At 45.1% G+C, this 72,089-nt stretch overlaps 1 protein-coding gene and 1 pseudogene across 1 annotated transcript; both read right to left on the minus strand.

Moving 5' to 3' along the window:
* Positions 1 to 441: 441 nt before the first annotated feature.
* LOC132586964 (zinc finger protein 213-like) lies at positions 442 to 24,486 on the minus strand. The gene is made up of 8 exons (XM_060259169.1): positions 24,459 to 24,486; positions 23,989 to 24,288; positions 15,330 to 15,444; positions 11,538 to 11,593; positions 11,241 to 11,367; positions 9,463 to 9,585; positions 8,804 to 9,103; positions 442 to 710 (listed from the first exon to the last, which is right to left on the minus strand). Exons 2-8 carry the CDS (start codon positions 24,283 to 24,285, stop codon positions 442 to 444), a joined length of 1,287 nt encoding a protein of 428 aa, XP_060115152.1. The 5' UTR covers positions 24,286 to 24,288; positions 24,459 to 24,486.
* On the minus strand, positions 24,435 to 42,650 carry LOC132587053 (oocyte zinc finger protein XlCOF6-like; annotated as a pseudogene).
* Positions 42,651 to 72,089: the final 29,439 nt, after the last annotated feature.

The raw sequence follows: 72,089 nt of genomic DNA on the forward strand, positions 1-72,089 counted from the left end.
GTCAGGTATGTGACTAGTTGCTTCCACAAAGCCTCCTCCCAAAGCCCACAGCTATATAGCCCTCTGCTGCCTGTTGCTCATTTGGGCTAATTGCTGTCTCAGAGCAGCAGCCAGGATCCTGCCGAAACGTAAGCATCCTCACACTTAGAAGGGCCAGAATCCTTTCACCACTCAGGGCTCAGGGAGCGTCTTGCTTGTGAGCGTGCCGCCCTCCTCCGATCCCTGAGGTCCTGACGAAGGCGGTCACGCACACGAGCCACCCGAGAGGGCGAGGCAGGGGGGCTTGGATCTTCTTCAGCAGGAGGCAGGGGCACTGGTGCAGGTGGCAGGGGCACAGTTCCTTCTGCAGGCTCTGCAGGCTCAGTTTCTTCTGCAGGGTCCCCAGCACCCATGACACTGCACTCTTCCGGCAACTCAAGCAGAGTTAGAGTCGGAGTCGCATCAGCCAATGTGAGCTCCTGGGCCGGGGTGTCCGCCATCTTCGATGCCGACGCGGTCGATGCCGAACTTTGCGGGCGAAGCGCCGATGCCGATGCGGCCGATGCCGAATTTTGCGGGCGAAGCGCCGATTCGGTCAACGCTGCCGACAGCCGAGCCGCTCGGTTTTTCCTTGTTTGTTTGGAAAAGCGAAGGCAATGCGGGCAGGCCTCCACGCGATGCGCTTCTCCCAAACACAGTAAGCACAAGGAGTGGCCGTCCGGAGGGGCGATCTTCTTCCCGCAAGCACGGCAGCGCTTGAAAAACCCTCAGTGACTGTCCATAGACGAAAGTCGCAAAGAAAAACCCACTCAGAGTCCTCTGAAAGGAAAAAAACGGGAGAAAACAACAGAAGGAGAACCCCGAAGGGTAATCCGACAAACACACACACAACTATTGTTTTTTGTTTTTTTTTACTAACTAACTAACTATTCTATCTATCTACACTAACAAAACAATAAACGGGCTAATACAACGAGAAAAGGCAAAGCCAAAAATCTCACCGACCGGGAAGACGAAAGGTAAACCCTTCAGCGCGGCGGTCAGAAAGGAACTGGCGGGATCCCCGCACCGGCAACGGTGGGCATGCGCACTGGGACGCCTGCGCATGCCCATTGGCGCCGAGCGCGGAAAAATCCTGGGCTTTTCAGGTACCGATTCGGGAACGGCGCAGGCACACTATCCCATGGGTGTGAATGCACAGAGACCACGAAGAAGATCCACCGGAAACAAAACGTCTCATTTACATGAAACAAATAATCATCTCTTTAAGGAGCTATGACCCTCCCGTAAATGAGTTTTATTTTCTCCTGCTCATAACGTAACACTTAATCATGAGTTGCCAGTTGCCTGGAAAGGTTAGACATTTCGTTAACACCATGTGGGATAGTGGGATGTACTTGAGGGCTTCAAATATGGCTCAAGCTCCTTCAATAGCCTATTTTTAACATGTCTGTCTGCTGAGGGCCAAAATTCTGTGTAGATTCATGTTTTCAAGAAGTCTTTCAATGAACTAAGATGTTCCATGATTTCTAATTCTCTGGATTCTTAGATTTCAAAGACCGCCATGCTGAATCCCTTTCCATACTCTGAGCATTCAAAAGGTTACTCCCCTGTGTGGGGATTCTGATGGTTTTTAAGATGGCCACTCTGACGGAATCTCATTTTAGACACTGAGAATTCAAAAGTTTTCTCGCCTGTGTGGGCTCTCTGATGGCTTTTAAGATGGCCAATGTGACTTTATCTCTTTCCGCACTCTGAGCATTCAAAAGGTTTCTCCCCTGTGTGGGTTCTCTGATGCTTTTGAAGACGGCCACTCTGACTGAATCTTTGTACACTCTGAGTATTCAAAAGATTTCTACCCTGGAGTGTGGTGTGGCGGTTAAAAGTGTTGGACTAGGGGGGGCGGAGCGTCGCTGAGCAATGGTGGACGTGTTTTAGAACAGCTCCTCCACCTTCCCAACAAAATCTGGGCCCTATAGCCAAGTCGCAGGCTCTGAATTCGCTCCCAGATGGGAAAATCCTTAAAAACAAAAGTGAAGGCTAAAGAAACTCCAAAAACAAAAGCGAAGGCAGCTTCAGAGACATCGCCGTCGGTAAGAAATTTCTTTTCCCCAAATCTCTCTCCGGGCCTAGAAGATCAGTCTGTGCTGACAGAGCTTAATATGGCACCAGGGCAAAACTCACCCGTTACTGCCCAGCTAAATAATGAAGAAGCCCCTTTATGCAGAAAAGACCTTTTACAACTAAAAGAAGATATTCATGTCTATTTTAAAGAGACTGTGGAGAGTCTTCTGGCCCCAGTTAACAAAAAAGTAGAGGAAATAGCAAGCGAGCTGGAAGTAACTGCCAAAATGGCAGAGCAAACTGCAGAAGCCTTGCTGGCTATGCAATCCGAAATAAAACAAATAAAAGTTAAAGAGTCTCTGCTCACTACTAGAATTATAACTTTGGAAAACCGTTGGAGAGCCCTCCACCTGAAATTTAGAGGGATTAAGGAGGGGGCGGAAGAAAAGACGGGCATTGCAAATCTCATCGTTAAATGGCTGACAGGGGTAGTACCTCAAGAAAATGGTGCAGGCCCAGCTATTGCAAGAGCCATACGTTTAGGTCCGTTGGCCCCGGCGCGGAATGGAAAGCCAAGAGATGTGTTGGTCCAATTTGTGAATCCTTCAATCAGAGCCAAAATACTCCAGGAAGCCAGAAAAAAAGGTGCCTTAAACTATGAGGGTCAAAAAGTGCTAGTGCTATTAGATCTGCCGGCAGAGGCATTAGAAAAAAGGAGAAGTTTAAAATTCTTTGCAGCTAAGCTGTATAATGAGAACATACGATTTCGGTGGAGCCCTATCTCTGATATCTTAGTCTACAAAGGAGGTGCACTTTTCAAAGCATCGGACCTAGAAACAGGAAAATTACTTGTAAGCAACTTGAGCATTAAACTGTCCAAAAGGGAGGCGGAAGAGTTGCAAGCCCTTTTTCCCGGATCAGAACAACTAACTCCTGTTGCATCTTAAACTAACAATGGGTTAAAAAGCAAGAAAATGGCATTGTTTCGTTGCCAGGTTCCTTATGGATAGAACATTGCAATTTTTATATACCTTGAGGTATTATAGGTAGTTTAAAAAGTTTTTAGAGAGTGATTTAGAATGAGTAATATTTATGTTTTGTGCAAATCCTGAGTATATTTTGTATGTTAAAACTACTGTTAACAAATTTTTGTTCCCTATAACTCTTTAGTCTTAAAGAAGGTCTTGATTGAGATAAGCTGTAAAAACAGGAAAAGAAGACTTTCCCGCCTTTTTTACTGGCTTCAGACGACCAGCAAACACGAACTGTAACTTGACTCAATGTAATGGCACACAAAACCACAAGAGGGCAGCAACATCTTGACTGATTTGAATGAGGTTAATATGAACAGACATACTGAAGCCCTTATATGTCATATAGTTAATGAATAGTGATTATTGTTTTTTTCTCAATTTTAATAGAGGTCTTGATTGATATAAGAGGTAAAATTAATTTAGTATTGAATAGATATAAAACTAATGAATTTGACTGCTGATGATATTTAGGAGTTATTATAAATTAATGGAAATTTATTTATACTTTTGAAATCTACACAAATAATACAACTGATATGAGACAAGACTAATTTACTGGAACACTGATTACAAAATTAATGAGTTTTAAATATTGCTGGTTATAAGTTCATTTTTGATGATAATAAAAAACTGATATATTTAGATATTGTAGAGGTACAAATAGTTAGTGATAGTTATGAATAATTTCTTTTGTAAAATATTTAGAATGGTTAATAAGGGAACTACAGCTAAAGGAAACCTTATGTACGCAAAAGTGTACTTGTGTTATGTTACGTAATGTATAATGAAATTTGGTTGAGTATTTAGAAATATTTTATGATTTATGAGTTTGAAATAGTGCGTTTAAAAAATTTATTTTGAGGTTGAGGAAAATCTCAAATTACTTGGAGAAAAATGTTTCACTGTCTAATATAAGACTACATTTATATTATTTATTAAATTTTAGATAGAATTTAAATTTCTGTATGAGGTAAGATTGATTAGGTTGGAAATTTTATGTGACTGAAAGTTAACAGTCACTTTTCTTTGTTTTGTAAAATGGTATATAAACTAGCCTGCTAAAAAATTTTCCAGAAAGGGAAGGAAGGAAGGGTCTATTTTGTACTTTAGTGTTGATTGAAAGATATTTAGTTCTTATGGTTTTCCTAGGAAAACGTTTACATTATATTTAAGGAAAAGAGTTTTGGATTCTGTATAAGTGAAGATTTGAACAACGCCCCCCAGTGGCTGTGAATGTTTAGAGAGAAGGTTAGTCTTTTCAGACAAGAAAGCATTGTAATAGCTTTCTTTTTTCGTTTATTATCTTCTCACCCTATTCTTGTTTAGTAGAAGGGGAGGAGTCTCTGAAAAGCTTCCCTAATTAGGGGAATTACGTTTAGGATTTCTTGTTCTTGTTGTAGTTTGTTAAGTGGTGTTGTGTTGTGACACCATTGATTTTTTCTTTCCCTTTTTTTGTTTTTGTTTGTTTAATTAAATTAAAAGATGGTACATGCATATAAGCTCCTTAGTTGGAATTGTAGAGGCCTCAACAACACTGTAAAACGTAAAAGACTTCTCAACACTATGCAGAGAGATAGAGCAAATATAGTTTGTCTACAGGAGACACATCTAAAGAATACAAATGGAAGATTACTGTCTTCAAATTGGTTTAACCAGAGTTATTTGGCGGCAGGGACCTCAAAATCTAGGGGAGTGGCAATTTTGTTTTCAAAATCGGTTCCATTTCAGTGTCAAAAAATAAAAGCAGACCCTAGAGGCCATTATATTTTTGTTAGAGGAGAATTGGATGGCCAGCCACTAACGATAGCATCTTTATATGCCCCAAATGTTAATCAGAAAGACTTTATTAGAACAACGCTTCAACTACTAACTGAATTCCAGGTAGGAGAAACTGTAATTGGTGCAGATCTAAATTACATAAGCGATCCCAAACTAGACAAGACGCACAAACCAGGGAAAAAGGTAGCAAAATCAACAGGTTTATCGAATATATTAGATTCATTTAATCTGGTGGATATTTGGCGTTCACTAAATCCGGGAGTAAAACAATACACCTATTATTCTACAGTACACCAAATTCACACAAGAATTGACTATCTCCTAGTAAGTAAAAAGTTAGCCAATCAGATGCAAGAAGCGGATATAAGCCCACGGGTGGTCTCGGACCATTCGTGGGTCACAGGGATACTTTCTACTCAAAATGAGGATACCCAAGGATACTATTGGAAATTAAACAAACTATTATTACAGGATGAATCGATATGTAAAAAAATAACAGCAGCAATACAAGAGTACTTTAAATTTAACACTACTAAAGATGTATCACAGGAAACGTTGTGGGACGCTTTTAAAGCAGTCATAAGAGGGCAGTTAATTGCAATGGCATCCACATATAAAAGGGAAAGGCAATCATTACTACTAGAAATCACAAGTAGAATTAAACATCTAGAACTACAATATGCTAAAAAGGGAGGGAAAAGACTGTTAAGAACATTAGAACAGGAACGTAAAAAGCTAGATTTGTTAGAAACCTCCCAAATACAAAAAAACCTAATGATACTTAGTCAAAAATATTTCACTAAAACGCCAAAATCAATAAAGTTGCTTAAGCAAAGGACTACACAAAGAAAGGTATCCCACCTTATCCATAACATGCAAAATCAGCAAGGGTCCCTGGTTACTAAATCTAGTGAAATAATTCAAATATTTCAGAATTTCTACCAACAGCTCTATAAATCAGAGAATCCAGACCGCAATAAAATTAAAGAATATCTCACTTCTATAAATTACAATATAAAAATATCTTCTGAACATATATCCTACCTGGAACAGGAAATAACACAAGTCGAATTATCCAATACCCTAAAACACATTAAAAACAACAAAGCCCCAGGTAGGGATGGTATTCCCATTGAATTTTATAAACTATAAACTTTTTTCAAGGTGGTATTTGACACCTAAAAAGCTTTTTTTAGCACATATAAAGCCTACTCCTGAATGCTGGAAGAACTGTAAGCAGGAAGGGTCATTTCTGCATTGTTGGTGGCTGTGCCCGGAAATCAATAAATTTTGGGGGGAAATTAAACCCATAGTAGACAACATCATAGAGGGAGACATTCCCTTTACACCAGAATCCTTTCTTTTAAATTACTGGCCTAATATAAAACTTTCTCAGTTGAAGAAAGAATTAGCAACTCTTTTGTTGATGGCAGCAAAGCTCTTGATTGCCCAATATTGGAAACGAGATGTGTCCCCTAACAAACAGCAATGGTTGACCAAAGTGTGGGAAGTAGCAGCTCTAGATAAATTAGCTATACAAATAAGAGTATTAGACATACAACAGAAGAACAATAACTTTATTGAGAAATGGTTTCCTTTCTTTAACTATATAAATTTAGAAGAAGATTTTGAAAAATATATTCAAAAAAAGTATATTAATTTTTCATATTATTGAAGATTCTTTTATATTACAAATTATAGGTTATTTATTGAATGATAATGTACTATAAACATGGGTGAAATGTGTAACAGTGGAAAACAATCAAAGGGTTTAGAGGCGCTCTACTTAACATGAATGATATTTATGCCATGACTATAATGTACGTATATCATTGTAAGTATTTGTTGTTGAGTGTGTATTTGATTGTTGGTTTTGGTTGAAAAATTAATAAAAAATTTAAAGTAAAAAAAAAAAAAAGATTTCTACCCTGTGTGGGTTCTCTGATGGCTTTTAAGATGGCCATGGTAACTGAATCTCTTTCCACACTCTGAGCATTCAAACGTTTTCTCCCCTGTGTGGGTTCTCTGATGCCTTTGAAGATAGCCACTTTGATTGAATCTCTTTCCACACTTTGAGCATTCAAAAGGTTTCTCCCTTGTGTGTGTTATATGATGGCTTTGAAGATGGCCACTGTGAGTGAATCTCTTTCCACACTCTGAGCATTCAAGTTTTCCCGCCTGTGTGGGATCTCTGATGACTTTTAAGATGCTCAATGTGACTTAATCTCTTTCCACACTCTGAGCATTCAAAAGGTTTCTCCCCTGTGTGGGCTCTCTGATGACTTTTAATATGGCCGCTCTGACTGAATCTCTTTCCACACACTGAGCATTCAAAAGGCTTCTCCCCTGTGTGGGTTCTCTGATGGCTTTGAAGACTGGCACTGTGACTGAATCTCTTTCCACACTCTGAGCATTCAAAAGGCTTCTCCCGTGTGGGTTCTCTGACGGCTTTGAAGACTGGCACTATGACTGAATCTCTTTCAACACTCTGAGCATTCAAAAGGTTTCTCCCCTGTGTGGGTTCTCTGATGGCTTTGAAGACAGGCACTTCGACTGAATCTCTTTCCACACTCTGAGCATTCAAAAGGTTTATCCCCTGTGTGGGTTCTCTGATGGCTTTGAAGACTGGCACTGTGACTGAATCTCTTTCCACACTCTGAGCATTCAAAAGGCTTCTCCCCTGTGTGGGTTCTCTGATGCCTTTGAAGAGCGCCACTCCGACTGAATCTCTTTCCACACTCTGAGCATTCAAAAGGCTGCTCCCCTATGTGGGTTCTTTGATACCTTTGAAGATCGCCACTGTGAGTGAATCTCTTTTTACACTCTGAGCGTTCAAAAGGTTTCTCCCGTGTGGGTTCTCTGATGCCTTTGAAGACTGCCACTCCGACTGAATCTCTTTCCACACTCGGAGCATTCAAATGGCTTCTCCCCTGTGTGGGTTCTCTGATGGCTTTGAAGACTGGCACTTTGACTGAATCTCTTTCCACACTCTGAGCATTCAAAAGGTTTCTCCCCTGTGTGGGTTCTCTGATGCCTTTGAAGAGCGCCACTCCAACTGAATCTCTTTCCACACTCTGAGCATTCAAAAGGTTTCTCCCCTGTGTGGGTTCTCTGATGCTTTTGAAGATCACCACTCCAACTGAATCTCTTTCCACACTCTGAGCATTCAAAAGGCTTCTCCCCTGTGTGGGTTCTCTGATGGCTTTTAAGATGGCCACTGTAACTGAATCTCTTTCCACACTCTGAGCATTCAAAAGGTTTGTCCCCTGTGTGGGTTCTCTGATGCTTTTGAAGATAACCACTCTGACTGAATCTCTTTCCACACTCTGAGCATTCAAAAGGCTTCTCCCCTGTGTGGATTCTCTGATGGCTTTGAAAATAGCCACTGTCACTGAATCTCTTTCCACACTCTAAGCATTCAAAAGGTTTCTCCTCTGTGTGGGTTCTCTGATGCCTTTGAAGACTGCCACTCCGACTGAATCTCTTTCCACACTCTGAGCATTCAAAAGATTTCTCCTCTGTGTGGGTTCTCTGATGCCTTTGAAGACTGCCATTCCAACTGAATCTCTTTCCACACTCTGAGCATTCAAAAGGCTTCTCCCCTGTGTGGGTTCTCTGATGCCTTTGAAGTTGGCTGCTCCGACTGAATCTCTTTCCACACTCTGAGCATTCAAAAGGTTTCTCCCCTGTGTGGGTTCTCTGATGACTTTGAAGACTGCTACTCTGACTGAATCTCTTTCCACACTCTGAGCATTCAAAAGGCTTCTCCCCTGTGTGGGTTCTCTGATGGATTTGAAGTTGGCTGCTCCGACTGAATCTCTTTCCACACTCTGAGCATTCAAAAGGCTTCTCCCCTATGTGGGTTCTCTGATGCCTTTGAAGATGGCCACTGTGAGTGAATCTCTTTTTACACTCTGAGCATTCAGAAGGTTTCTCCCCTGTGTGGCTTTTTCTATGTTCTTGAAGATGGCTAAAGCGTTTCTCGCCTCTGTGGGTTCTTTGGTGCAAAAAGAACTCCGATCTACTTTTGAAATACTTTCCACATTGAATGGATGTACTTGCCTTCATTATTCTCTGATTTGGAAAATGTACAATACGCCATCTTACATCTCTTTTCTCAATAAGCCTGACTTTCATTCTCTTAGGTCTGCCTCGACTCCTGATGTTTTCTCTCAAGTCTTCATTCTTAACTCCTTCTGGCAACTGTTGATCAAGTTCATCACCCTCTTCATTCTTCTGATCATCCTCTGCTGAAATAAAGAGATCCCATTAATGCCTGAGGGAGCAGGTAAGATCCCAAAGCACCCACGTGACTTTAGGAAGAAAGGATTGATGGCCCTTTCACCTCCTCCAGCTTTCCTGGACATAACCCCCCCCCCCCCCAACATACCTAGGATATATTATATTTAAGGATCCCTCATCCCCTCAAGAGCCACAGCTCTTGCTCAGAAGGAACTCCTGACCCTTCAAATCCCAGTTCCCAAAAGGCCTCTTTACCCAGCAGGCTGTAGGACTGTACCAAGCCAAATGTTGCTCAGAAGTGAATCAGAAATTTCCATGGCTATTCCTCGCCTGTTCTCTTGACATAACCGTGAAGGGTACTCACTGTCAGTCACCTCCTTTGGAAAGGAAACATGTTCTTGGGATCCTCCCGAGAAACTCTGCAGCCTTTCTTTAGATGCGAGACTCTTGTCTTTCTCCACCAACATCTCTCTTACACTTCGGTCTTCTTTGGCACACACACACACAGATAGAGAGGGAGAGAGAGATCATTCTTATATGGGGAAGGAAAGAAATTCAAGAGTAAAAATTCTTCTGGGAGGATGGAACCGTGGTCGAGATCATAGCCCATAATTCCAACTGGTACAAGTGGGGAAGATCTGTGAGGCAAAGCTCCCCACTTCCCCGCAAGGCGTAACGGGATTCTTAAGAGGCCTGGTCTGCCTTGCAGGTGTTCGTGATTTGACTCTCCCTGCAGGTAACGTCCTTATCTCTTTCAAGGCCAGACTCAAGACTCTGGTAATGGGTTAACTGTGAGATTAATCCCGCTGTGTAATCAGGATGGAGGGGGAGGGGAATGGTGCTACCAGCCTCAGGAAGATTCCGTCTTGGAGGATCCTTGATTGGCTCATTTGAGCCACCTGATCCTAGAGGGGTGGAAAGTATAATACCGGTATAGACCAGAGAGAGGCCATGCAGACTTTATGCTCATGCCATGCTGGTGCACTTGGATGTTTCTTGCTTTCTTCTGATGAACTGCACTATGTAGAGTAACTTAGGCTACAGCTGGAATACATATGCTGTAAGGAGAGGTACCACCTAATGCCAGACATTTCATGAACATAAGATAGTTTTTCTGTTGCTGAACTGGTTAAGTGTTTGGTGTAATGGCTAACATAGGTGTAGTGGTTAAGTGTGTGGACTCTTATCTGTGAGAACCGAGTTTGATTCCCCACTCCTCCACTTGAAGCTACTGGAACGGCCTTGGGTTAGCCATAGTTCTTGCAGAGTTGTCTTTGAAAGGGCAGCTTCTGTGAGAGCTCTCTCATCCCTAGCTACAGAGTGTGTGTTGTGAAGGAAGAATATAAAGTATATTGTGAGCCGTTCTGAGACTCTGATTCAGAGAGAAGGGCAGGGTATAAATCCAATATCTTCTTGTTCTTCTGAGCTGCAGACGTCTTGTTTTTACATCCTTCATAAATCTTTAGAACTGTAGATGACTTGTTTTTACATTCTGTATAAACCTTTATATAGTTTTAAAAGTCCCTGCTTGACTTGTGTCCACTCTCCTTGTGAACCGACTGAACTGGGTGCTGTTCCGGTACAAAGACTAGTAACCCAGGGGGACCCAGGCTTGGGTTCTTAACGGGATCATTTCCTGATCTCAGTTCCAGGGGATGTTTATAATCCCATCGCGGGGAGTAGAGGTGGTGTTGTAAATTTTAGTGAGAGAGAAATGAGGATCTGGCCCCTCCCAGAGTCTTTCCCAGCGTTCTGTCGTGGGCCAGCCTGAGCTCTCCACAAAGTCCCCTAGGGAAGAGGACTCCTCAGGAGAAAGGGAGCCACACATGGCTGGCTCTGAGTCTGCAGAAGCCAGCAAACAGGCTGGTGAGCTGCAGGCTGCCCAACACTCACTACCAACAGCTGTTCCAGAGCCACCCCGCAGCTCTGGGATTTGTGTGAGCACCTGGACATGTCTGGCTTGTTGGCATGCAGCTGCTACATACCAGTCTCTCATCCCCACCTTTGCCTCTGGTCTCTGACCAGGACAACTTATCTGGCTTGGGGGAAGGCCACAACACTGGGCAAGGAGCTGGAAAGTCCTCAAAATGATGTACTGCTGTCCAAGTTCTAACTTTGGCACTTCTGGAAGATCTTCCTTACTCAGAGAGATGATGCTCCAATAGTTCTCCTGCATGACTTCCCTGTAGAGAATTCTCTGGCCCGGATCCAGCAGGGCCCATTCTGCTGGAGTGAAATGGACAGACACCTCCTCAAAGGAAAAGGGACGCTGAAAGAACAAGCAGATTTAGTTCTCAGAGACTGCACACTGGAAGGGACTGCTCTAAAGGGTACAGGATGTATGGCTTGACTTGGGGATAGCCTCTCTCTCCTGGACCATTGTAGAAACCGCAGGAGCAAAAGCCACCCCCCAGGCTGTTCCCTGTTTATCTCCCCTACCTGGACTGTTTCCACACCCCCAAACACATGAGGACTCAACAGCATCTCTCCGCTACCTGTGGAGGAAGGAGAAAGAAGGAAGGAGAAAGATGAAACAAGGAAGGGTGTCAGTCGTGACTTCCTATTCCATTGGCTGGTTTGTTCCCCTCTTCACACACTCCCTTCCCAGGAGGCTGAAACCTTGCCCTGCGTACACGCAACACATTCTTTTACTCAATTCTGGGAGAGGCAGAAGAGAAGTACGCATGAGCCTCAGGGGTGACAAAGGCCACCAACATATTTCAGGCTTCTGTGAGACTTGAATGTGCCCTATGAACTCTGGAGTTCAAAGGTCACAGCATCCCTGCTGGATCAGACCAAAAGCCCAGGAATCCCATTCTCCTGCTGGCTGGGCCTTTAGGTCAGGTCTAGTGGTGGGAAAAGGGACTGGAAATGACATCACATGACATGTCACCATCACATTCAACCAAAAACCAGACATCACTTGAGCGTTTCTGGAGAAGCCAGGGTAATATCAGCGTCAAGCTAAGGCCTCCCCCTGATCTCCTGGGGTACCAGACCACAGCCTCTCATTCCTACCTCAGCATCCTATTCCCCGCAGGGCCTGCCCAGTGCCCCTATAAGCCTGGGCACAGAAGCCACATTTCCCCATGATTACTGGCCCCTAGGAACTGGCTTTCAGCGCTCAGTGCTGCCCCAAGAGTCAGAGGCTCCCTGTGCCCACCAGGTGGAATAGCTCTGCCCAGGTCTGTCTGCCTTTTCTTTTCTTTCTTGAGCCACCTTGACTTCCTTTTATGAAAGGAAGGTGAGATATGAGAATTTCAATGAATGGGAGGAATGTACCATCTCTATAATTGTGTCCAATCCCCTTAGTTATCAGTTATAGTGCAGATAAACGGCGAGAGGAGAGTAGAATTTTGACGAAATGGACAGATTTAGTCAAAACAAAAGAAAAACAATTAAAGATAAATCCGTCACTACAGAAAATTAGGACTGAAATAAAAAATCTCCAACATAAGATTCATTTAATTTTTTTTAGAGGAGATGGAAAGAAAGATAGCTTATTCCAGATCACAATTTTTTGAGAATGCAAATAAACCTGGTAAATGGCTTGCATATAGAGTTAGGAAAAAAAGAGAAAAGAAAGTGATAAAAGTTTTGAGAGATAAAAATGGAAAACACACATCTGTTTTGGAAGAAATGAAGACAATAATTCGAGACTATTATGAGAATTTGTATACTAAGAGTGAGAAAAATAAGGCAAAACAAGAAGAATATTTGTTGAATAAAGCGAAGATAAAGTTAACGGAGGATCAGAGGAGTTCTTTAAGTGATCCGATAACGATGTGCGAAATTGAAGAAGTTTGGACCAAACTAAAAAGAAACAAGGCTGCAGGTCCTGATGGCATTCCTCCAGAATATTATATAACTTTTAAAGAAAATCTTATAGATGTCTTTAAAAATCTAACGGATGAGGTGTGGTTTTCGGCCAAAATTCCAGAATCCTGGAAGTATAGTAATGTTGTCCTTATCCCTAAACCCGAAAAAGAAACGGATGATATTAGGAACTATCGTCCAATATCCCTGCTTAATATAGACTACAAATTATTTACAGCGGTATTGGCCAACAGACTAAAGAAGATTTTGAGAGTAGTCATTCATCCTGACCAAACTGGGTTTCTACCAAGAAGGTATATGAGAACAAATATTCGGATGCTCTTAAATGTTTTAGAATATTTTGAGTTTAACAGGGACAAACAATTAGCGCTTCTATTTCTCGACGCAGAAAAAGCGTTCGATAATTTGGATTGGAATTTCATGATCGAACTTTTAAAGAAGTCGAATTTTGGAGATATTTTTATAAATAACATTCGAGCAATCTATGATAAACAATTCGCTAAAATAATAGTAAATGGAGATCTGACTGAAGAGATAATTCTCACTAAGGGCACAAGGCAAGGCTGTCCCCTCTCTCCGCTATTATTTATTTTATCCTTGGAAGTCCTAAATGAGGTAATAAGGAAGAAATAGATTTATTGTTAAAAAAATGGAGTAACTTGAGACTTTCACTAATGGGTAGAGCTGCGTTACTTAAAATGAATATATTGCCCAAAGTTTTATTTTTATTTCAAATGGCAAATTTTGCAGTCAGGAAGGTTTTTTTTACTAAGTTAAATCAAATGACAAGAATCTTTATATGGCAGGGAAAGAAACCCAGGGTTAGATGGAAGATTCTAACAGATAAAAAAGAGAACGGAGGTCTGGGCCTTCCCGATTATGAGATTTATCATTTAGCATGCACAACCGTGTGGTTAAAGGAGTGGGTAATCTTGGATGACAGTCGTTTACTAGCCCTAGAAGGATTTGATTTGCAGGCAGGTTGGCATGCAAATTTATGGTACATTGAAAAACCACAAAACTATTTTAAAAATCACTTAATACGTAAGTCTCTTTTTGAAGTTTGGACCAAAATTAAGAGAAAAATATATGACAAAACGCCTAGGTGGCTATCTCCAGCAGAAGCATCAATCTTGCCTCAATTATGGCTTTCCAGAAGGGTGATCAGATATGTAGAGTTATTGGATGAAAATAGCAAAATTAGAAAGAAGGAAGATTTGGAAGCGAGGGGAGTTATAATGTACTGGTGGGTAATGACGCAAATATTATCAAAGTATAATAAAGATAAAGTGTCAGGCTTTACTAAAGAGAATTTTGATTTTGACATAATAATAGCCACAAGACAGGAAAAAGCTATTAAGAAGGTTTATAATTATATGATGCAAATTAAGCTTGAGGAGGAAGTGGTTAAAGAAACTATGTTAAAATGGTCTAAAAATTTGAAGATAAATATAACGTTGGAACAATGGGAATCATTGTGGAAAAATAACTATAAGATTATAAAGCCTGTTAACTTCAGAGAAAACTTTTTAAAGCTTTTTCACAGATGGTATTTTACCCCGGTTCATCTAAATAAGATTAATCAGTCTATATCCCCCAAATGCTGGAAATGTGAAATGATGATAGGATCCTTTTATCATATATGGTGGACGTGTCATATAATAAAGAGATATTGGGTAGTAATTCATAGAATGTTAAAAGAAATACTTAAGGTAAATATTGTTTTTAAGCCAGAAACTATGTTACTCTCGTTTGTTAGAGGGGTTGTCCCGCGCGAAGATGAATATATCACTGTATATATTTTGACTGCGGCAAGAATTTTATTGGCTAAATTTTGGAGGTTAAAGGTAGTCCCACAAAAGGAAGATGTAGTTCAGAAAATTCTTCAAGTTGCTGAAATGGACATTTTAGCCAATTTGGTTAAAGGGGTGCCACGTTGCGAAGTGAAAGAGAAATGGGAGAAAGTATATAAGTGGTTGGATAAAAACTGAACGTTATTTATTATGATTTATAGTTCTTTGTTACATGTATGTAGATAATGATGGATATTAAATTTGGGTGGCGGGTTTTAAACCACAATTCATCTCTTCTTGTAAGTAATTGTGTGGTATAGGATGATGTTAATCCTTTGTTTTCCTTTCTTTTTGTATCTAAATTGCTCTTTTTTGTATGTATTAATTACAAGATTGGAAATATAATTAAATATATATATATATATATATATATATATATATATATAATTGTGTCCAATCCCCTTCAATAAGAATTGCAGGTCGTACGCATTGAGTGCTGTTTGTTATGTGAAGAAGTATTTAATTCTTTTCCTGTCCTGAACTCTCTACCCATCCCATTCACAGGGCCCCCCAACCGCATGCAGGCAAAATGGGACCTTACCACAGGAGAGGGCATCTTGGGCACCCTGCTGAGTCTGCGCCCTCTGCTCTCGCTCCAGGGAAGCTTCTTCCGCCTCGAGGAATGCTGCGTCTCTCTCCACGGATGGTCCCCGCACCTGGAGCAGCAGCCAGGGAGAACGGAAAGAGATGGAATGGAAAAGAGAGTGAGCAACGTTTCCCACCCCACTCCCGTACTCAGCTATATAGAACAAAGGAAAATGTACTCCTCATACAATTCAATACCTTATATCACAGTGGACTTTATATGTTTTATACAACAGTAAATATGAAAGTAGCAGACTTTGGAGGATGGTAGAAGACAGGAGGGCCTGGCATGACTTTGTCCATGGGGTCGCAAAGAGTCGGACTCGACTGCGACTAAAGAACAACAAATATGAAACTATATGCAATGACTCCATCAATACAAAACGTTCAGGTCCTTTGTTTCCAGAAGCAGGTTACTCAATCCACATCTCGTTAAACAAGTCCACTCTAAAAAACAAAAGTCCTTCAAAGAGAGTGCTCAAGGAATTATTTAACGAGACAAAAAACTAGGACTTCCAGGGGTTGGAAAATGGAGAGCTGAACTGCTTCTCACAAGGGGAGCAGCCTGAGACCTCTGTTTGGGGTAGAAAAGGCAAATCAATGCCTACTGCCTACTTTTCTCAGTCAGAGAATAGTCCAAGACATGCTCAGGAAACTCTGAGGAGATTTAGTTTGGCTGAAAAGAAGTTCCTAAGGGGGCTTCTTTGAAGCTTTGAAGGATCTCCGGTAACGGGTTGCATTTCAACATCTACAGAGGGTCTTCAGAGTCATTCAATTTAAACTCTCCGGAATCCAAACCTTATTTGTTTTACTCAACATCTGAATCGTTACAAGGACAGTGCCTATTTAGATAACTACAGTAGAAGGTACAGATTGCTGTCTATCATTCTGGGACTAAAATAAGAATTACCGTATATTTCGGACCATAAGACGCACTCCCCCCCCCAAAAAAAAAAGTGGGGGGGAAGTGCGTGCGTCTTATGGTCCGAATACTAAAAGATGAGGGGGGGAGGGGCCTGCAGCCCCCGGGAGACAAGCGGTGAGATCGCTCCCTCCGCCCCCATCGCCAACCCAGCACTTTGCAGGGAGCGATCTCGCCGCTTGCCTCCCAGCCAGGCATGCTTTCCCCGTGCTTACGTGTCTGGCTGGGAGACAAGCGGCAAGATCGCTCCCTTCAAAGTGCTGGGTTGGTGATGGGGATGGAGGGAGCGATCCTGCCGCTTGTCTCCCAGCCAGGCACGCAAGAACGGGGAAGCATGCCTGGCTGGGAGGCAAGCGGCGAGATCGCTCCCTCCACCCCCATCGCTAACCCAGCACTTTGAAGGGAGCGATCTAGCCGCTCGCCTCCCAGCCAGGAAAGCATGCCTGGCTGGGAGGCAAGCGGCGAGATCGCTCCCTCCACCCCCATCGCCAACCCAGTACTTTGAAGGGAGCGATGTAGCCGCTCGCCTCCCAGCCAGGAAAGCATGCCTGGCTGGGAGGCAACTGGCGAGATCGCTCCCTCCACCCCCATCGATAACCCAGCACTTTGAAGGGAGCGATCTAGCCGCTCGCCTCCCAGCCAGGAAAGCATGCCTGGCTGGGAGGCAAGCGGCGAGATCGCTCCCTCCACCCCCATCGCCAACCCAGTACTTTGAAGGGAGCGATGTAGCCGCTCGCCTCCCAGCCAGGAAAGCATGCCTGGCTGGGAGGCAACTGGCGAGATCGCTCCCTCCACCCCCATCGATAACCCAGCACTTTGAAGGGAGCGATCTAGCCGCTTGCCTCCCAGCCAGGGAAGCATGCCTGGCTGGGAGGCAAGCGGCGAGATCGCTCCCTCCACCCCCATCGCCAAACCAGCACGCTGAAGGGAGCGATCCTGCCCCTTCTCTTCCAGCCAGGCATTCTTTCCCCCTGCTTGGGTGCTTGGCTGGGAGAGAAGCAGCGAGATCGCTCCCTCCACCCCCACCCCCACCCCAGCACGCTGAAGGGAGCGATCCTGCCCCTTCTCTCCCAGCCAGGCATGCTTTCCCCGCGCTTGCCTGCCTGGCTGGGAGACAAGTAGCGAGATCGCTCCCTCCGAGGAAGGGTGGGGGAAGCCCCGCTACAAGCTGTAGCCAGGCAGAGAGGAATCACACCCCCCCTCCGCAAAGGCAGCACTTCGCCAAGTGCTGCGTTTTGGGGGGCGGGCCCTTCCTCTGTCCCTGTCTGTGTGGCTTCAGCTTGTGCTGATAGCAAGGGCTGGGTTCGGAGGCAGCCAAGCCTCGGATCCCAGCCCTTGCTTTCAGCAGAAGCTGAAGCCAGGCAAAGAGGAAGCCCGCCCCCCTCCGCAAACGCAGCGCTTGCCGAAGCGCTGGGTTTACGGAGGGGGGGGGCTTCCTCTGTGCCTGTCTGCCAGGCTTCAGCTGCTGCTTCTAGCAAGGGCCGGGATCAGAGGCAGGATTGAGAGGGGGAAGGTGCCCAGATCTGGGTGCACAGCTTCAAAAATTTTTTTCCTGTTTTCCTCCTCTAAAAACTAGATGCGTCTTATCATCCGGTGCGTCTAATAGTCCGAAAAATACGGTATATGAGAAAAAATAGAAGGTGGCAAGCGGAGTATATTAAGTTTATATAAAGAAGAGGAGGGATGAAATTGAGAACTTTAAATGTTAAAGGACAGTGCTAGAAATGGGAAAAAAGTAATTAATGTTTTGAATACTTGCGGTTTTGGAGGAGAAATACCATTGTCACAGAGTTGTTATTGAAGCAGACACAACAGGAAATGACGTTATAAAGTATCACGAGACTTCCTAACCATAGAGAATGGGACTTGGCGGCTAGCAAAGCAGGAAGTAACCATCGAAAGAAGGGAAAAGTGGAGTCAGCCAGCCTACTCTAGGACTGGAAAATCATAGAAAAACATCGGTGGCCATTAGAAGAAGGTCAAAGTTTAAGAATTAATTAAAAATATTTGGGACGTTAAAAATTTGTGGAGCCAGCAAAATTGGTCATTGCAAGGTGGACATTATTGATCAATATTGATGAAAATAATCTTAGTAGCCCCTAGAAGAAAGTAGAAAATTTTTTTAAAAGGGGGGCAGAAAAACCGTGGGCGCCATCTTGGACAGAATAAAAAATTTTAAAATTAATATCTCAATGTAGGAAGCTCCAGAACTGGCGATTTTGGGCTCACTGAAGAGAGCAAGCCTTGCTCTTCAAAACCTGATACCTAGATCAACTTTTTTGGTATACCTTCATGTCAGACTCAAAACCAGCACGTACTAGGGCTGCCTAATTGGAAAAAATGTATGAAAGAACTAATAGCTGCCTCCAAGAAGGAAATAAAGAAAGATATTGAAACATGTACAAGAGCTTTGAAGAAAGAAATTGAGGATCTTAGAAATGAGACTGTGGCAACATCAAAGAAAATGCAAGAAGTGGAAGGGAAAATGAAAGAACAAGATTCCACCTTAAAAAAAGCACAAGAAAAAGTAGTTATGCATGACTGCAAACTGATGGAAAACCAGATACATCTGAGAGGAGTACCTGAAAATGAACAAAATGACTTAAAGGAATATATAACAAATATCATTGCTGAATTTTTGGAAGAGGATCCAGAGGTTTCTAAAAATATATATGACTATGCATATAGAGTTAACTCATTTTATGCCAAAAAGAACAAGCTACCAAGAGATGTGGTAATAAGATTCACAACACGGGATATGGTGGGAAAGATCATCAGCAAAAATTTTGAAAAGACATTAATAGTTGGTGATAGCAGAGTGAGAATCATGAGAGAATTGCCAAGACAAGTTATAACTGACAGAAAAACATATAAAAAACTAACAGAGAAACTGAGGGAAAATGAAATAAGATATAGATGGATACTACCAGAAGGTGTGAGCTTGGAACTTCAAGGCAGGAGGATTACAATTACGAATACACGAGAACTTCGTAGATTCCTGGAAGAACATAAAGAATTTGGAGATACAGCATAATTTAAAGAACCATGATGGATTACAAAGTATTATCTTGGAATGTAAATGGACTAAATTCACCACAAAAAAGAAAGACAACGTTTCACTGGATTAAAAAGCAAAATTGTAATATTATATGTTTGCAAAAAGTACATATCAAACAAAAGGATTACAATTTTTTACGGAACAAACAATTGGGACTAGAATTCCATTCATTGGCCAACCAGAAAAAGAGAGGTGTGCTTTTTTATATTAAGAATTAAATCCAAAGGTAATTTTTAAGGATAATGATGGGAAATGATATTGAATGCTAAAAAAACATTGTTACTGGGACTGTATGCTCCAAATGGGACAAAAGACTATTTTTTTTAAAGAAATTACACAACAATTAGATCAAGTGACATACGAACAAATTTTGATAATGGGAGACTTTAATGGAACAATAAAGAACGCACCGGACAGATCTGGGATAAAAAAGAATAACAAAGAAGGAAAACTACCAAAGTCATTCTTTGAGCTAGTTAAACAAGAAAGGGTGGAAGACGTATGGAGAAAGTTTAATCCTGAAGCGCGAGACTATACTTTTTACTCAGCAAGACATAGTACTTTTTCAAGAATGGATACGTTGTGGAGTACAAAAAATCCGGGACTTATTACAAAAAAAATAGAGATTCTTCCTAAAGTAAGAGCAGATCATAACCCAATAATGTGGAAAACCAAGTTGACCAAAAAGACAAGGAGATGGTTAAATGAGGACTTACTACAGAATAAAGATATAGTGACGTCTCTAGAAAAAGAAACGAAAGATTTCTTCCAAATAAATGAAAATGAAGACATTAAATTTCAAACGGTGTGGGACGCATATAAAGCAGTGATGAGAGGTGTTTTGATTACATTGAATAATAAAGACAGAAGAGCTACAGAAAAACAAATGTTAGACATTCAAAATGATATATAAAAAAACGGAAGGGGAGCTGAGAAAGAGACTTGGGAAAAAGAAAATGATGAGAGAGATTACAATATTACAAACACAATTGAGACACTTCTTAATTAAAGAATTGGAATGGAATCTGAAAAGGATGCAACAGAAATCTTTTGAAGGAGCAAATAAACCTGGAAAATATTTGGCTTGGCAAATGAAAAAAAAAGAGAGAAAGTAAAATCATTAATAAAATAATAGTAGGTGGGAAAGAGATTGTGGATCATGAAGGTATAAAAAGAGAATTCTTTAAATATTATGCCAAATTGTTTAAAGGATTTAAAGTAAACAAAGAAAAGATGGAAAAATATCTACAAAGGCTAAAAATAACTCCCCTAACAGAGAATATGGAAAAAGTCTTGAATGAACCAACAGAAAAAATAGAAATTGAAGCAGCTATTAATTCAATGAAGCTGGGAAAATCTCCCGGCCCAGACTGATATACTGCTAAGTTCTATAAAGTCTTCAAGGAAGTGTTGATACCGAAACAATACCAAATACATGGAAGGAAGCAGTAATTTCACTGATTCCAAAAGAAGATAGAGATGTCACAAATGTTAAAAACTATAGACCAATTTCATTATTAAATAATGATTACAAAATATATACAAGAATACTAGCAGAACGACTAAAAAAATATCTGATGAACTTTATCAATGAAGAACAAGCAGGATTTCTTCCCAGGAGACAAATTAGAGACAATATCAGAACTGTTGTAAACATTGTAGAATATTATGAGAGACATCCAGAAAAAGAAGTTGCATTGTTCTTTGCGGACGCAGAGAAAGCCTTTGACAACTTGAACTGGGACTTTATGTTTGCGGTAATGGAAAAATTGAGATTGGGGGAAAGTTTTATAAAAATGGTGAGAGCAGTGTATACTGAACAGTGTGCAAGACTTTGTATAAATGTGGATTTAACAGAGACTATGGTAATTAGTAAAGGCACAAGACAAGGTTGCCCCCTATCTCCATTATTGTTTATAATGACTTTGGAAATTTTGCTGATGCAGATTCAGGAAGATAAACAAATAGAAAGGACTGAGGATGAAGGGCTTTACTTATAAACACAGAGCATTTGCAGATGATGTAATGTTTATAAATGAAAACGCTATACAAGTAACACCATTGTTATTATGTAAGATACAAGAATATCGAGAACCGGCGAGTTTTTACATTAATAAAGAAAAAGCGAAAATTTTATGTAAAAATATGCAAGTGAAGAAACAAAATGAACTGCAAAGACTAAGTGTGAAGTCACTTCTAAAGTAAAATATCTGGGTGTGGACACTACAATGAAAAACACTGATCTCTACAAAGATAATTATGAAAAGTTATGGCGCAAAATAGACGAAGATATGCTAAAGTGGAACAAGCTCAATCTATCATTGTTGGGTAGAATAGCTGCAATTAAAATGAATGTACTACCAACAATTATGTATTTATTTCAAACAATTCCGATAGTGAAGGACAATAAACAATTTAGAAAGTGGCAAAAGAAGATTTCAGATTTTGTTTGGGCTGGGAAGAAACCAAGAATCAAAATGAAAATTTTAACAGATGCAAAAGAAAGAGGAGGATTCCAACTACCAGACTTAAAGCTATCCCACGAAGCAGTATGTCTAGTGTGGGTAAAAGAATGGGTGACGTTATTGAATAGGAAACTTTTAGTATTGGAAGGTCATGGAAACTTATTTGGTTGGCATGCATATATGTACTATGGAAAGAATAAAATGGATGGCTTTTTCTTTCATCACTATATAAGAAGAAATCTGTTAAATACATGGATGAAATACAAAAAATATGGAGATGAGAGGAAGCCGTTATGGACTGTGCCAACAGAAGTAATAAAAATATCTGCGGAGACGGGTGAAGAAAAGTGGCTATCATATAGCCAATTGTTAAAAATACAAGGTGATAAGATAGAATTAAAAAGAGCTGAATAACAAGAGCTGAATAACAAGTTTGACTGGTTTCAAACGCAACAAATTAAGAGCTTAGTGGAAAATGATGTTAAAAATGAAGGAATAAGAAAAGATCAAACTGGGTTGGAAAAAGTTCTGCTGGGAGATAATGACAAGCTGATTTCAAAACTATACAAGTTACTACTGAAATGGTCTACTGAAGATGAAGTCGTAAAATCTCAAATGATAAAGTGGGCAATTAATGTAAATAAGGAAATAGAGACGGAATCTTGGGAATACTTATGGAAGAACTCTATGAAGATTGACTTGTTACAATATTAAAGAGAATTGCTTTAAAATAGTATATGACTCCAAAAACATGGCAAAAATGAATACCAAGATGCCAGACAGGTGTTGGAAATGAGGGTTCTTTCTACCATATGTGGTGGACTTGTGAAAAAGCAAAACAATTTTGGCAGATGATTCAACAAGAGATCATAAAAATATTAGGATATGACTTTAAGAGACTTCCAGAGACTTTTTTATTGGGAGTACAAATGGAAAAGTTTCCAAAGGAAGATAGAACATTAATTTGGTACTTACTTTCAGGACATTGTATGCGCACTTATGGAAGCAAGATAAAATACCAGAAAAATGGGACTGGGTTGTAAAAGTTATGTCATGGAGAGAAATGGACAAACTTACAAGAATCTTAAAAGACTATGAGTTGGATGGATTTAAATTGGACTGGGGAAAATACAGAAGATATATAGGAAAAGAAGGGAAAATAAAAGGGCATTGGACAATTTTTGATAACAAGTGTTTAAAAAATATTAAAATGAAGAACGAAGTTAGGGTTATGTATTAGTATTATTAGAAATATGTATTTCCTTGAAGAATAACAATATTATATTTTTCTTTTCTATCTTTATGTTTTAAGATTCTTAAGAGACAAGGTTACCTTCTTTTTATAAGCATTTTAAGCAAATGAAAATGGCGGGAGTCAAGATACAGGGGGGAAGGAAGGGTGGAAAATAGCAATGTATGAGATAACTATTGAGTTTATTAATGTTTTATTGAAATTGAACATCATATGTTGCTAAAATAAAAAGTGTTTTACATAAAAAAAAAAGACAAAAAAACTCTGGGAGACAATGAAACTCTTAGAAAGATGCTGAAGTCTCTTGCTCCTGGGGTCCTTTGCCCAACGATCGTTTCCACCAGAAGTGAGGTCTTTTTCAAGATTTCCTCCTCACCAAGAATTCATACGGGACGGTAAAGTCTTCCACAGTTGCAAAAGTGGCCACTCTGACCTACAATTTATGCGTCTGACAAGCCCAAGCTGCTCTTGAACGTTTTGTATTAACAGAGTAACTGCATATAGCTACATATTTACTGTTCTACAAAACATACAAAGTTCACTGTGATATATGATACTGAATTGTATGAGGAGTGCATTCCCCTGTCTTTTCTAAAGCTGTGCACTGTTTTAACACTGGAGCCCATTTTTGCTATTGTTTGCCGTTCCTGGACTCTGCACCCTTCCAGCCGCACCTGGTGAGATATCCGGGGGGATAAGAAATTCCCTAGTAGAAGAGGCTGCCGAAGGAGGCTGTTCACTTCCCAAACGGAGGATTAACACTTGGGGAAATAGAACAATTTATATCTTGCTGGAGTACAGTAAGTATTATATCTTTCAAAAGAAGAAACCACGCGGACAAATATCTCTCAGGGGAACTTCAGGATCAGGTCAGGGAATGTGATTTGAATGGGACATCCCTGGAGGGAACCCCCTCACCTGCTCTGCCGGCCTCTCCTCCTCGGCCTGACTCAGCAGGAAGCCTTCAGCCAAGGCCACCGCCTGGCAGCTGCTCTCTGGCCCACATTCTCTGACCCAGCGTTGCACTTCCAGGGGCAGGATGGCGAGGAACTGCTCCAGGACCACCACGTCCAGGATCTCCTTTTTGGAACGCCTCTCTGGCTTCAGCCAGCGGTTGCTGAGTCGATGGAGCTGGCTGCAAACCTCTCGGGGCCCATCCGCCTCACGGTAGAGGAACTGCCGAAAGCGTTGGCAATGCACGTCTGAGATAGGCATGACCTGGAAAGACATAACTGGCACAGTGTTTTCCTGTAATTCAGCAGCACCACTCCCAGCTTGGGTGCGACGGGGGCCTCTGCTCGATATCGTGCCACCTCCAGGTTCTCCTGGGTGCTGCTCTTCCATCTCCTTCGCCTGCTCTTGGGTCACCTCCAGCTGGGTAAAGGTACCTTGAGTGACTCGGCTATGAAGACAGACTTCTTTCTAGAGGGAAGGAGAGACAGAGACTGTAAGGTTATCACAAGGAGAGCATCTGAGAATCGCCTTGGCAGGTCAGCGCAACAGGGTTTGCTGTGGCTTGCAGATCAGGTTTCATATCATTTTGCTATATTACATACCAAGCGATTTTAGATATACCTCCCTGGTTCTTTGGGAAAGTTGGCCATCTCTGTTTGGCTCTAACAAAGTTAAAAGCTTAGTCACTCCTTACATGGGTTCAGTCTGGCAAGGGGTAATTCTTAAGGGGAGCTGGACCACAAAACGACCACAGGGACTGGTGACCTCTTAACCACTGTATGTATCACTTCAATAGACATAACGTGTTAGGTAAGAAGAACAACACCTCCAAAAACAATGGAGGTCCCTCTTTGAACTGTGGGGTTCACTTGATTAGATCCTGGATTTGGGGGAGCCTGAAAACCACTCCACATGGCTTTCGTCACTACTAGAAGAACATAAGAGAAGCCATGTTGGATCAGGCCGATGGCCCATCCAGTCCAACACTCTATGTCACATAGGGTTGCCAATCCCCAGGTGGGGGCAGGGGATCCCCCGGTTTGGAGACCCTCCCCCTGCTTCAGGGTCGTCAGAAAGCGGGGGGAGGGGAGGGAAATGTCTGCTGGGAACTCTGTTATTCCCTATGGAGATTTATTCCCATAGAAAATCATGGAGAATTGATCCGTAGGTATCTGGGGCTCTGGGGGGCTGTTTTTTGGGGTAGAGGCAGCAAATTTTCAGTATAGCATCTAGTGCCTCTCCCCAAAATACCCCCCCCCCCAAGTTTCAAAAAGATTGGACCAGGGGGTCCAGTTCTATGAGCCCCAAAAGAAGGTGCCCCTAACCTTCATTATTTCCTATGGAAAGAAGGAATTGAAAAGGTCCCTTTAAATGTGATGGCCAGAACTCCCTTTGGAGTTCAATTGTGTTTGTCGAAGCCTTGATCTTGCCTCCACCCCTAATGTCTCCTGGCTCCACCCCAAAGTCCTCAGATATTTCTTGAATTGGACTTGGCAACCCTAATGTCACATAAGAAGATAAGAGAAGCCATATTGGATCAGACCAATGGCCATCCAGTCCAACACTCTGTGTCTCATAAGAATGTAAGAGAAGCCATGTTGGATCAGGCCAGTGGCCCATCCAGTCCAACACTCTGTGTCACACAGTGGCCAAAAAAACCAGGTGCCATCAGGAGGTCCATAAGAACATAATAGAAGCCATTTTGGATCAGGCCAATGGCCATCCACTCCAACACTCTGCGTCACATAAGAGGAGCCATGTTGGATCAGGCCAATGGCCCCTCCAGTCCAACACTCAGTGTCACATAAGAACATAAGAGAAGCCATGTTGGATCAGGCCAATGGCCCCTCCAGTCCAACACTGTGTGTCACATAAGAACATAAAAGAAGCCATGTTGGATCAGGCCAATGAACCATCCAGTCCAACACTCTGTGTCACACAGTAACGAAAAAAAAGCAGGCGCCATCAGGAGGTCCATCAGTGGGACCAGGACACCAGAAGCCCTCCCACTGTGCCCCCTCCCCCACAATCACCAAGAATACAGAGCATCACTGCCCCAGACACAGATTTCCAACAATACGCTGTGGCTAATAGCCACTGATGGACCTCTGCTCCATGTTTATCCAATTTCGAAGCTGGCTATGCTTGCAGCCGCCACCACCTCCTGTGGTAATGAATTTCATGTGTTAGCCACCCTTTGGTGAAGAAGCACTTCCTTTTATCAGTTCTAAACCGACTGCTCGGCAATTTCATTGAATGTCCACAAGTTCTTGTATTGTGAGAAAGGGAGAAAAGTACTTCTTTCTCTACCTTCTCTATCCCATACGTAATCTTGTAAACCTCTATCATGTCACCCCTCAGTCGATGTTTCTCCAAGCTAAAGAACCCCAAGGGTTTTTACCTTTCTTCATAGGGAAAGTGTTCCAATCTTGTAATAATCCTAGTTGCCCTTTTCTGCACTTTTTCCAATGCTATAATATCTCTTTTGAGGTGAGGGGGCCAGAATTGTACACAGTATTCCAAATGAGACATCACTATCAATTTATACAGGGGCATTATGATACTGGCTGATTTGTTTTCAATTCCCTTCCTAATAATTCCCAGCATGGTGTTGGCCTTTTTTATTGCAAACGCACACTGTCTTGACATTTTCAGTGAGTTATCTACCACGACCCCAAGATCTCTCTCTTGGTCAGTCTCTGCCAGTTCACACCCCATCAACTTCTATTTGTAGCTGGGATTCTTGGCCCCAATGTGCATTACTTTGCACTTGGCCACATTGAACCTCATCTGCCACGCTGACGCCCACTCACCCAGCCTCAACAGATCCCTTTGGAGTGCCTCAGAATCCTCTCTGGTTCTCACCACCCCGAACAATTTAGTGTCATCTGTAAACTTGGCCATTTCACTGCTCACTCCCAACTTCAAATCATTAATAATTTGGAGATGAGGATCCTGTAAATATAGGGGGAGGTCGTTCTGAGTCTCCTGCCTTGTGCAGGGGGTTGGACTAGATGACTTTGGAAGTACCTTCCAACTCTAGGATTCTATGCTTCTAAGTTTCCACAGGCTTCCTCGGGAGGTGGTGGGCTCTCCTTCCTTGGAGGGTTTTAAGCAGAGGCTAGATGGCCACCTGACAGCAATGAGGATCCTGTGAATTTAGGAGGAAGTATTTGTGAGTTTCCTGCATTGTGCAGGCGGTTGGACTATATGACTCTGGAGGTCCCTTCCAACTCTAGGATTCTATCATTCTATGTTTCCACAGGCTTCCTCCTTGGGAGGTGCAGGGCTCTCCTTCCTTGGAGGGTTTTAAGCAGAGGCTAGATGGCCCTCTGACAGCAATGAAGATCCTATGAATTTTGGGGGGAGGTCTTTGGGAGTCTCCTGCCTTGTGCAGGGGGCTGGACTAGATGACCCTGGAGGTCCCTTCCAACTCTAGTTTTCTATGATTCCAAGTAGGCGGCTGCCTGGGGCGCCCCCTGGCCGCAGGGCAGCCACACCAAGCCTTGCCCGCCTACCTGAAGGAAGCCCCACACATCAGCTCTGCTCAGCCGCGCCCCGCAGCCCTTACCTCCCATTCACCGCTGCCTGCGCCCGCCTGCCTCGCTTTCCCAGCAGCCAACAGTGCTCGGCGCTGCCCGCTGTCGTCGTCCCCCAGCACTGGCTGGTGATTGGTTGGGAGTGGAGCGCCCCCACTGGTGTCGTCATCCCATGGCGCCGCTGGCTGGTGATTGGGAGAGCAGGAAGCAGCATGTTTCAAGGAGGAATCCGCCAGGCTCCCTCTCCTCCCGGGCTGCCTCCCAGTCCCTCCCGTTGGCCTTGGGATAGAATCCCTTCGCTTCCAACTCTAGGACTCCACAGGCTTCCTCCTCGGGAGGTTTGGGGCTCTCCTTCCTTGGAGGGTTTTCAGCAGAGGCTAGATGGCCACCTGACAGCAATGCGGATCCTGTGAATTTAGGGGGAGGTGTTTGGGAGTCTCCTGCCTTGTGCAGGGGTTGGACTAGATGATCCTGGAGGTCCCTTCCAACTCTAAGATTCTATGATTCTTTGGGAGGTGGTGGGCTCTCCTTCCTTGGAGGTTTTTCAACAGAGGCTAGATGGCCATTTGACAGCACTGAGGATCCTGTGAATTTAGGGAGAGGTCTTTGTGAGTTCCTGCCGTGCAGGGGGCTGGACTAGATGACCCTGGAGGTCCCTTCCAACTCTAGGATTCTATGATTCTAAGTTTCCACAGTCCTCCTTGGGAGCTGGTGGGCTCTCCTTCCTTAGAGGGTTTTCAACAGAGGCTGGATGGCCACCTGACAGTGATGAAGATCCTGTGAATTTAAGGGGAGGTGTTTGGGAGTCTCCTGCCTTGTGCAGGGGGTTGGACTAGATGATCCTGGAGGTCCCTTCCAACTCTAAGATTCTATGATTCTTTGGGAGGTGGTGGGCTCTCCTTCCTTGGAGGTTTTTCAACAGAGGCTAGATGGCCATTTGACAGCACTGAGGATCCTGTGAATTTAGGGAGAGGTCTTTGTGAGTTCCTGCCGTGCAGGGGGCTGGACTAGATGACCCTGGAGGTCCCTTCCAACTCTAGGATTCTAAGCTTCCACAGTCCTCCTTGGGAGCTGGTGGGCTCTCCTTTCTTAGAGGGTTTTCAACACAGGCTGGATGGCCACCTGACAGTGATGAAGATCCTGTGAATTTAAGGAGAGGTGTTTGGGAGTCTCCTGCCTTGTGCAGGGGGTTGGACTAGATGATCCTGGAGGTCCCTTCCAACTCTAAGATTCTTTGGGAGGTGGTGGGCTCTCCTTCCTTGGAGGTTTTTCAACAGAGGCTAGATGGCCATTTGACAGCACTGAGGACCCTGTGAATTTAGGGAGAGGTCTTTGTGAGTTCCTGCCGTGCAGGGGGCTGGACTAGATGACCCTGGAGGTCCCTTCCAACTCTAGGATTCTATGAATCGGTCTCCATAGGGAATAATGGAGCACCCAGCAGACATTCCCCCCCCCCCCACTTTCTGATGAGCCTGAAGGGGGAGTTGGGCTCAAAACTGAGGGATCCCCTGCCGCCACCTGGGGATTGGCAACCCTAACCCGGGGGGGGTGCTCCTAAGTTCAGCCCACCACCGTCCTCGGATGGATTAGATGGGATGGGAAAGGGTGTTCCCCTTCAGCTGGCAGCAGCCCTTCTTCCACTCACTCAGCTCCCTGGAGAAGACTGAATTCCCTTTCCCGGCAACAGGGCCTTATATGCTCTCTCCCATGGACCCGCCCCCCTGGATGGTGATTGGGCTTTCCTTTTCCTCCACTCTCACCCCAGTCCAATCACAGGGCTTAGAGGTTGCCTGGGAAACGCATGCCTTTTGCAAACTTTATACCAGGCCTCAGAGGCCTTTTGGAGGGCTGGAGGCCTCATTGAATCTTTCACCTTTCCGGTTGTCTAAATCTCCATTTGGGGGCAGGAGGTTCCCTGGTTTGGAGGCCCTTCCCCTCTTCAGGGTTAGCAGAAAGCGGGGGGGGGGGAACTCCATTATTCTCTATGGAGACTGCTTCCCATAGGGTATAAAGGAGAATCAATCTGTGGGTATCTGGGGTTTGGGGAGGGGTCCTTTTTTTTGAGGTAGAGGCACCAGATTTTCAGCATAGGTGCATTTCCTCAAAAGCCCCCCTCCCTCCAAATTTCAAAAAAGATTGGACCAGGGGGTCCAATTCTATGAGCCCCCAAAGAAGGTGCCCCTCTCCATTATTTTCAATGGAGGGAAGGCATGTAAAAGGTGTGTGGTCCCTTTAAATGTGGTGGCCAGAACTCCCTTTGGAGTTCAATTATGCTGGTCACACCATTGCTCCTGGCTCCACCCCCAATGTCTCCTGGCTCCACCCCCAAAGTCCCCAGATATTTCTTCAATTGGACTTGGCAACCCTAGTCTACCTCCTTCTTGAAGTGAAGCCTCCAGAACTGCACACGACACTCCAGGTGTGGCCTGAACAGCGCTGTGCACATTGGGACTAGGACATCTTGTGAATTCGGTGTCCCCTCTAAGCTGAGTGAGTGTGAGCTAGCTCACCGCTTTTTAGCCTCTGGCTGACACATTTTTTGTCTCAGTTCAGGAAAAATGGCCCCAGAACAAACTATTGCTGCAGTAGCTCACACCTTTAATGCCAGTAGATCACAAAGTAGAATTTTTGCTTACAACGCAGTTTAGAGCAGGGGTGTTAAGAACATAAGAACATAAGAGAAGCCATGTTAGATCAGGCCAATGGCCCATCCAGTCCAACATTCTGTGTCACACAGCGGCCAAATATATATATATATATATATACACACACACACACACTGTGGCTAATAGCCACTGATGGACCTCTGCTCCATATTTTTATCTAACCCCTTCTTGAAGGTGGCTATGCTTGTGGACGCCACCACCTCCTGTGGCAGTGAATTCCACATGTTAATCACCCTTTGGGTGAAGAAGTACTTCCTTTTATCCGTTTTAACCTGTCTGCTCAGCAATTTCATCGAATGCCCACAAGTTCTTGTATTGTCATCGAATGCCCACGAGTTCTTGTATTGTGTTAAACTCAATTATTATGAGGGACGGATCTGACATAAATTAGACCTTGTTGGGCTGAGCCATGTTGGGTGGGGACGGGCCATGTTGAGCTAAGCCATGTGTGTACCTTTTTAAGATTAGATAGCAGAGATATAAACTTTGTAAAGGACACAGACAAACACAATTAACTATTTAGAAAAAAAACAAACTTAAAACATTCTTAAAATGTTAGCGCTTGTTGGTTTTAAAGGTGCTTTCTTTGTATTTCTCCCATGGGATCCAGAGAACTGGCTTTTTCCTTCCTTCCCCAGGAGACTGATGGGGGAGGAGCCTCAGCCAACTGAAGGAAGAGTGGCTTGGCTCAGTAACTCTGCTGTGTGATTGAGAGAGCCTGGAAAAACAAGCTCTGCCTCCCCCCTCCCCTTCCTCCTGGAGAAACCTCAGCCAATGGAGAAAATAGAGGTTTTGCTCTGTAGTTCCTGTACGATTGAGCAAGCCATGCAGAGCAAGCTGTGATGCAGAAGGGAGAAAGACAGAGGGAGAAGGAAGCAGAAGACAGCCAGTTGCTTGGGCGCCTGATAGGAGCCCTCCTAGGGCCTGATTCGGCCCCCGTGCCGCATGTTTGACACCCCTGGCTTAGAAGGAGTATTGCTTGTGATCTGGATGAGGGGTGTGTTGGATTTTTATATATATGATGTTTCTATATGACTGTTCTTATTGAAGGGCCCGTATTTCTCTAATAAAAAGGGACGGTTGGCCGACGAATGAACTTATCTGGGAAAACACATTTGGTACTACTTAGTGGCTGGCCGTGAAATTCGATGAAATTGCTGAGCAGACAGGTTAAAACGGATAAAAGGAAGTACTCCTTCCTTCTTTTCAAGCCCCTCCAAGTGCTTCTATATTTTTATCAGTCACCTGGTATATTTCTCTAGATTCGAGTCTGGTGGCATCACAGAGACGAGCAAGGAGTTGGGGGTAGGAGCTTCCCAGAGTCAAAACTCCCTGCATTGGATAGCTTTTCTGTCACGGTCTAAGGCCCTTATATCTCGCATACACAGGTAATTGACCCCGTGCATTCACCATCTTTAGCCACCTAACTAAATCCCCCCACATCTCTTTCGAGGGCAATTTGGCAAACGGAACAAGCATTTGAATTTCATCAGGACCCCCTCCCCAATCTCTGGGGCACTTCTGCCCTCCCCAATGCCTAAAGATCCACCTGAAATTCCAGTGGGCAAAGTTGGAAGTTCCCAGTTCCGTTGGATTTCAGTGGGTGGATGACTGGACCAATCCAGCTTCCTCCCCTCCTTCATGGCAACTGGATAAAAAGGGGATAGGAGACCAGCCAGGAGAGGAATTTATCTTTTCTAGGAAGGGAACGATCCCTCTTACTCTTACTCTCTCCAAGAGCCAGGCTGGATCTTTCTAGTGGCAAGAATCAGATGCGGGCGTCTAATCTGACTCATTGTCACACTTGGGACAGGTGGCACTTACCCTAAATGCACTTTCTTTGGCTCTGGAGAGCTCTGATGAGGTAGAGTGTCTTTGTCATTCTGTTTTGACTGCTGGCAATGTCAAGGGGTCCGCTTAGCACCTTCCGCTGGATCCATGTCCATTTCCACTGGCCACCAAAACCAGTAGGCATCCTGCTCCCTTCAGCGATCGGGAGTTGAAAGGAACGGACAAGAGCCCTTTCTAGGTGCTTTCCACCTTCCATGTGTCTGGCAAAGAATCCCGTTGGCTGGACGCCCAAGTCTTGGCTCGTGCACACCTGAGTCCCGGCTTGTGTCACCCATTAGGCCTAGTTTGACACTCAATGGCATCCACGGTGTGATTCCTGTCCTTTTCCTGGAAAAGCTGACTCCTTCCTTCTTTTCCAGCCCCTCTAAGTTAGCTTCCCAGAGTCAAAACTCCCTGCATTGGATAGCTTTTCTGTCACAGTCTAAGGCCATTATATCCTATGGGGACCAGTCTCCCTAGAGTATAATGGAGTGTTGATTGGACAGTCAACCCCCTCTCCTGCTTTCTGAAAACCCTGAAAGGGGGGGGGGACTCAAACCAGGGGATCCCTTGGGAATTGGCAACCCCAGCTAGGGCACCTATAGAAGGAGGGTTTGCATTTTACACTTTTCTTTACAATTCTTTGCTCAGTCTGGTGCTGAGCTGAAAGTATGCTGGTGAACATTTGTTTTAAAATAACCACTTTCTTACTTTGGATCCTGGTAGTGGTTCTCTGTGCCACATGGACCTCCGTCGTCTGGGAGATGCTATTCCAAAAGAAGCACCGGGAGGAAGGGGAGGCAGTCTGCCAGCCACTGGCTCCTCCCCCAGGGGGGCACAAGGCAGAAAGCTGTCCCCATGGCAACCAGGGGCTGGGCTGCGGCAGGCCGTGGAAGAGAAGTTTGGAGTCCTGACCCTCCTGGCGGGCGATCCCTACAAAAGTCAGGCTGTGGCAGCTGCGATTGAATGGAGAGGCAGGTGTTGAGGACAACCAGGAGGGCAGCAAGAAACAGGGCCTGCCAGCCAGAGAAAGCACATTCTGCTCCAAGTCTCCCAGATTCAAAAAGACGGGACTCTAACTCTGCACCAAGACACCTTTCGTCGCTGATAGATCTAGGAAACTTGAGAGGTTAACGGCATCCCACAGCAATAGTTTTCAGCAGTGGTTCCCATCTTTCCCTCCTCCCTTGCCCGTTTGGGGGTACATACGACACGGCCTTTTCAGTGGCAGCTCTACAATTCTACAAGCTCCCAGGAAGGTGTGCTTGAACCCCACACCTTCGGCCTTTAAGAGGTAACAGAACACGATTACAGGACTGCAATTGATTAAAGCTGCCCTAAACTGATATTTTAAATGTTTTGGATTGATGTATTCTTATACACTTCATTTTATGAACTTCATTTAGATTAGAGGTTGCCTTGGACTCTTTAAGGCAGAAAGACACAAAACACTGCCTTATACTGAACCAGACTCTCACGCCGTCATGGTCGGTCTTGTGTACTCAGACTGGCAGCAGTTCTCCAGGGTCTCAGGCTGAGGTCTTTCACATCACCCTCCGACCTGTTAACTGGAGATGCCGGAAATTGAAGCTGGTACCTTCTGCAGGCCAAGCGGATGCTCTCACTGAGCCACAGCCCCTCACTAATACACCCCAGGTCAATCAAGGTCAGACGATCTGTTGAAATTGGCAGCAGCTCTTCAGGGTCTTAGGCGAAGGTCTTTTGCATTATCTGCCACCTGGTCCTTTCAACTGGAGATGCCAGGGATGGAGCTATGGCCCCTCTCTATGGCTCTCCAGGGTCTTAGCCTGAGGTCTTTCCCACCACCTCCTGCCTGCTCCTTTCCACTGGAGATGCCGGGGATGGAGCTATGTCCCCTCTCTATGGCTCTCCAGGGTCTTAGCCTGAGGTCTTTCCCACCAACTCCTGCCTGCTCCTTTTAACTGGAGATGCCAGGGATGGAACCTGGGACTTTCTGCATGCCAAGCAGATGCTCTGCCACTGAGCTATGTCACCTCTCCATGGCTCTCCACGGTCTCACACTGAGGTCTTTCCCATCACCTCCTGCCTGCTCCTGTTAACTGGGAGATGCTGGGGACTGAAACTGGGACCTTCTGCATGCCGAGCAGATGCTCTGCCACTGAGCTATGGCCCTTCTCCATGGCTCTCCAGGGTCTCAGGCTGAGGTCTTTCCCATCACTTCCTGCCTGGTCCTTTCAACTGGAGATGCCGGGGATGGAATCTGGGACCTTCTGAATGCCAAACAGATGCTTCACAGAATGGCAGTTAACAAATTATCCCTATGGGTAAAAATCAAAAGAGAAGCCCCGAAGGTTGAGCACAGCCTTGAACATTTGGTATTCGGTCGCCAAATTTCTGTCAAACATATTTTCCTTTAGTAAATAATGTGGGTTTTCTTTTAGTCAAGATCCCCCTAATCACAGGAGCTCCCAAAAGGTAATAAGGAAGAAAGTTTTAGATTTATACCCTGTCGTTCTCTTGGAGTCTCCTAGAAGCTTACAATCTCCATCCATCCCCCTCCCCACAAATGTCACCCTAAGAGGTACGTGGGGCTGAGAGAGCTCTCAGAGAACTGCTCTTGGGAGAACAGCTCTGAGAGAACTAAGACCGACTCAAGGGCAGACCACCAGCTGCATGCGGAGGAGTGAGAGAAAGAAAGTCAAAGACGATCTTTTAGGCTGAAAAAATGACTGGCTAAAGGGCATCCACAGAGCTTCATTAGCTTAAAGAAACATTGACTGAGGGGGGACCTGACAGAGGTTTACAATATTATGTATGAGATAGAGAAGGTAGAGAAAGAAGGACTTTTCTTCCTTTCTCACAATATGAGAACTCGTGGACATTCAATAAAATTGCTGAGCAGTTGGGCTAGAACTTATAAAAGTACTTCTTCACCCAAAGGGTGATTAACATATGGAATTCGCTGCCACAGGAGGTGGCAGCGGCTGCAAGCATAGCCAGCTTCAAGAGGGGATTGGATAAGCATATGGAGCAGAGGTCCATCAGTGGTTATTAGCCACAGCATATTGTTGGAACTCTCTGTCTAGAGCAATGATGCACAATATTCTTGGTGCTTGGGAGTGGGGGCAGAGTGGGATGGCTTCTACTGTCCTTGTCCCACTAATGGACCTCCTGATGGAGCCTGAGGGGGGTTTTTTGGCACAGTGTTCCACTGGATGGGCCATTGGCCTGATCCAACATGGCTTCTCTTATGCTCTTACTTTTTTAATGTTCTTACCATGGATTTGAACCCAGACCCACCAAGTCTAAACCCAACACTCTTCAACTGACCGACCTCATGAATAGGGGAGAACTGGGTTGGTTTCATTCATTCACGAATATCAGTCATGCCCATAGTGTGGGTTTCAAGCATCTGCAAGAGAATTTTTCTTCTTCTTCTATTTATTTATTATGCATGTGGTTGTGTGCGTTTCTGCACCTGGAGATTAGGGCGACCTACAGTGACTGACCCCTACTAGGGGCCTAGAGGATATTCAGAGAAGTGGCTGAATAAAGCCTGCCCCTATACTCCCGACTGCAGATATTTCCTGGAGGTCTCCCATCCACTTACTTGCCAGAGTTGACTGCTGCTTAGCTTCCGAGATCTGAAGATCAGGCTTGCCTCCTGGGCTATCCAGGTCAGGACAGGTTTACTTTCAACAACCTGCAAAAGGACTGAAAAAAGACATGCCACACCAACCTTTCACACATTTATTGAAGCTTAACTCATAAAAACTTCCAGAAACCACCGCAAAAAAAAGTCTCATTTACATGAAACAAATAATCATCTCTTTAAGGAGCTATGACCCTCCCGTAAATGAGTTTTATTTTTTCCTGCTCATAACGTAACACTTAATCATGAGTTGCCAGTTGCCTGGAAAGGTTAGCCATTTCGTTAACACCATGTGGGATAGTGGGATATACTTGAGGGCTTCAAATATGGCTCAAGCTCCTTCAATAGCCTATTTTTAATATGTCTGTCTGCTGAGGGCCAAAACCCTTGTAGATTCATGTTTTCAAGAAGTCTTTCAGTGAACTAAGATGTTCCATGATTTCTAATTCTCTGGATTCTTAGATTTCAAAGACCGCCATGCTGAATCCCTTTCCATACTCTGAGCATTCAAAAGGTTACTCCCCTGTGTGGGGATTCTGATGGTTTTTAAGATGGCCACTCTGACGGAATCTCATTTCACACACTGAGAATTCAAAAGTTTTCTCGCCTGTGTGGGCTCTCTTATGGCTTTTAAGATGGCCAATGTGACTTTATCTCTTTCCGCGCTCTGAGCATTCAAAAGGTTTCTCCCCTGTGTGGGTTCTCTGATGCTTTTGAAGACGGCCACTCTGACTGAATCTTTGTACACTCTGAGTATTCAAAAGATTTCTACCCTGTGTGGGTTCTCTGATGGCTTTTAAGATGGCCACTGTAACTGAATCTCTTTCCACACTCTGAGCATTCAAACGTTTTCTCCCCTGTGTGGGTTCTCTGATGCCTTTGAAGATGGCCACTTTGATTGAATCTCTTTCCACACTTTGAGCATTCAAAAGGTTTCTCCCTTTTGTGTGTTCTATGATGGCTTTGAAGATGGCCACTGTGAGTGAATCTCTTTCCACACTCTGAGCATTCAAGTTTTCCCGCCTGTGTGGGATCTCTGATGGCTTTTAAGATGGTCAATGTGACTTAATCTCTTTCCACACTCTGAGCATTCAAAAGGTTTCTCCCCTGTGTGGGCTCTCTGATGACTTTTAATATGGCCGCTCTGACTGAATCTCTTTCCACACACTGAGCATTCAAAAGGTTTCTCCCGTGTGGGTTCTCTGATGCCTTTTAAGATTGCTACTCCGACTGAATCTCTTTCCACACTCTGAGCATTCAAAAGGCTTGTCCCCTGTGTGGGTTCTCTGATGGCTTTGAAGACTGGCACTGTGACTGAATCTCTTTCCACACTCTGAGCATTCAAAAGGTTTCTCCCCTGTGTGGGTTCTCTGATGGCTTTTAATATGGCAGCTCTGACTGAATCTCTTTCAACACTCTGAGCATTCAAAAGGTTTCTCCCCTGTGTGGGTTCTCTGATGGCTTTGAAGACTGGCACTTTGACTGAATCTCTTTCCACACTCTGAGCATTCAAAAGGTTTCTCCCCTGTGTGGGTTCTCTGATGCTTTTGAAGATCGCCACTCTGACTGAATCTCTTTCCACACTCTGAGCATTCAAAAGGCTTCTCCCCTGTGTGGGTTCTCTGATGGCTTTGAAGATGGCCACTGTGACTGAATCTCTTTCCACACTCTGAGCATTCAAAAGGTTTCTCCCCTGTGTGGGTTCTCTGATGGCTTTGAAGACTGGCACTTTGACTGAATCTCTTTCCACACTCTGAGCATTCAAAAGGTTTCTCCCCTGTGTGGGTTCTCTGATGCTTTTGAAGATCGCCACTCTGATTGAATCTCTTTCCGCACTCTGAGCATTCAAAAGGCTTCTCCCCTGTGTGGGTTCTCTGATGGCTTGAAGATGGCCACTGTGAGTGAATCTCTTTCCACACTCTGAGCATTCAAAAGGTTTGTCCCCTGTGTGGGTTCTCTGATGCTTTTGAAGATAACCACTCTGACTGAATCTCTTTCCACACTCTGAGCATTCAAAAGGCTTCTCCCCTGTGTGGGTTCTCTGATGGCTTTTAATATGGCAACTTTGACTGAATCTCTTTCCACACTCTGAGCATTCAAAAGGCTTCTCCCCTGTGTGGGTTCTCTGATGGCTTTGAAGATGGCCACTGTGAGTGAATCTCTTTCCACACTCTGAGCATTCAAAAGGCTTCTTCCCTGTGTGGGTTCTCTGATGGCTTTGAAGACTGGCACTTTGACTGAATCTCTTTCCACACTCTGAGCATTCAAAAGGCTTCTCCCCTGTGTGGGTTCTCTGATGGCTTTGAAGATGGCCACTGTGAGTGAATCTCTTTCCACACTCTGAGCATTCAAAAGGCTTCTCCCCTGTGTGGGTTCTCTGATGGCTTTTAATATGGCAACTTTGACTGAATCTCTTTCCACACTCTGAGCATTCAAAAGGTTTCTCCCCTGTGTGGGTTCTCTGATGACTTTGAAGATGGCCACTGTGAGTGAATCTCTTTCCACACTCTGAGCATTCAAAAGGTTTCTCCCCTGTGTGGATTCTCTGATGGCTTCGAAGATGGCCACTCTGACTGAATCTCTTTCCACACTCTGAGCATTCAAAAGGCTTCTCCCCTGTGTGGGTTCTCTGATGCTTTTGAAGATAGCCACTGTCACTGAATCTTTTTGCACACTCTGAGCATTCAAAAGGTTTCTCCTCTGTGTAGTTTCTCTGATGCCTTTGAAGACTGCCACTCCGACTGAATCTCTTTCCACACTCTGAGAATTCAAAAGGCTTCTCCCCTGTGTGGGTTCTCTGATGCTTTTGAAGATAGCCACTGTCACTGAATCTTTTTGCACACTCTGAGCATTCAAAAGGTTTCTCCCCTGTGTGGGTTCTCTGATGCCTTTGAAGATCGCCACTCCGACTGAATCTCTTTCCACACTCTGAGCATTCAAAAGGCTTCTCCCCTATGTGGGTTCTCTGATGCCTTTGAAGATGGCCACTGTGAGTGAATCTCTTTTTACACTCTGAGCATTCAGAAGGTTTATCCCCTCTGTGGCTTTTTCTATGTTCTTGAAGATGGCTAAAGCGTTTCTCGCCTCTGTGGGTTCTTTGGTGCACAAAGAACTCCGATCTACTTTTGAAATACTTTCCACATTGAATGGATGTACTTGCCTTCATTATTCTCTGATTTGGGAAATGTACAATACGCCATCTTACATCTCTTTTCTCAATAAGCCTGACTTTCATTCTCTTAGGTCTGCCTCGACTCCTGATGTTTTCTCTCAAGTCTTCATTCTTACCTCCTTCTGACAACTGTTGATCAAGTTCATCACCCTCTTCATTCTTCTGATCATCCTCTGCTGAAATAAAGAGATCCCATTAATGCCTGAGGGGGCAGGTAAGATCCCAAAGCACCCACATGACTTCAGGAAGAAAGGATTGATGGCCCTTTCACCTCCTCCAGCTTTCCTGGACATAAGAACATAAGAGAAGCCATGTTAGATCAGGCCAATGGCCCATCCAGTCCAACACTCTTTGTCACACAGCGGCCAAATATATATATATACACACACACACACACACACAAACACACACACACACACACACTGTGGCTAATTGCCACTGATGGACCTCTGCTCCATATTTTTATCTAACCCCCTCTTGAAGGTGGCCATGCTTGTGGCCGCCACCACCTTCTGTGGCAGTGAATTCCACATGTTAATCACCCTTTGGGTGAAGAAGTACTTCCTTTTATCCGTTTTAACCTGAACTGGAACTCCTGACCCTCCAAATCCCAGTTCCCAAAAGGCCTCTTTACCCAGCAGGCTGTAGGACTGTACCAAGCCAAATGTTGCTCAGAAGTGAATCAGAAATTTCCATGGCTATTCCTCGCCTCTTCTCTTGACATAACCGTGAAGGGTACTCACTGTCAGTCACCTCCTTTGGAAAGGAAACATGTTCTTGGGATCCTCCCGAGAAACTCTGCAGCCTTTCTTTAGATGCGAGACTCTTGTCTTTCTCCACCAACGTCTCTCTTACACTTCGGTCTTCTTTGGCACACACACACACAGATAGAGAGGGAGAGAGAGATCATTCTTATATGGGGAAGGAAAGAAATTCAAGAGTAAAAATTCTTCTGGGAGGATGGAACCGTGGTCGAGATCATAGCCCATAATTCCAAATGGTACAAGTGGGGCAGATCTGTGAGGCAAAGCACCCCACTTCCCCGCAAGGCGTAACGGGATTCTTAAGCGGCCTGGTCTGCCTTGCAGGTGTTCGTGATTTGACTCTCCCTGCAGATAACATCCTTATCTCTTTCAAGGCCAGACTCAAGACTTTGGTAATGGGTTAACTGTGAGATTAATCCCGCTGTGTAATCAGGATAGAGGGGGGAGGGGAATGGTGCTACCAGCCTCTGGAAGATTCCGTCTTGGAGGATCCTTGATTGGCTCATTTGAGCCACCTGATCGTAGAGGGGTGGAAAGTATAATACCGGTATAGACCAGAGAGAGGCCATGCAGACTTTATGCTCATGCCATGCTGGTGCACTTGGATGTTTCTCGCTTTCTTCTGATGAACTGCACTAAGTAGAGTAACTTAGGCTACAGCTGGAATACATATGCTGTAAGGAGAGGTACCACCTAATGCTAGACATTTCATGAACATAAGATAGTTTTTCTGTTGCTGAACTGGTTAAGTGTTTGGTGTAGTGGCTAACATAGATGTAGTGGTTAAGTGTGTGGACTCTTATCTGTGAGAACCGAGTTTGATTCCCCACTCCTCCACTTGAAGCTACTGGAACGGCCTTGGGTTAGATAGATAGATAAATTTATTGTCGTTGTTCTCAACAAAGAGAGAGCAACGAAATGAGGTGCTCTTCCACAAACATACCAACACATCAAACACACATATTCATAAACCATTTAAATACATCTAAAACCATTTAAACCATTTAAATACATCTAAAACAGATAAACATTCATAAAACCATTAAAACCATTTAAATACATCTAAAACAGATAATCCTTCATAACCCTGCATTTAACCTAACCACAGCACTTGGATAGAAACTGTCCTTAAATCTGTTTGTCCTAGCCTTCAACACTCTATATCGTCTACCTGACGGTAAGATCTCAAATAGCAAATGGCCCAGATGTGAAGGGTCCCTTAGGATCATTTGTATCTTCCTTTTACATCCCATATTATACAGATCCACCAATGAGGGGAGAGAACATCCACAAATCTTTTGTGCTCTTCTCGTCACTCTTTGGAGCACCCTTCTCTCTGCTTCCGTGCAGCTCCCAAACCACACGCAGAAGCAATAAGATAAAATGCTCTCAATGGAACTACGATAAAAGGCAACCAGCAGACTCCCTGACAGTTGTAGTGATCTTAAGAGTCTTAAGTAGTATAGTCGTTGCTGGGCCTTTTTCTCTAGAGCTAAAGTATTTGCCCCCCATGTTAGATCCTGTTTCATGGTAATTCCCAGAAACTTCCATTCTGTCACCTGTTCTACCATAACACCATCAATAAGCAACGGCTGGATGTCCAAACTACTCTTCCTGTAATCCACTATAATTTCCTTCGTCTTATTTATATTAAAAGTAAGATTATTTACTTTACACCAAAGGGACAGCTGTTGAACTTTCCTCCTATACGCAGACTCATCATCCTCAGAGATGAGCCCTACCAACGTTGTATCATCTGCATACTTAATGATTTTGTTACTCAGACTGCTAGAAACACCATCAGATGTGTAAATAGTGAAAAGAAGTGGACTCAAGACACATCCCTGAGGGGTGCCAGTATTTAAGATCTTCACGGAGGAAATATATCCGTCCATTTTAACCCTTTGTGAACGACCTGACAAAAAATTCAAAATCCACTCACATATAGAGTCCGACAGCTTCAAATCTTTAAGCTTAAACAACAATCTATGGGGTGATATTGTATTAAAAGCAGAACTGAAATCTACAAACAACATTCTAACATACGTCCCCTTTCTATCCAAATGCGATAAAGCAGTATAAAGAACAGTATTAACAGCATCCTCAGTAGATCTATTTTTCCTGTAAGCAAACTGATATTCATCAAAAATAACAGGAAGGCAGGAAATAATATATTTTCAAACTAATTGTTCAAAACACTTCATTATCACAGAAGTCAAGGCCACTGGCCTATAGTCATTTAAAACCTTTGCTGGCGTCCTCTTTGGTATTGGGACAATGAGGGAAGCCTTCAAACAAGTGGGAACAATGGATTGTGACAAAGAACGATTGAAAATCTCAGTCCACACCCCGGCTAACTGCCCTGCACATTCCTTTACTACACAACCAGGGATATTATCGGGACCTGCAGCCTTTCTAGAATTTACTGCCTTCATTATACACCTAACATCGTGCTCCCTCACAACGAAAGGAGCACCTCGCTCGGTCCCCAACGATGATGTTACTAGTAATTCCGCTTCCTTTTGATCCACTTCAAACCGGGCATAAAAAGTATTTAACTCCTCTGCCAGCTCCTGCTTTCCATTCGTACTAGCCTTTAGCGCCTTGAAATTAGTTAACTGCTGAATCCCCTGCCAGGCTTGTCTCAAATTATTCTGAGAAAGCCATTCTTCTATCCTGCCCTTATACGCAGCTTTGGCCTGTTTAATACCCCGCTTCAAATCTGCTCTGGCCACACTGTAAAGTGAGGCATCCCCAGACTTAAAAGCCTTATATCTCCTATGCAAGAGAGACCTAACAGTGCCAGTCATCCATGGCTTTTGATTTGGATAGGTTCGAATACACTTGTTTGTTGTAACAGTATCAATACAGTGGGCCATATACCCCAAAACTGTATCTGTATAACACTCTAGGGGTGCGTTCACACGGACCATTAGTAGCGGCACAGCCACCTCTCACTTCCAGATTATACATGTTCATCCATACGTCCACATCTGGCAATCGTTCGCGACCGGTGGTCATCCCGTATTGCCCTGGATCGATGCCGCGTTAATTTGAGAGCGCATAAAATCCGGTCCTTTTCCACTGCTGCGGCATAATATCGGGTTTCCTCCTATCTGGAAAGTTAAAGCGGGATACGTCCCTTTCGTCAGCTTCCCGCCCAGCCGAAGCCGTAACGGTCCTGTGTCTTGAAATGACCGTGGTTCGGAGGTAGCATTTCAAAGAAACAACATCCATATAGAAAGCTGATTAATGTCTGTACGATGTTAATCAGCTCGTTATTATAGCTTACAATACAATAACGACGTGTGTTGCTGAACAAGCATGATAGCTGAGGTATTAAGTAGTCCGCAGACGTTACCGCGCGAGCGTCTTCCTGCCGGCACTACTTTAAAACCGCCAAATTCAATTGACCGTTACCCGTTACCCGCGTTTTTGAGGAGGCGACGGCACAGGGTGGCAGTGACGGAGAACATGTCTGGGGTTAGAGGTTTATCGTGGCGCAGAGAGGAGACTTTGGATTTGATTTCACTGTGGGGGGAGAGCCGGGTTCAGCGGCTTCTGAGACAGTCCCACAGGAATCTGGATGTATATGAAGAGGTGGCAAAGGGGATGGTGGCGAGAGGGCATAGGCGAACGGCGGTCGAGTGCCGGACAAAGATGAAAAGCCTTCGTTCTGAGTATCGGAAGGTGGTTGCAGCAAACGCGAAATCCGGTTCTGATAGGAAGACCTGCCCTTATTTCGATGAATTGGACAAGATTCTACATGGCGATGCGGACATTCGTCCCTGCAGAGTCACGCAGACCACAAAGCGGAGGCGGCCTAACTCTCAGTCCTCGGGTGACCATGGGGATGAGCCCTCCCAGTCTATTGTGCTGTTCTCGGAGGCAGAGACAAGCGAGATTGGTGAGTTATCGGCGGCCGTGTGCCTCGATAGACTACTGGGTTCATGAAATAAGGAGGAATGGCTGCCTCCCTCCCTCCCTCCCTTCCTTGTTTCCTTCCTTCCTTCGTTCCTTCCTCCCTTTCCCCGTCCCTTCCTTCCTTCCTTCCTTCCCTCCCTCCCTTTTCCCTTCCCTTCCTTCCTTCCTTCCCTCCCTCCTCCCTTCCCTCCTTTCTTCCTTCCCTCCCTTCCTTCCTCCCTTCCTTTCTCCCTCCCTCCCTTTTCCCTTCCCTTCCCTTCCCTTCCTTCCTTCCTTCCTTCCTTCCTTCCTTCCTTCCCTCCCTCCTCCCTTCCCTCCTTTCTTCCTTCCCTCCCTCCCTTCCCCCCTCCTCCCTTCCCTCCCTCCTCCCTTCCTTTCTTCCTTCCTTCCCTCCCTTCCCTCCCTCCCTCCCTCCCTCCCTTCCTTCCTTCCTTCCTTCCTTCCTTCCTCCCTCCCTTCCTTGCTTCCTCCCTCCCTTCCTCCCTCCCCCTCCCTCCCTCCCTTCCTCCCTCCCCCTCCGTCCCTCCCTTCCTTCCTCCCTCCCCCTCCCTCCCTCCCTTCCTTCCTCCCTTCCTTTCTCCCTCCCTCCCTTTTCCCTTCCCTTCCTTCCTTCCTTCCTTCCTTCCTTCCTTCCTTCCTTCCTTCCTTCCTTCCTTGAATGCATTTCCCAGAACACAAGGCGGGGGGATGAGGTTGCCCTGGATTAAGCGAGCGTGCTTGGTGTTCCTTGCCTTCATTGCATCAACACATGTGTGTGCGTGTTAAACAACTGTGCTGCCTTGATGTTATACGAGGAATGCTTCGGCTTCTAATGCAGCTTACCCATTGCTCAACTTTGCCAGATGCCGAGTCAGCTGGAGGACATACAGGAGGGGATGTGGAAGATGAAGATGATGATGAGACCCAAATAGATCATCTCCCCATGTCAGGTAGGGTGTCCTGACTCACTTACCTTGGTTCTGCGGTTCACAGGCTTGTGAAGAGATTTGAAAATAAACAAAATGCTGCTGCTTCCGCATTGCAAAAGGGGGTTATGCAAACGCCTCATGCCTGTGGCCATTTGGGAGCGTCGGGATAGTGTCTCTTTAAAAAAAAAAAATTAGTGCAGGGGCGAACGGGAAGAGAGGGGGGTTCCCCAAATCTATAGATAGGATATGGGGAGTTGTTACATAGGAAGGGATCATGCTGAACTTTGCCTCCTCCACTTGCTGGTTTTGACGAAACTTTTATTCTCCTCATAAGAGGGCACGGTGACACTGCATCTGACAGAGGTGACAGAGGAAGAAGAGATGCGTTCAGGCGAGGGGCGAGAAGGAGGTGAGAATATTTATCATTGAGGTCCTGTATTGCACCCCAATTGAGTAACATCAAAGGCAGAATCTGAATGGAAGCACTTTGATTTCTGCATGGGAAAAGGGACGCTCCTTTATGAGGGGGGGGGGGGCAGTTTATCAGTTCATATTCAAGATTCCAAAAGCCCCTTTCCCATCTGCGTCCAGCCACGATTCTTCCCATTACAAGCGTGGGGTGGTGGGGCGGTTTATTTAAGAGGCATTTGTGGTGATAGGGAGCCCATCGTCATTGTCCTCAAACTACGCCACTGAGATGCACGTGAGGCATTCGTGGGGTCTCCCCTACAAGCAGCTGCATGTTGGCTGACCCACCATCAGAGCACCTTCAGCAAACTTGTGGGCTGTCCTTATTTGTTTGAGCTGGAGAAATACAGAAGGTAATTTCCTGGAAATTGGCTTGCAGCTACATTCCTGTGTGTGCGTGATTGATGCCTCTGTCAGTCAAACCCCCTTCCTTACAGCTGTCTTTTGACATTTGCACACTGAGCATCTTCAAACCTTCCTGCCAACCAGGCTTTCATCGCCCTCCTTTAAGGAAGAGCTTCACCAGCACTTTGGTGTATAAATGACTGAACTGGTGCCTGATATTTCTAGCAATATAATGTAGATACCTCTCTTTGGGTGATTGAACATGGGAAGTACATGTTCAGCCGCTGTGCTTGTTTCTTTTACTTCACCTAGATGGTAGTGACAGCCAAGCAGCGCCAAGCACTCCGTCAAAGAACTCTTCCGGTGGAGAAGAGAGGGACCCTGACAGTAGGTATCATGGTTTCAGCTATCAGTCGTGCCGCTTGTAAACTGTGTGGGTTCACTTTCCATGTGTGCTGACCTTTGTGTGCAATCCTGGTGGATGGATGGGTAGAACTAGGGGTTCCCCAAACACTGCTCCATGGACAATTGATGGAACATGACATGACGTTTGGGGCACGGTAGCTGCGCCACCTTTCATGTTCTGAAATTCTTTCCAGATATACCGCCAGGCACTCTTATGTCAGAGCTGACTCCCCGGACACGTTTGGCGGTCATGAGAGCGAGAAAGAAGAGAGTCTCCGCTCTCCAGAAGGTGGGAGAGAACCTGGCAAAAGAAGCCTCCCGTGAGAACAGAGCTCTGATGCAGAGTGCTAGGGAGGAACATCAGGAACTGCTTGAAGAACTGCGGGCGTCCAGGCATGCGGAAGATGTATCTAGGGAGTCCATGCAGGGTTTTATGAAGGCTGCCGCAACATCCCTCAGTGACATCTCTAAAACACTAGTCCCACTTGTGCAGTTGATGGCAGCTCGGCAGTTAAGCTTTTCGGGGAGTGACACAATGGCAGCTGAGAAGTCAACTTTGCCTGCCATAGGTGGGGACGGAGACATTGGAGGTGGTGTGCATTGCAACGATGCAGTGGACCCCAACCCAGGCACCAGTCATAGAGTAAGGCGCCAGCCTAAGAGGAGGAATGCATACACTCCAACAAAGTAGGGACGCACAAACCTGCATGCAGACACGTTAGGGGCCAGCGTGGGGATAGTTTTCTCAGAATCGTTAACGTTATGAACCCACCAGCCACCATCACGTGCATTGCTAAGTGTAAATCATGCAGAACGTGGTTATTTTGACTTTGAGCTGTTGGTATTGCATTGCAGCTGGATGCACATTTAGGTGTTCCTTGTTGTGCTAAGAAAATAAAGTGTGCCTTATTTCTTTGCAATCTGTATCCTTTATTGGTGTTCTTTTCAAAAACATGTGATGCGGTACAATAACAATAACAGAACTCACCCACCACAACAACAAACATTATCAAAACTTACACTGCAAAAAGGGAGAAATGAGAAATCCCTCAATATGTGGGTGGTTTGGACCTATGTGATAACAAGCCAGGTCAGTGGTTGCAAGAACTTTCACCAACCACCTCCTGCACTGCAGGCTCAACCTCCTCTTCCTGTGTCACAAGACCCTCCACTGCTGCCTCTCCGGATTTATCCCTTCTCGCTGCATCACCCTCCACCAACACCTCAACCACATCCCCCTCTGCCTCTTCAACCTCCTCACTTTGCTCATCACCTTGTGCGCCTCCCGCAGCACACACACCACCTTGCTGCAACTTCTGTGTCCTCTCCACCCTTTCATAAGTTTTACGCAGGTGGAGTCGCTTCATTCCTCTCTGGATGAAGTTCAATCTGTAATCGTGACGTTTCACTGCAAAAAGGAGAGCATGGAAAGGGACGTTAGGCGGGGACCAAAATCGCAATGCACAGGACAGTTGAATGCATACTCAGGTTAATGTGTAACCATCAGAGCCAGTACAAGCTGCGGCATTTGCGTATTGGGGAGAATTCAAGGGAAAGGTCAAACTTACTTGCACTCTCTAAATTGCCCATTCGGATCTCAATCCTGGATAGACGCTCCACAATGCCCTCGACCGCCACGTTCTCAGCACTAGCAGCCGGCCTCCCTGCACTGCTTTCGGCCTCTGAAAGTACAATCTGTGGTGGTTTGGGGGAAAGGACTGCAGAGGGTGTGTGCCGCTGAAGCACACCCTCAACTCACTCCTCCAGGCGCACTGCATTCTCTCCCTCTGGGCACCCCTCTCTCCTTCTCCACCTGACCCAGCACCCCCCAATCCTTCACTCCCGTGTGTTTCTCCCTTCCCTTGACCCAAGATTACCACCTCTCTTCCTTTCTTCATTCCCTCCAACGTATCTTCCCACAGCACCCTCAAGCAATGTCCCACCCCTCCAACTATCCCTACATCCATCCCTTGCTCTGCACTCCCTCCCCTGCACACCTAACTGCCCCCCTCCTACCCTCCTCACTTCCAGCACCCTCCCTTCCCCTGTATTCCATCCTTTCCTCCCTCCCTCCGTCATTCCTTCTTCACCGCCTCCCCTTCTTCCATCCCTCCTCTCCCCCTCCTCCCTGCCCACCCCTCTTCCCCCACTTATTGATTTAATTATGACGTGGATCTATGAAGCCTTGCATTTCCATTCACTGTCTCTCCAAGATCACCCCTCCCTGCTAGTTTCATCTTAATTCAGGTAAGCCGAGTAAATCATTTAGGCCGTCATCATCCCACTGCATCAACCAGATTTGTAGGAACTGCATCAATCACTCACTCCTCCCTCTTATGCAGTCAACTGGCCAAACCCCCTTCCTTTCCTGCCTCCTCCCCTCCCAGTTTACCCTCAGGCATCCCCACCGCCTTCCTCCCTCATCTACTCCAAGACTCCAAGCATCCCTACCCTGCCACCCTCACATTCAATTCTCTTATATCTCGACATTGGTTCTTGGATTTCTGACCACTCACCACCATCTGACTCCTGGGCAGAACTGACATCGATAGGAAGGTCAGCATTGTCCTTGCCTGTATTTCCAGCTTCCACCGCAGACTCTAAAAGTTAGAGAGGGAGGGGGGGGAGTAGTGTCAAGCTTCTCTCACAATGGAACGCTATTCTTCACCAAGCAGCACATTGGGATGTTTGGCGAGATCACCATGGAGGTTTGGTGATGGCAAAACATCCCAAGCTGATGAGAGCAGTAGTGAACCGAAAAGGTGTAACCACAGGCAGCACAACCCTGAAATAAGCTCACCTTCCCCCTCAGGCAGAATTGAGGACAAGGAAGACTCAGAGCTGCTCACCAGCACAATACCTAAAGCACAGAAAGAGAAAGTGCAATATCAACCTTAAGTGGTCTGAGCATACAGAGGCTAATTCCTCAGGAAGGCAATTTCCAGGCAGGGTCCCTCACCTTCAGACTCCTCGAAACGGCTACAGGCATATTCCCGTGAACCTCCAGACGCAGCTTCAAAGGAAGACCTCCTTTTCGGTCTCTTGTTTCCTGTGCGTTTTAAAGGCGAGAATGTTAATTCTATGCCACCTCCAGGCCACAGAGTTTAGTGGCCGGATTAGCCGCTTTGCGAGGAGATTGTTGGTTAGAGTCAGCGAGGAAAGTATTTGCTCCCTCTGGGAGCACCCTTGCTGAACTTGGGCAAAGAGGGCTCGCCTCCCTCTTACATATACATACATCGGCAGGGGTTTTGGAACAGCAGCCGCACATTGCTCACATCGTGACCAAGGAGGATTGTGTAGGTGAAAAAATTGGTGACGGGACTGGAATTTTGGCCTTTACTCACGAGGAGTACGGCGCTCACGCCATCCTGGCTTTCCACCTTGCTCCCAGAGGCGGTGCAGCAGATCGAAGTATGGTGGCCTGCCCTCCATCGGAGGAATGCAGCCCCAGTCCTCCAGAGTATCAAAGAAGGTGGCCTTAAGCCTTTTGAATTTCTCCCGCACCTGCTCGGCAGTCCTATCATGGCCCTTGCCGGAGAGGATTACGGCCACCTTCCTGAATACTGAGAGGGATTCTCGAGTAGAGGAAGGCATAACTCTCTCGCCGGCATTAATCCGGTACAGAGCTCTCAGCATCCGCCTAATCTCTCGCTCCTGCCAGTAGACGCCTATCCTCTTCTTCTCCATGGCGGAGTACAATAAAAATGGGCCCGATAGAGAGCGCACGCGCGGGTCCGCGTCTACCATTGGTCAACGTGCAACTGCGCGCCACCGGAAGAGACTGCAAGGAGAAAACATGGGCCACAGCATTGTGCGCCAATCGAAGCCCCTAAGTACAAAACGCCAAAAAATGTAACGTGGATCCTCGGCTCCCCTCTAGCTTGATGTCTCCGCCTTGGAACAAATGCCTTACCAGCTTTTTAAGAGTCGTGAACATGGAACGTGGCCAGTGCTATAACAGCTCCCCCTCAGGTATCCAGCAATAGGATAACATTGTGGATGTCCCTTTAGCAGCTCTAAGGCATTTGAGAAGTACCAACACAGCTGTACCATGGCGCTAATAGGGTTGACATAGCAGTTAGACTCTCCGCACGCGAAATAGGGTGTTTGGATCTCATGCAGTTAGCAGTGATCTCCGTTATGCAGACAGAATTTCTCCCAGGGAAAAACTGGGGTTTGTTTGTGGTTTGCAATGCATAAATCGATTTTTACGCTGAAATGAAAACAGAGAGAGTGCACACACCAAATGCTGCTTTTAATAAGGCATGATTAGCATTGAACAACAACGGCTTGAGCCATCATCTTTGATTGAAACATGCAGCCCACACTGGTCAGCAATCACATTGGCACATAACACAATTTTACCAAGTCACCCAACAAATGGAAGAAGCAACACCACCAGCCACTCTGCGGAAAGCCTAGAACGTGTTCGTTGTGAGAAATCAGGCAAGTCTTCTAACACGCTGCAGATGTCTTGTCAGCGCGGAACGAACCTCTCTGCCCTCATCACGCTGCCTTTCATCAACATTGTCATCATCCTCTTCCTCTTCATCAGGCACAACCACAGGTGGATCATTCAATGGGAGGATGGGGGCTTCATAACCTCTGGCATCACACAAGTTGTGCAGAATCACACAGGAAGCAACAATCGCATTGACATTCCGAAGTTCCACCGGAAGTTCAGAAAGCAAGCACCGCCAACGTGCCTTCAAGCGACCAAAGGCACGTTCCACCACACAACGAGCTCTGCTGTGAGCAATGTTGTATCGTGCCTGCTCGGGGGAGAGGTGACCAGTGTACGGGGTCATCAGCCAACGACGAATGGGGTAGGCTGCATCACCCAGAATGAGTGGTGGTACCTGAAGTCCCTCTATTGTAAGTGTTGGGTTTCCGGGCACCCACTCACCTGCGTCCATCAAATCAATTAGATTTGAGCTACGCAGCACATAGGCGTCGTGGCACTTCCCACTATACCCAATCACCACATCAGTGAAACGACCTGTGTGGTCCACCGTGGCCTGCAAAATTATGGAGAAGAAATGCTTCCTATTGATGTATTCATCCGCTTGCCCCGCTGGTGCCCGGATAGGCACATGACATCCATCCAGCGCCGCAATGCACCACGGGAATCCCAACCTGGAGAATCCCCGCATGATCTGTTCCGTAGAAGAGAGGATGAGAAAACATGCATTTAACTATCGGACTGAGCAATGAGATATCCAGGACAAAGGGAGGGATACTTGAAGCAATGGGACAAAATCGCTGGCCACTCACACAACATCTGGATAACCCAAAACAATGAAACTAAGCTGGGGGCAGCAGACAAGGTGGGGGTTGCTCACATTGTACCTCTCTGAAAAATTCATTGGGCGAGTCCATATTGAACAATCTAGGTCATGGCCAGTTGGTTTCTGCATTTTTTTGGAGTCCATACAGGGCTAGGAATGAGATTTTGAGGGATGGTTGATGCTCCCATAGATGCAGTAATGACAGTGATACGCAGACATCCTTGCATCTCGCCCCTACAGCTCATCCTCCCATTTCAATGCAGCACATTTTTGTGCATCACACATGCTGTTGAAACATGGAATTTTAAGCAGCACACTGCGATGCCTCTAGTCCACATCAGACATATTAAAAAAAAAAACCCATCTGCAGCAAAGGCGACCAATTCATCATTCCCAGAGGAGTCCACCCACCTACCCTCTGATATGGTCCTAGGTAAACTGCACGAGTTAGAAGCTCCTGCTCCATGGCCAGGGTAACCTCCACCACGATGCCCGCCACCGTGGACCGTGCCATGCCGAATTGATTGGCCACAAGCCTGTAACTTGTAGTGTTTGCCAGCCACCACACAGCGATGGCCACCCTCTCATCCACAGGCACCGGCTCACGCATCTCTGTGCTTTGCCGCTCCAAAGTTGGTCTCAGCTGCTCGACTAGCCAGTTGAAGGTGTCCCTGCAAAGTAATCGCATTTGTCAGCATAGTCACTTGTGGGTAGCTTTGGTCATATTCCTCATAATAAAAAGCGCTCCGCAGATGGCGGAAATCGTCTTCCCTTGATTTCAGGTAGGGTGATGAGATGCCTTCATTTGGGTGAGCCGGACGAAAGCAAGCATGACAGACACTGAGCCATGGTCCTAACTACCACCGTTCCCTGTTAATGAGAAATTCCTGGGGCGTCCGTAGTGTAGCTTGATCTGAACGGTCTTACCTCAGGCCTCTGAGGCAGAGCTCGTTGGGCCCAGCACCGACTATGACTGCCAGTTCCAGATTGGTGATAAATTCCTATAGAAAACGTGGCGGACCTTGATTACAGCGTGTGATTTTGGGGCTTCACAGCTGGGTGCACTGGACCCGCGTCCTCGCTGGGGAATATCACTAACTGCTTTCACACTAATCAATGAATTCCATCTTAACCTGCCACGCATGGTTGTTCAGGTCAAATGGGGCAGATGAGAAATTTTAAAGCCGCCTTGAGTCAACACCCCCCACTGTAGAGAAAGCCTGCGAATGTCGCAGTTGCTGGGGGGTGGGAGTCTGAAATGAGAGGGCCAGGCAAGGGGAAGAAGGTATGTTGCCAACTGCAGGTGCTGTTATTGCTATAAACTCGAGGTGTGGGGTGGGGTGTGCTGGAACCTCAGCAAGGCACAATGCCAGGCCCTCCTAGGAAAAAACTGGAGAGCAATCATACTCGTCACTGCTCAAGAGAGCAAAAAGAAGCTCTCTTCGAGGTGGGGTGCGGAAAGTTAATCCCCTGTTTTGGGCGGGTGGGAAGACAGGAAGTGGGTCAGGCACTTGGCCAAAACATCACTATGGAGGCATTCGCACCTCTTTACCCACAAAGGGCCTAATTCCTCTGTAGCCAACAATTGCTAAAGCAAACCCCATTCACCCATGTCACGGAAAATCACCTGGACATGCGGAAGTTTTCCACCCACTGCTCAGTCCCCCATACATGAGTCGCGAACACCCTCCACCACTCGGTTGAACGTGGGTATGCCCACCATCTACGGTGAACTGTCATCTCCGCTAGGCGTCCTACAGACATATTGTTAACACAGCGTTGGAGAGCACGCTGATGTAGACGTCTCCTACGACGTCGATTATTTATTGCGAGAGTGGCTGACCTCCTCCATCTAGCATTTCTCGATCCAGAGGGGTACAGAGAAATAAACGAAATGCAGGTGGAGAGAACAACCGCGGCGCTCGCCAGCATGCTGATCACTGCGGACAATGTCTCCATATCTGCATCCATTGTAACGTGTTGAAAAAAATTGGCGGGAATTATTTGAAAGTATCTAGAAGGAGCAATGACAGCAGAGACTGCGGCGCATAGATCCAAAGGAAACGGGAAAAGGGCTCTCGACACTCCGTGGACAAAGTATGAGGGACCTGATGAGAAAGCGGGATCCATCCGCCAAAGTTCTCCTGGGCTATGTCTCCGCGCTTGCGCAAAATAGGAAACCCGGGATACATTCGAGCGTCTGATCACTCACGCACAGAAAACGGAATCAAATCTCAGCTCATGCGCATGCGCTGCAAGCGAGTGGGGTAAGGGAAGCGTGTAGTTCTTGAGGTCTGGACAGCTAACTCGAAATGATCGCGGGGCTAACCCGCTTCCATGATCAGTCCACCGCCAGTAGTCTGGACGGTCCTGACGCTTTAGATAAATCAGTTTCGCGTTTCCGTGGAGTTCAAACCGCTTTAGCGGTCCTGTTTGAACGAGCCAACATTCGAATCAATATTCAGCGTTTCAATTTGGAGTGACACAAAACCGCTTTTAATGGCACGTGTGACCGCACCCTAGGTCTGGATGTTCAAAGATGTCCCAATTTGTTCGTTCAAAGCAGTCGTGAAGCTGCATAGTCGCCCCCACAGGACAGCATCTCACTGTCCTAGTTACAACCACCCCCCTCTTCCGCTTAGAAATATACACAGGAACCAAGACCAAGGATAAATGATCCGACATACCTAACTGTGGTAGCTGCAAAACTCTATACCCCTGTGCGATATTTATATAAACTTTATCTACAGTATTCAAACCCCTAGTCGCACATGTCATCTGTTGATAAAACTTAGGAAGAACAACTCGCAAATCAACATGATTAAAATCCCCTGCTACAATAAAAACAGCATCTGGATACTTAGTTTGCAACTCACTAACTTCGTTGCCTAAACAACTCAAAGCTAAATCAGCTTTTGTATCTGGTGGAATGTACACAACCAATATAATGACCGCACTAAATTCCCGTGGCAAATAAAAAGGTCTAATCTTTACAGTCATATATTCTACTTCAGCAGAACAATGGCTTGTTATGATCTTTGAGTTGGTACTCCAATCCTCTCTCACATACATACAGACTCCTCCTCCTTTGCTCTTCCCGACAGTCTTGTTCCTATCCAAGCGATGTAATGAGAAACCGTCCAACTCTATCTCAGTACTTGGGATAGAGGGGTTTAGCCAGGTCTCAGTAATTAACAGCACACAGCAGTCTTTAACAAAGTTGCTTGTAGAAGCCATTAGCCTTAAATCATCCATCTTGTTTCCGACCGACCTGGCGTTTGTCAGGAAAAGACTTGGGAGCGGCAGCCTCCTCCTTTGTTTTTTCATCCTATACACAACACCAGCCCGACAGCCCCTCTTCCTCTTCCTTGCCGAACATTTCCTTCGTCTGTTTCTACTCCCACTCACCGGAGCCACAATCCACCAGGAGCCGGGAGGCCTCGTGATCTCAGCCGGAATGTTCAGACGCCGAGGAAGGTCGGCTGTTATCACCTGTTTACTTTGTAAACCAATCTCCACAAGGTCCCATCTATTATAGAAGACATTCGCCTCACAGGAGGAATTCATAACAGCCAATAACACAACCACACACAGCCACAAACAACACACATCTACAGAGCACTGAGCTGCAGCAAGTGATTGCGCCGCCATCTTTTTTTGCCATAGTTCTTGCAGAGTTGTCTTTGAAAGGGCAGCTTCTGTGAGAGCTCTCTCATCCCTAGCTACAGAGTGTGTGTTGTGGAGGAAGAATATAAAGTATATTGTGAGCCGTTCTGAGACTCTGATTCAGAGAGAAGGGCAGGGGATAAATCCGATATCTTCTTGTTCTTCTGAGCTGTAGACGTCTTGTTTTTAAATCCTTCATAAATCTTTAGAACTGTAGATGACTTGTTTTTACATTCTGTATAAGTCCTTATATAGTTTTAAAAGTCCCTGCTTGACTTGTGTCCACTCTTCTTGTGAACCGACTGAACTGGGTGCTGTTACGGTACAAAGACTAGTAACCCAGGGGGATCCAGGCTTGGGTTCTTAACGGGATCATTTCCTGATCTCAGTTCAAGGGGATGTTTATAATCCCATCGCGGAGAGTAGAGGGGATGTTGTAAATTTTAGTGAGAGAGAAATGAGGATCTGGCCCCTCCCAGAGTCATTCCCAGCGTTCTGTCATGGGCCAGCCTGAGCTCTCCACAAAGTCCCCTTGGGAAGAGGACTCCTCAGGAGAAAGGGAGCCACACATGGCTGGCTCTGAGTCTGCAGAAGCCAGCAAACAGGCTGGTGAGCTGCAGGCTGCCCAACACTCACCACCAACAGCTGATCCAGAGCCACCCCCCCCCCCCAGCTCTGGGATTTGTGTGAGCACCTGGACATGTCTGGCTTATTGGCCTGCAGCTGCTACATACCAGTCTCTCATCCCCACCTTTGCCTCTGGCCTCTGACCAGGACAATTTCTCTGGCTTGGGCGAAGGCCACAACACTGGGCAAGGAGCTGGAAAGTCCTCAAAATGATGTACTACTGTTCAAGTTCTAACTTTGGCACTGGTGGAAGATCTTCCTTACTCAGAGAGATGACGCTCCGATAGTTCTCCTGCATGACTTCCCTGTAAAGAGTTCTCTGGCCTGGATCCAGCAGGGTCCATTCTGCTGGAGTGAAATGCACAGACACCTCCTCAAAGGAAAAGGGACGCTGAAAGAACAAGCAGATTTAGTTCTCAGAGACTGCACACTGGAAGGGATTGGTCTAAAGGGTACAGGATGTATGGCTTGACTTGGGGACAGCCTCTCTCTCCTGGACCATTGTAGAAACTGCACGAGCAAAAGCCCCCCCCCCCCCCCAGGCTGTTCCCTGTTTATCTCCCCTACCTGGACTGTTTCCACACCCCCAAACAGATGAGGACTCAACAGCATCTCTCCGCTACCTGTGGAGAAATGAGAAAGATGAAACAAGGAAGCGTGCCTGTCGTGACTACCTATTCCATTGGCTGGTTTGTTCCCCTCTTCACACACTCCCTTCCCAGGAGGCTGAAACCTTGCCCTGTGTACACGCAACACATTCTTTTACTCAATTCTGGGAGAGGCAGAAGAGAAGTACGCATGAGCCTCAGGGGTGACAAAGGCCACCAACATATTTCAGGCTTCTGTGAGACTTGAATGTGCCCTATGAACTCTGGAGTTCAAAGGTCACAGCGTCCCTGCTGGATCAGACCAAAAGCCCAGGAATCCCGTTCTCCTGCTGGCTGGGCCTTTAGGTCAGGTCTAGTGGTGGGAAAAGGGACTGTAAATGACATCACATGACATGTCACCATCACATTCAACCAAAAACCAGACATCACTTGAGCGTTTCTTGAGATGCCAGGGTAATATCAGTGTCAAGCTAAGGCTTCCCCCCAACCTCCTGGGGTGCCAGACCACAGCCTCTCATTCCCACCTCAGCATCCTATTCCCCGCAGGGCCTGCCCAGTGCCCCTAGAAGCCTGGCACAGAAGCCACATTTCCCCATGATTACTGGCCCCTAGGAACTGGCTTTCAGCGCTCAGTGCTGCCCCAAGAGGCAGAGGCTCCCTGTGCCCACCAGGTGGAATAGCTCTGCCCAGGTCTGCCTTTTCTTTTCTTTCTTTTTTTTTTAATGTTTTAACAATTTATTGATAGCATATGGTTACAAAACTTAATTATTTCTTAATTATTTCAGTACTAACCCATATGATATTTCAATCCCCCCTCCCTCCCATGTTGACTTCCCCGAGGTTATAAATTCAAGTTCAATACTAAAGGTACTACTAACTGATCAAAATTCAGTATATATATATTCTCTTTTCTCTTTTCTTTTCTTTTTTTTCCTTTTCTATTTCCCTCAATAATGCTAAAAAATTGTCCAATGTCCAATGTCTTTTTACATTCCACTCTTTCTCCATATATCCTTTAAATTTCCTCCACTCCTTTTTGAATATCTCCAAATTATAGTCTCTTAGTGTTCTAGTTTGTCCATTTCACTCCACGATAAAACTTTCATAGTCCAGTCCCATTTCTCCGGGTTTTTTTCTTGCTTCCAAAGCTGCGCATACAATGTCCTAGCAGCTGATAGCAAGTACCAAATTAGAGTCCTGTCTTCCTTTGGAAATTTTTCTAATTGTAATCCAAGCAAAAATGTCTCTGCAGTTTTCTTGAAGTCATAGCCCAGAATTTTGGAGATTTCTTGTTGTATCATCTTCCAGTATTCTTTCGCTTTTTCACAAGTCCACCACATATGGAAGAAAGAACCTTCATGTTTTTTACATTTCCAACATCTATCCGACATTTTCTTGCTCATCTTAGCCAGTTTTTTCGGAGTCATATACCATCTATACATCATCTTAAAACAGTTCTCTTTTATACTCTGACAAGTTGATATCTTCATTGAGTTCTTCCAAAGGTGTTCCCATGCATCCATTTGTATTTCTCTATTCACATTGATTGCCCATTTGACCATTTGAGACTTTACTACTTCTTCTGTAGACCATTTCAATAATAACTTATATACTTTTGATATCAGTTTTTCCTTTCCAGTTCTGTTTGTTCTCGTCTAATTCCCTCCGATTTAATATCATTTTCCATCAAGCTTTTAATTTGTAGCATTTGAAACCAGTCATACTTATTATTTAGCTCTTCCGAGGATTTTAATTCAATTTTGTCTCCTTGAATCTTGAGCAGCTGATTATATGACATTTCTCTTTCTTCATCGGATTCAGCTGTTATTTTTATTACTTCTGCTGGCACTATCCACAGTGGTTTTCTCTCGTCCCCGTATTTCTTATATTTTGTCCAAGTACTTAATAAAGTATTCCTGACATAATGGTGAGAGAAAAAACCGTCCATTTTATTCTTCCCATAATACATGTACACGTGCCAGCCGAATTTATTTCCGTGGGCTTCTAACCATAAAGGTTTTTTATCTAACAGCATTATCCAATCTTTGATCCATGTCAAACAAACTGCATCATGATACAATCTTAAATCAGGAAGTTGAAAACCCCCTCTCTCTTTGGCATCCGTTAAGATCTTCATCTTAATCCTTGGTTTCTTTCCGGCCCAAATAAAGTCAGAAATTTTCCTTTGCCATTTGTTAAATTGTTTGACATCTTTTACAATCGGGATGGTTTGAAACAAATACACTATTCTTGGCAAAATATTCATCTTGATTTCAGCTATCCTGCCCAGTAAGGACAAGTTAAGCCTATTCCATTTCATCAAATCTTTGTCCATCTTACACCACAGTTTTTCATAATTATTTTTGAATAGATCAATGTTCTTCATTGTTATCTCTATTCCAAGGTATTTAACTTTGGTTGTAACTTCACAACCCGTCACCTTTTGTAATTCTTTTATTTTATTTGGTTGCATGTTTTTACATAAGAATTTCGATTTCTCGTTGTTTATATATAATCCAGCTAATTCTCCATACTCTTTTATCTTAGCTAACAACAATGGTGACACTTGAATCGGATTCTCCAATATAAACACTATATCATCTGCAAAAGCTTTGTATTTATAAGAGAATCTTCTGATTTTTAAACCTTCTATTTCTTCGTCTTTTTGAATTTGTTGTAGCAGAATTTCAAGAGTCATTATAAACAACAATGGTGATAACGGACATCCTTGCCTTGTTCCTTTACTCACTTTCAATTCTTTGGTAAGATCTGCATTTATACACAGTTTTGCTTGCTGATCCATATATATTGCTCTTGTCATTTTTATAAATTGTTCCCCTAAATTATTTTTTTCCATTACCGCAAACATAAAGTCCCAGTTCAAGTTGTCAAAGGCTTTCTCTGTGTCGACAAAAAATAAGGCCGCTTCCTTTTCTGGATGCTTCTCATAGTATTCCACGACATTGATAACAGCTCTTACATTGTCTCTTATTTGTCTTTTAGGAAGAAATCCAGCTTGGTCTTTGTTTATAAAGTTGATCAAATATTGCTTCAATCGCTCTGCTAAAATTCTTGAATAGATCTTATAGTCATTATTCAACAATGAAATTGGTCTATAATTCTTTACATTTGTGATATCTTTATCTTCCTTAGGAATCAAAGAAATTACAGCTTCCCTCCAAGTCTTTGAAATTTTCCCTTCTTCTCTTATCGTATTTAACAATTTCAACAGTTTGGGTGTTATTTCATCTTTAAGAGATTTGAAAAATTTTGATGTAAATCCATCCAGCCCTGGAGCTTTACCCTCTTTCATTGCTTTTATTGCTGCTTCTACTTCAATTTTCTCTATTGGGTCATTTAATGTCTTTTTCATATACTCCGTCAAAGGTGCCACCTGGATATTCCGTAAATACTCTTCCACTTTTTCTTTGCTTATGTTCACACCTTTAAATAAATTTGCATAATATTTAAAGAATTCTCTTTTAATTCCTTCTTGATCCACTATTGCTTTCCCATTTGCCATAATTTTATTTATAGTCTTATTTTCTTTCTTTTTTTTCAATTGCCAGGCCAAATATTTACCGGGTTTATTCGCACTTTCAAACGATTTCTGTTTCAGATTTTTTAAATTCCATTCTAGTTCTTTGTTCAGCAAGTGCTTTACTTGGGATTGTAATATCATAATTTCTTTTATTAATTTTTTTTCCCTGGTCTTTTTTTCAAGTCCCTTTCTTTTTTATTTATTTCATTTTGCAATGCTGACAACCTTTCTTCCTTTGCTCTTTTGTCTTTATTATTCAATGTAATTAATAGTCCCCTCATTACTGCTTTGTAGGTGTCCCATACTGTTTGAAATTCCATATCCTCCGTTTCATTTATTTGGAAGAATGCTGCAGTCTCCTTTTCCAAGAATAACACAGTGTCTTTATCTTGTAGTAAATCCTCATTAATTCTCCATCTTCTTGTTTTCCTTTGCAATTTTGTAGACCAACATATTGGATTATGGTCCGCCGAAACCTTTGGTAGAATCTCAATTTTTTTTGTTATGAGGCCCAAGCTTTGGAAACCCCATAACATGTCTATTCTAGAGAAAGAGTTATGTCTTGCTGAGAAAAATGTATAGTCTCTTACTTCAGGGTTAAACTTTCTCCAAATGTCTTCTAAATTTTCCTGTTTAATCAACTCAAAGAAAGAATTGGGTAGCTTCCCTTCTTTGTCATTCTTCTTTTGGCTTGATCTGTCAAGATTATTTTGTATTGTCCCATTAAAATCGCCCATCATCAATACCTGATCGTATGTCTTTTCATCTAATTATCGATTTATGTCTTTACAAAATTTATCTTTCGCTCCGTTGGGCGCATATAATCCTAATAATAACAACGTTTTTTTCGCCTCTATCATCACCTCGACAGCGATATATCTTCCTTCTTTATCTTTAAAAATTAATTTTGGCTCGAGTTGTTCTTTGATGTAGAAGACCACCCCTCTTTTCTTTTGCTCTGCTAATGAAAAAAATTCCAACCCAAAATTTCTATTCCACAAAAATTTACTGTCTTTGAGTTGTATATGAACTTCCTGTAAACAGATTATATTGCATTTTTGTTTTTTAATCCAATGAAATGTTCTCCTTCTTTTCTGTGGTGAATTTAGTCCATTTATATTCCAAGATAATAATTTGTACTCCATTATGATGTTGATTCTTTGTTTTCTTCAAAAAAGCTATGCATCTCTTGTTCACTCCTTATTGTAATCCTTTTCCCGTGTTGTTCAAATCCAAGACCTTCCGGTATTATCCATCTATATCTTGTGCCCTCTGCACGCAGCTGGTCAGTTAACTTCTTGTATTTCTTCCTATCACTGATCACTTGTCTTGGTAACTCTTTCATTATTTTGACTTTGCTCCCTTCTATAGTCCAAGCTTTTTGGTAACCTTTTCTCAAAATCATCTCTGCCACCTCTTTTGGTCTTAGTCTTATAACAATGTCTCTTGGCAGGCCTTTATTCTTCGCGTATACTGAGTTGACTCTATAGGCACCATCCAGCATACTCTTAAATTTGTCAGGCTCTTCTTCTAAGTATTCAGTGATGATGTTCACCATATATCCCTTTAACTCTGCCTCTTCCTTTTCAGGTACCCCTCTCAGACGAACTTGTGTTTCCATCAACTTGCAGTCATGCATTGTGACCTTCTCTTGAAGTTTTAACAAGGCAGAGGCCTGTGTATCTACTTTCACCTCTACCTCCTTAACTCTATTTTGTGTCTCTTCCTTGAAACCCTCTATCTCTTTTCTAAGATCTCCAACTTCTTTTTTAAAGTCTTTTTTCATTGCCATTTGCAATTTGTCCATAGCTTTTAACATTTTCGCCTCCAGAGCATCAAATTGGGATTGCATCTTGTCAAATGAGTGGGCTCTTGCACGAGTTGTTCTTCCTTCTGACATATAAAAAGTCACCAAACCTTTAAAAAAATCGCCAATTAAAATTCAGCACCCAGTCCAATAGCTTAGAACAAGTTCTTTCAAATGAGGCTAATTTCGTTTTCCTCCTATCTTCCTAAGCAAAGATATTGATTTTTAACAAATTTGACAGTTTTTTCTCCCTTTTAAAATGGCAATCGTTCTTTCTCTATGGTAAAGTTCAAATCCAGAGAGGCCTTTCTTGGTCTTGATCTCAATTCCTTCCTGGTTCAAAGGTCGGATGACTTTAAGTTCACTGCAGAGAATGGCTGACAGGTCCTCTGTACGCTAGACATCAAGACCTGAAGGAGGCAGCTCCCTGTGTCCCCCCCCCCCCCCAAATCGATATCAACAGCTAAAGGAAAGAAACGTCGTCTTGGATTAACCCTTGACTAGGGTTAATGGGCATAGACCCCCCAAGAGGTCTTTAATACCCTGAACAGTGAAAATAAAATCCCCCTTTGATAGAGAGCTGCAGCCTGTCTTCCAGCCAAACAGGAAGTCCCCCTTTTCTTTTCTTTCTTGAGCCACCCTGACTTCCTTTTATGGAAGGAAGCTGAGATATGAGAATTTCAATGAATGGGAGGAATGTACCATCTCTATAATTGTGTCCAATCCCCTTCAAGAAGAATCACAGGTCGTAGAAATTGAGTGCTGTTTGTTATGTGAAGAAGTATTTAATTCTTTTCCTGTCCTGAACTCTTTACCCATCCCATTCACAGGGCGCCCCAATCGCATGCAGGCAAAATGGTCCTTACCACAGGAGAGGGCATCTTGGGCACACTCCTGGGTGTGCGCCCTCTGCTCTCGCTCCAGGGAAGCTTCTTTCGCCTCGGGGAATGCTGCGTCTCTCTCCACAGATGGTCCCCACAACTGGAACAGCAGCCAGGGAGAACGGAAAGAGATGGAATGGAAGAGAGTGAGCAATGTATCCCGCCCCACTCCCATACTCAGCTATATAGAATACAGGAAAATGCACTCCTCATACAATTCAACACCTTATATCACAGTGGACTTTATATGTTTTATACAACAGGAAATATGAAACTAGCAGACTTTGCAGGATGGTAAAAGACAGGAGGGCCTGGAATGACTTTGTCCATGGGGTCGCAAAGAGTTGGACTCGACTGCGACCGAACAACAACAACAAATATGAAACTATATGCAATGACTCCATCAATACAAAACGTGCAAGTCTTTTGTCTCCAGAAGTAGGTTACTCAGTCCATATCTCATTAAATGAGTCCACTCTAAAATACAAAAGTCCTTCAAACAGAGTGCTCAAGGAATTATTTAACGAGACAAAAAACTCTGGGAGACAATGAAACTCTTAGAAAGACGCTGAAGTCTCTTGCACCTGGGGCCCCTTGCCCAACGATCGTTTCCACCAGAAGTGAGGTCATTTTCAAGATTTGCTCCTCACCAAGAATTCGTACGGAACGGTAAAGTCTTCCACAGTTCCAAAAGCAGCCTCTCTGACCTAGAATTTATGCATCTGACAAGCCCAAGCTGCTCTTGAACGTTTTGTATTAACAGAGTAATTGCATATACCTACATATTTAATGTTGCACAAAACATACAAAGTTCACTGTGATGTATGATACTGAATTGTATGAGGAGTGCATTTCCCTGTCTTTTCTATAGCTGTGACTGTTTTAACACAGGAGCCCATTTTTGCTGTTGTTTGCCGTCCCTGGACTCTGCACCCTTCCAGCCGCACCTGGTGAGATATCCGGGGGCATAAGAAATTCCCTAGTAGAAGAGGCTGCCGGAGGAGGCCGTTCATTTCCCATACGGAGGATTAACACTTGGGGAAATAGAACAATTTATATCTTGCTTGAGTCCAGTAAGCATTATATCTTTCAAAAGAAGAAACCACGTGGACAAATATCTCTCAGGGGAACTTCAGGATCAGGTCAGGGAATGTGATTTGAAGGGGACATCTCTGGAGGGAACCCCCTCACCTGCTCTGCCGGCCTCTCCTCCTCGGCCTGACTCAGCAGGAAGCCTTCAGCCAAGGCCACCGCCTGGCAGCTGCTCTCTGGCCCACATTCTCTGACCCAGCGTTGCACTTCCAGGGGCAGGATGGCGAGGAACTGCTCCAGGACCACCACGTCCAGGATCTCCTTTTTGGAGCGCCTCTCTGGCCTCAGCCAGCGGTTGCTGAATCGATGGAGCTGGCTGCAAACCTCTCGGGGCCCATCCGCCTCTCGGTAGAGGAACTGCCGGAAGCGTTGGCAATGCACGTCTGAGATAGGCATGACCTGGAAAGACATAACTGGCACAGTGTTTTCCTGTAATTCAGCAGCACCACTCCCAGCTTGGGTGCGATGGGGGCCTCTGCTCGATATCGTGCCACCTCCAGGTTCTCCTGGGTCCTCCTCTTCCATCTCCTTCGCCTGCTCTTGGGTCACCTCCAACTGGGTAAAGGTACCTTGAGTGACTCAGCTATGAAGACAGACTTCTTTCTAGAGGGAAGGAGAGACAGAGACTGTAAGGTTATCACGAGGAGAGCATCTGATAATCACCTTGGCAGGTCAGCTCAACAGGGTTTGCTGTGGCTTGCAGACCAGGTTTCATATCATTTTGCTATATTACATACCAAGCGATTTTAGATATACCTCCCTGGTTCTTTGCGAAAGTCGGCCATCTCTGTTTGGCTCTAAGAAAGTTAAAAGCTTAGCCACTCCTTACATGGGTTCAGTCTGGCAAGGGGCTAATTCTTAAGGGGAGCTGGACCCCAAAATGAGCATAGGGACTGGTGACCTCTTATGTATCACTTCAATAGACATAAAGTATTGGGTAAGAAGAACAACACCTCCAAAAACAATGGAGGTCCCTTTCTGAACTGTGGGGTTCACTTGATTAGATCCTGGATTTTGGGGAGCCTGAAAACCAACTCCTTATGGCTTTCGTCACTACTAGAAGAACATAAGAGAAGTCATGTTGGATCAGGCCGATGGCCCATCCAGTCCAACACTTTGTGTCACATGAGAACACAAGAGAAGCCATGTTGGATCAGGCCGATGGCCCATCCAGTCCAACACTCTGTGTCACATGCGAACATAAGAGAAGCCATGTTGGATCAGGCCAATGGCCATCCAATCCAACACTCTGTGTCACATAAGAACGTAAGAGAAGCCCTGTTGGATCAGGCCAATGGCCATCCAGTCCAACACTCTGTCTCACATAAGAGAAGCCATGTTGGATCAGGCCAATGGCCCATCCAGTCCAACACTCTGTGTCATACAGTGGCAAAAAAAAACAGGTGCCATCAGGAGGTCCATAAGAACATAAGAAAAGCCATGTAGAATCAGCCCAATGGCCCATCCAGTCCAACATAAGAACATAAGAGAAGACATGTTGGATCAGGCCAATACCCCATCCAGTCCAACACTCTGTGTCTCATATGAACATAAGAGAAGCCATGTTGGATCAGGCCAATGGCCATCCAGTACAACACTCAGTGTCACATAAGAGAAGCCATGTTGGATCAGACCAATGGCCCATCCAGTCCAACACTCTGTGTCACATAAGAGAAGCCATGTAGGATCAGGCTAATTGCCCATCTAGTCCAACATAAGAACATAAGAGAAGCCATGTTGGATCAGGCCAATGGCCCCTCCAATGCAACGCTCTGTGTCACATAAGAGAAGCCATGTTGGATCAGGCCAATGAACCATCCTGTCCAACACTCTGTGTCACACAGTAACCAAAAAAATCAGGCACCATCAAGAGGTCCATCAGTGGGATCAGGACACTAGAAGCCCTCCCACTGTGCCCCCTCCCGCAAAATCTCCAAGGATACAGAGCATAACTGCCCCAGACACGGAGTTCCAACAATACGCTGTGGCTAATTGCCACTGATGGACCTCTGCTCCATGTTTATCCAATCTAAAAGCTAGCTATGCTTGCAGCCGCCACCACCTCCTGTGGCAATGAATTCCATGTGTTAGTCACCCTTTGGTGAAGAAGTACTGCAGCAATTTCATTGAATGCCCACAAGTTCTTGTATTGTGAAAAAGGGAGAAAAGTACTTCTTTCTCTACCTTCTCTATGCCATACGTAATCTTGTAAACATCTATCATATCACCCCTCAGTCGACGTTTCTCCAAGCTAAAGAATCCCAAGCGTTTTAACCTTTCATAGAGAAAGTGTTCCAACCTTGTAATAATCCTAGTTGCCCTTTTCGGCACGTTTTCCAATGCTATAATATCTCTTTTGAGGTGCGGTGACCAGAATTGCACACAGTATTCCAAATGAGACCGCACTATTGATTTATACAAAGCATTATGATACTGGCTGATTTGTTTTCAATTCCCTTCCTAATAATTCCCAGCATGGCGCTGGCCTTTTTTATTGCAATCGCACACTGTCTTGACATTTTCAGTGAGTTATCTACCATGACCCCAAGATCTCTCTCTTGGTCAGTCTCTGCCAGTTCACACCCCATCAACTTGTATTTGTAGCTGGGATCCTTGGCCCCAATGTACATTACTTTGCACTTGGCCACATTGAACCGCATCTGCCACGTTGATGCCCACTCACCCAGCCTCAACAGATCCCTTTGGAGTTCCTCACAATCCTCTCTGGTTCTCCCCACCCTGAACAATTTAGTGTCATCTGTAAACTTGGCCACTTCACTGCTTACTCCCAACTCCAAATCATTAATGACTTGGCAATGAGGATCCTGTGAATTTAGGAGGAGGTCTTTCTGAGTCTATTGCCTTGTGCAGGGGGTTGGACTAGATGACTCTGGAGGTCCCTTCCAACTCTAGGATTCTATAATTCTAAGTTTCCACAGGCTTCCTCGGGAGGTGGTGGTCTCCTTCCTTGGAGGGTTTTAAACAGAGGCTAGATGGCACCTCAGATCTCAAAGCATGGAGGCACACCATCCACTAGGCTGTCTCTTCCTTTGAGAACGCACGCATAGCTGATCTTGAGGACAAAAGGAGATTGAGGAAGAATCGCACTGCTACAGCACCAACCCCAAATCAGACTTTTCCCTGCAGCCACTGTGGCCGGACCTGCCTGTCCCGCATTGGTCTCGTCAGCCACCAGCGAGCCTGCAGCAGACGTGGACTACTGCACCTTTCTTAAATCTTCGTTCGCGAAGTCAAGCCGAGAGAGAGAGATGGCCACCTGACAGCAATGAGAATCCTGGGAATTTAGGGGGAGGTATCTGAGTTTCATGCATTGTGCAGGGTGTTGGACTAGATGACCCTGGAGGTCCCTTCCAACTCTATTATTCTATGATCTGAAAGCACTGGAAATCCTGTGAATTTAGGGGGAGGTTTTGGTGAGTTTCCTGCATTATGCAGGGGGTTGACTAGATGACCCTGGAGGTCCCTTCTAACTCTAAGATTCTGTTTCCACAGGCTTCCTCGGGAGGTGGTGGGCTCTCCTTCCTTGAAGGGTTTTAAGCAGAGGCTAGATGGCCACCTGACAGCAATGCGGATCCTGTGAATTTAGGGGGTCTTTGTGAGTTTCCTGCCTTGTGCAGGGGGTTGGACTAGATGACCCTGGGGATCCCTACCAACTCTAGGATTCTGTTTCCACAGCAATGAGGATCCTGTGAATTTAGGGGGAGGTCTTTGTGAGTTTCTTCCTTGTGTAGGGGGTTGGACTAGATGACCCTGGAGGTCCCTTCTAACTCTAAGATTCTGTTTCCACAGGCTTCCTCCGGAGGTGGTGGGCTCTCCTTCCTTGGAGGGTTTTAACTAGAGGCTAGATAGCCACCTGACAGCAATGCGGATCCTGTGAATTTATTTATTTATTTATTTAATGACTTCTATCCCGCCCTTCCCAACAAGTGGCTCAGGGCGGCTTACAATCACAGAAATCGAACATAAATAGACGTTAAACATAGAGCATTTAAATTTAAACATTAAACCATTTAAAACACAAAACCATTTAACAATTAAAACATTTAAAATATTGGGGGCAGCAAACATCCAGTATAACTACGCTCAGTTTCTTGTACCAGCTAGTCATAGGCCAGCCGGAAAAGGGTTGTCTTACAGGCCCTGCGAAACTGGGCGAAGTCCCGCAGGGCCCTCACCTCTTCCGGCAGCTGGTTCCACCAGGAGGGGGCCATAATAGAGAAGGCCCGGTCCCTTGTCGATTTTAGGCGGGCTTCCTTTGGCCCGGGGATATCTAGGAGATTTTGAGTTCCCGATCTCAGTACTCTCTGGGGAACATGCGGGGAGAGACGGTCCTTCAGGTAGGCAGGTCCTAGGCCGTATAGGGCTTTAAAGGTAATAACCAGCACCTTGTACCGGACACTATCGGTAAGCTATCGGCAGCCAGTGCAGATCCCGGAGCCCTGGCCGGATGTGCTCCCTTCTTGGGAGCCCTAACAACAGCCGGGCCGCGGCATTCTGCACTAGCTGCAGCCTTCGGGTTCGGCACAAAGGCAGCCCCATGTAGAGGTGGTGGGCTCTCCTTCCTTGGAGGGTTTTCAACAGACCCTAGATGGCCCTCTGACAGCAATGAGGATCCTGTGACTTTAGGGGGAGGTGTTTGTGAGTCTCCTGCCTTGTGCAGGGAGTTGGACTAGATGACCCTGAAGGTCCCTTTCCAACTCTAGGATTCCGTTTCCACAGGCTTTCTCGGAAGGTGGTGCGCTGTCCTTCCTTGGAGGGTTTTAAGCAGAGGCTAGATGGCCCTCTGACAGCAATGAGGATTCTGTGAAGTTACGGGGAGGTCTCTGGGAGCCTCCTGCATTGTGCATGGGGTTGGACTAGATGACCCTGGAGGTCCCTTCAACTCTAGGATTCTATGATTTTAAGTTTCTACAGGCTTCCTCGGAGGGTTTTCAACAGACCCTAGATGGCCCTCTGACAGCAATTAGGATCCTGTGAATTTAGGGGGAGGTCTTTGTGAGTTTCCTGCCTTGTGCAGGGGGTTGGACTAGATGACCCTGGAGGTCCCTTCCAACTCTAGGATTCTATGAATCGGTCTCCATAGGGAATAATGGAGCACCCAGCAGACATTTCCCTCCCCCCCTCCCACTTTCTGATGAGCCTGAAGGGGGGGTTGGGCTCCAAACTGGGAGATCCCCTGCCCCCATCTGGGGATTGGCAACCGTAACCTGGGGGGGGTGCTCCTAAATTCAGCTCACCACCGTCCTCGGATGGATTGGATGGGATGGGAAAGGGTGTTCCTCTTCAGCTGGCAGCAGCCCTTCACCCCCTCACTCAGCTCCCTGGAGAAGACTGAATTCCTGCCCCCAGCAACAGGGCCTTATATGCTCTCTCCCATGGCCCCCCCCCCCGGATGGTGATTGGGCTTTCCTTTTCCTCCAATCTCACCCCAGTCCAATCACAGGGCTCAGAGGTTGCCTGGGAAACACAGGCCTCTTGCAAACTTTATACCAGGCCTCAGAGGCCTTCTGGAGGGTTGTAGGCCTCACTGAGTCTTTCACCTTTCGGGTTGTCTAAATCTCCAGTTGGGGGCAGGAGATTCCCTGGTTTGGAGGCCCTCTCCCCCTTCAGGTTTAGCAGAAAGTGGGAGGTGGGGCACTCCATTATTCCCTATGGAGACTGGTTCCCATAGGGTATAAAGGAGAATCAATCTGTGGGTATCTGGGGTTTGGGGAGGGGTCCTGTTTTTTGAGGTAGAGGCACCAGATTTTCAGCATAGCTGCATTTCCTCAAAAGCCCCCCTCCCTCCAAGTTTCAAAAAGATTGGACCAGGGGGTCCAATTCTATGAGCTCCCAAAGAAGGTGCCCCTCCCAAAGAAGGGGAGGCATTTAAAAGGCACACGGTCCCTTGAAACATGATGGCCAGAACTTCCTTTGGAGTTCAATTGTGCTGGCCACACCCTTGCTCTTGGCTCCACTCCCAATGTCTCCTGGCTCCACCCCCAAAGTCCCCAGATATTTCCTGAGTTCTGATATTCATGTCCTGCAGCTTTCAAACATCTTACATTTATTCTATGTGGCTCTTACATTAAGCAAGTTTGGCCACCCCTGCTACGCATGGTAGGACAGACCACAGTCCCTAATAATTTTCCCAAGTTTACCTTGTGAATCATTTATTACCGTGTGACTCTATTGCCTGCATAGAAAAAGCCTTCTGGAATAATTCAGCTTTACAGTTTGCAGACCTCCCAAATGCCCTATTGTTAACTGCTCTACGCTTCCTAGCAGAACAGACTTTGAGTCCAGTGGCAACAGAGTTTTATTCAGGGTAACCTAGCTTGTCACTCCTGTTTATCTGTTAAAACAGGTTTGGACGATCTCCTTAAGTTTATAGAATCATAGAGTTAGAAGTCTGTAATCTGTAATCTGAAATCTGAAAGAAGTCTGAAATCTGCAATCTTTCATTGAAATCTGCCTCTGTTCCTGAGGACTGGAAGGTAGCAAATGTCACCCCCATCTTTAAAAAGGGTTCCAGAGGAGATCCAGGAAATTACAGGCCAGTCAGTCTGACTTCAATACCGGGAAAGTTGGTAGAAACCATTATCAAGGACAGAATGAGTAGGCACATTGATGAACACAGGTTATTGAGGAAGACTCAGCATGGGTTCTGTAAGGGAAGATCTTGCCTCACTAACCTGTTACATTTCTTTGAGGGGGTAAACAAACTTGTGGACAAAGGAGACCCGATAGATGTTGTTTACCTTGACTTCCAGAAAGCTTTTGATAAAGTTCCTCATCAAAGGCTCCTTAGAAAGCTTGAGAGTCATGGAGTAAAAGGACAGGTCCTCTTGTGGATCAAAAACTGGCTGAGTAATAGGAAGCAGAGAGTGAGTATAAATGGGCAGTCTTCGCAGTGGAGGACAGTAAGCAGTGGGGTGCCGCAGGGCTCGGTACTGGGTCCCATGCTCTTTAACTTGTTCATAAATGATTTAGAGTTGGGAGTGAGCAGTGAAGTGGCCAAATTTGCGGATGACACTAAATTGTTCAGGGTGGTGAGAACCAGAGAGGATTGTGAGGAACTCCAAAGGGATCTGTTGAGGCTGGGTGAGTGGGCGTCAACGTGGCAGATGCGGTTCAATGTGGCCAAGTGCAAAGTAATGCACATTGGGGCCAAGAATCCCAGCTACAAATATAAGTTGATGGGGTGTGAACTGGCAGAGACTGACCAAGAGAGAGATCTTGGGGTCGTGGTAGATAATTCACTGAAAATGTCAAGGCAGTGTGCGTTTGCAATAAAAAAGGCCAACGCCATGCTGGGAATTATTAGGAAGGGAATTGAAAACAAATCAGCCAGTATCATAATGCCCCTGTATAAATCGATGGTGCGGTCTCATTTGGAGTACTGTGTGCAGTTCTGGTCGCCGCACCTTAAAAAGGATATTATAGCATTGGAGAAAGTTCAGAAAAGGGCAACTAGAATGATTAAAGGGCTGGAACACCTTCCTTATGAAGAAAGGTTGAAACGCTTAGGGCTCTTTAGCTTGGAGAAACGTCGACTGAGGGGTGACATGATAGAGGTTTACAAGATAATGCATGGGATGGAGAAAGTAGAGAAAGAAGTACTTTTCTCCCTTTCTCACAATACGAGAACTCGTGGGCATTCGATGAAATTGCTGAGCAGACGGGTTAAAACGGATAAAAGGAAGTACTTCTTCACCCAAAGGGTGATTAACATGTGGAATTCACTGCCACAGGAGGTGGTGGCGGCCACAAGCATGGCCACCTTCAAGAGGGGGTTAGATAAAAATATGGAGCAGAGGTCCATCAGTGGCTATTAGCCACAGTGTGTATGTGTGTGTGTGTGTGTATATATATATATATATATATATATATTTGGCCGCTGTGTGACACAGAATGTTGGACTGGATGGGCCATTGGCCTGATCTAACATGGCTTCTCTTATGTTCTTATGTTCTTTAAGTGGCTGCAGAGCCCATCTAGTCCAACCCCCTATTCAATGCAGGGTCAGCCTAGAGCAGGGGAGGCCAAACTGCGGCTCAGGAGCCCCCTTGCGTCTCTTTCACACATATTGTGTGGCTCTTGAAGCCCCCATCATCCCATCATCGACTGGCTTGGAGAAGGCATTTGTCTATAGAAACCACTTCTCCAAGACAAGCCAGTTGGCAGCTTGGACAGTGTTTTCAAAGTGAAAGTTGCTTTCACCCTCCCCTAGGGTGGCCATAATATCTGCAGGCCAGCCAGGGACACCTTGAGGGGGGAGTGAATGTGTGCGTGCGCGCGCTTTGCGCGCCGCCGTAAACAGGAAGTGACATCACTTCCGGTGACATCATGCCACCGCCGGAAACAGGAAGTGACATCACTTCCTGTGACATCGTTTCCCCGCGCCACCTGCCAGAAGCAGGAAGTGACATCACTTCCCCCAAATGCCAGTTGTTTTATTGGCTTGGAGTGACTTGAAACCAACTCCAATTCAATCTGTTCTGCATCCCACAAACAATGCAAGCTTTAACAGGGCTGAATACTATGTCCCTTTCCCAAATTCTTTTTAATTAATGTTACTGCTTGACTATGAGTTTTGGTGAACTTGAAAGCTTGCACTGTTATGGGTCATTTGGTTGGTCCTAATTAAAAATATTATGTGGGTTGTGTTCCTGCTAAATGAGACTGAATGCCCATCCAGTCCAGTATTCCAATCTCAAACCGGAACAGATCAGTGTCCAGTTCACTCTCCATTCCAGTGGTGGATGGAGTAAATTCCAGAAGTACCACTCAGGTCAGTGATGCTTAATGCTGCCCAAAGGCCAAGTGGTGCCCCTCTTTATGCTCATCTAAATATTCAAATCAGATGGAAGGACATTCCCCCCACTTCCCAACAGACC

Source organism: Heteronotia binoei, chromosome 1 (assembly GCF_032191835.1).
Source record: "Heteronotia binoei isolate CCM8104 ecotype False Entrance Well chromosome 1, APGP_CSIRO_Hbin_v1, whole genome shotgun sequence".
NCBI classification, from domain to species: domain Eukaryota; kingdom Metazoa; phylum Chordata; class Lepidosauria; order Squamata; family Gekkonidae; genus Heteronotia; species Heteronotia binoei.

Bases quoted from the DNA above. Each gene is read 5' to 3' on its own strand.
- LOC132586964 (XM_060259169.1), bottom strand. From the start codon at position 24,285: ATGCCTATCTCAGACGTGCATTGCCAACGCTTTCGGCAGTTCCTCTAC. The intron at 15,445-23,988 runs GTGAGGGGGTTC...CTGCTGCTCCAG, and splicing joins AGGAGAGGCCGGCAGAGCAG to GTGCGGGGACCATCCGTGGA. The intron at 9,104-9,462 runs GTGAGTACCCTT...TTATTTCAGCAG, and splicing joins TCCAAAGGAGGTGACTGACA to AGGATGATCAGAAGAATGAA.